This window comes from Rattus rattus, chromosome 2, assembly GCF_011064425.1.
Source record: "Rattus rattus isolate New Zealand chromosome 2, Rrattus_CSIRO_v1, whole genome shotgun sequence".
Taxonomy (NCBI): domain Eukaryota; kingdom Metazoa; phylum Chordata; class Mammalia; order Rodentia; family Muridae; genus Rattus; species Rattus rattus.
The window spans coordinates 3860895-3932694 of record NC_046155.1 but is presented as its reverse complement, the minus strand read 5'-3'; the positions used below and the strand labels follow the sequence as shown (position 1 = coordinate 3932694).

The 71800-nt window shown below is 44.1% G+C and overlaps 1 protein-coding gene across 1 annotated transcript; it reads left to right on the top strand.

The window, feature by feature from the left end:
• Nucleotides 1-23647: 23647 nt before the first annotated feature.
• Nucleotides 23648-60400, top strand: LOC116890805 (histone-lysine N-methyltransferase KMT5B). Its single transcript, XM_032891289.1, has 10 exons — nucleotides 23648-23755; nucleotides 40274-40509; nucleotides 46289-46436; nucleotides 50273-50341; nucleotides 55081-55246; nucleotides 55788-55897; nucleotides 57368-57534; nucleotides 57769-57788; nucleotides 57870-58006; nucleotides 60196-60400. Exons 2-10 carry the CDS (start codon nucleotides 40350-40352, stop codon nucleotides 60398-60400), a joined length of 1182 nt encoding a protein of 393 aa, XP_032747180.1. The 5' UTR covers nucleotides 23648-23755; nucleotides 40274-40349.
• The last annotated feature ends 11400 nt before the right edge of the window (nucleotides 60401-71800 follow it).

Genomic DNA, 71800 nt, shown 5'->3' with positions numbered 1-71800 from the left:
AAGCGTAGGAGATTTAAGCAGAAAATTACAAAATGTTGATGGAAGAAATGACACAAAACCTAAAAGGAAAATGCACCCTGTAAGGGTTTGGAAGACACACCCAGGACTATTTCTCTCTGAGTATAGTTACAATTTCCTTCAGTCCCGATCAAAATCCCACAGGGTTAGTGTTCTAGGCATCAACAAAGGAAGTGTGAAAAACACCTGGAATCCTTGAGTCTGGGCAGCCAAGGCACCCTGGGTTCTACACACACACACACACACACACACACACACACACACACACACACACACACACACACAAGGAAGATGAGAGAGCAAGTCAATGTAGAAAAATTGTCTTTGAACAAATGATGCTGGAACAATTGAACGTCCACAAACAATTGGAAGAAGAGGAGCTCAAAATCAACATCATTCTATGCCTCACACAAAAATTAAACAAATATGGAGCCCAGACGTAAAATAAAATAACTATGAAACTTTTAGGAGAGAACTTAAGAGAAAATGATCTTGGCATAGAAAAGCAATCCTTAGGTTTGATTCCAAATTACAGCGCTTAACAGAAAGAAAAAAAAAAAGATGAACAGACATTACATTTGAAAATTTTGGCTCTGCAAAGACAACATTATGACAATGAAAAGCTCAGAGACAGGCTAAAACAAGACGGTGTAAGCCTCTCATCCTGCAGGAGAAGATTCTGGAAAAATATCTAAATGGGAAGCACCAGAAGATTCCTCTCTACCTAGACAATTTGCATGGGCAGGATCTTGTCTCTTACAATTATTTCCCAACTTTCCAGTCCACTGAGAGTTTGGAAGCTCGGGGGAGGGGAAAACCAACGCGTGGCAGTTTGTTTTGAGCAATGTTAGCTCTTGGTGTGACAGCAGCTGTCCGCTCTCCTGCTCATGGGCAGGCAGCTGTGCACATGCTCCAGAAACAGCGAGCTGGAGCCAGGTTGAGTAAAGGGGGTTCTGCTCTCCAAACACAGGGATGCAGGCTCAGGTCTTTAACGGTTGATTTGCCTTGGAGGTGCAGACAAAGAGGCAGGTGGCCATCGAGGGCGCACCTCCCCCATTGTTGCAGGCCCCTCCCTCTAGCTGAAGTGACAAGATGGGGATTTAAAGGGCCAATGTTCTTTTTTTCCCCCTCTCTCTTTTTCTCCTTTCAGGGACCAGAATTTAAACATTAAGGCAGTAATCAAGAACAGTTAGATATACAGTGAAAATTAGAAAGTGATGGTGTATGACTGGGCACAGGGCTTTTCAAAGACCTGAGAGGACATCAAAATGCACTTCCCGGGCTGATCATCACATAGAAATACTCAGAGCAATTAAAATACATATAGGGCCTGTGAGAGGGCTCAGCCAGAAAGGTGCTTGCCTCCAAGCCTCGTGATTTGAGTTTGATCTCTGAAACCCACATGGTGCAATGAGAAAACTGACTTGCAAATGCTGTCTACTGTTTCATGTTTGCCATGAAACATATGCAAAATAAATAAATGGAAACAAATCTTTAAAATACATATTATTTTGCATGTATTTTAGTGCACATGGATGAATATATAAATACACAAGAAAATTACCAAGCCAAGAAAGCTCTCTGGAGGAGGAGAAATCTGCTTTCTATAATCACCACATTATCAGACCAACCCATCCAGAGCTGAACAATGGCAAAAATCACAAGGCAGAAAAAAACCCAGGAAACTATACTTCTGTCTGTCTTCCTGTCTTTCTGTCTTTCTGCCTTTCTTCATTTTTTTCCTTCCTTGCTTCCTCTCTCCCTCTCTCCCTTCCTTTCTTCCTTCTCAATATGTCTCCTTGGCTGGCCTGGAACTTGCTCTGTAGACCAGATTGGCCAGGATAGGATGGCCCCCTTTCACAGAAAAAAGAAACCAACAGAAATGGTCCCTGAAAAACACAGATGGCAGGTCTCGAAGAGGAAAGGCCCCTTCCAGTTGCCACCAAACCTTTGTCTGTTCCTGGTTGTCTGCAGCTGATGCTGTCACAAGGAAAACAGGATTCAAAGAGCATTCTGGGAAATGGTTTGCCAAGCTCTGAACTTTGAAGTTTGAAATCGAGCTAGTCCTGGTGATGCATGCCTGTAATTCCAGGACCAGAGAGGTAAAAGCAAGAAGACATAAATTCAAGGCCAGACTGGGTAACATGACCAACCAATTTGTTGGTGGGTAACTCACCAACAAATAATGGAAATGAAAAGAAGGAAAAAAAGAGTGAAAATAAAGTGAGATGGTTTATATATGCTTAACCCAAGGAGTGGCACTATTAGAAGGTGTGGTCCTGTTTGAATAGGTGTGGCCTTTTGGGAGTAGGTGTGGTACAGTAGGTATGGGCTTTAAGAACCTCATTCTAGCTGTCTGGAAGTGAATATTCTACTAGCAGCCTTCAGATGAAGATGTAGAACTCTCAGCTCCTCCTGCACCATGTACCTGGATGCTGCCATGCTCCGACCTTGATGATACTGGACTGAACCTCTGAAACTGTAAGCCAACCCCAATTAAATGTTATCCTTTATAAGACTTACTTTGGTCACGGTGTCCACCTACATCAGATGCCTCCCAATCACCTGTAACTCTAGCTCAAAGGAATCTGATACCCTCTTCTGGCCTCCTCTAGTACTACATTACACACACACACACACACACACACACACACACACACACACACACACACACACAACCATTTCAATTATTTTGGCTTCAGAATTTTTTGTTTCTTTTTTAGGTTTTTGTTTTTCTGTTTTTTTTTTTTTTTTTTTTTGTTTTTTTTGTTTTCATAAAATTCTTTCTTTGTTGGTTTATTTTTATCTTTTTTTTTTTATTTTTATTTCTCCCATATGGTTTTTGTTTATTTTAGGGGGGGTGAAGAGGGGGGGGGGGGGGTTGGGGATTTAGCCAAGGTGGAAGGGCGCTTGCCGGGGAAACCAAAGGCCCGGGGGTTGGGCCCCAGCCCCAAAAAAAAAAAAAAAAAAAAAAAAAAAAAGAAAGAAAGAAATGGCAGCTCGAGTACAGACAAACCACACCAGGCCAAGATGGTCCCATGCGGAAGAGGTTTATTGGGATCTCGAGGACAGGGGGTTGGGGGTGAAGAGGGAGAAGAGAGAAAAAGAGGAAGGGGGCAGAAAGGGTCTGCCTTTTACTTGAACTGTGACATAAATGGTCTCAGGTGAAGGTAGGAGCTGAACCAAATGTATGCTGGGAATGTACGGTCATTGCCATGGCAACAGATATGCAGGTGACCAGGTGATGTCACTGCTAGAGACAAAAGCGGTTCCTGCTACCAACATACCTCTCTTTTTCCTATCATAAAGAGAAGAAGTGGGGAGGGGGAGCTGATGTGTGAAAGGGGAATAGGGGCACCGTGTCTCTTAGGCTGCTTCCTGCTATCTTGGGCATTGTCAGTTTCGGGGTACAGCTGACTTTCACCATCAGGGCCCACTTGTTAAATGTTCACATCAGGCTCCTTGTGGACAGCGGCTGGTACTCCTGTAACAGGAGCTGATTAATAGTTTGGTTAGAATTTTTTTGTATCTGTCATTGAAGGAATGTAGAGACAAGATTAATGAGGCAGGGAGCGAATAGTAACTCCAGAAAGATGACTAGGTGAGGTGTTATGAAAGGGAGTGTCCACTTCCGTATAGGATTTTCAAAAATCCAGGAATTGGAGGCCTCGTGTTCCTTGGAATTCTGTGTGTCTGATTGTAGCTCTTGGATTTTTATCTCTCACTATCCTGGATTGGTTGGTGTAGAAACAGCGTTCTTCTTAGAGGAACAGGCAAAGACCACCTTCCTTAGCTCTCAAGACATCCAGCCCCCATTGATTCTGAAGCACCACAGCTGCCAAAGAATCAATCTGTTTCTGGATGGTAAGCATGGTCTCAGACATTTTTTGAAAACTGCTGTTAATCTCATAGGTGAACTTATTATATTGGGTCATGGGAGTCGTTATCCCTGCTATCCCAGTGCCAGCACCTATGGCCACCCCTGCAGCGACCAAGAGTGGCAGGACCTGAGCTGTCCTCTTATACTGGGCAGCTACCATGTCTACAGCTGGGATTGGCAGGGGCTCATATCCCTGGATTTCTCCTAGTTCGTGGGAAAGGAGCACCAACATGAGAACTCCTGGCCAGCAGGCAGGTAGGCGATGACATAAAGGATTGACGTGTTTTGGACTGCAGGGCCTTGTGGCATAGATGAGGTATCAAGGGTTGTGGTTCTATTGCGGTCTGGGGAGCCTAGCGTTCCTACAGAACGACACAGATGTCTTAAAACAGCTAGCCACGCCAAAAAGAGGGATAGAGAAAAGGTATGGAGTCATGACAGCATCAGAGTCAGGGCAGCTGACAAAAGATGAGGTAAGATTCCTTGGCAGTATCGCCGGAGAGGCCGTAAGTGGCGGTCATGAGTTAGTTCCAGAGGGTACACACAGCCAGCAGTATTTAAAGCGGCCAGGTCAGGTGCCATTAAGGAATTGGTATACCGAGGACAGGGTCTGAAGCAGAAGGTGAAATGACAAGTTGGTGCCATTTATGAGGAGGGATGTCAGAGAGGTATGGACCTCGGAGGAGTGTTTGATTACTTCTCCTACTTTTCCAATATCTAGAGGTTGGGCAATTGAGACATATTTTCTCTGGATGCGGATAGTACTTACTGGGGGATCTGGCTTGATTTTTACAGTAGAGTTAACCAACAGCTCCTGTCTCCCACCTGGGATTCCATGGGTCTTGTATGTAGAAAAAGAGTGTCTTGCATTGTTGATAGAAGAAGTGATTGGTCCGTGATCCTAGCATATGTATCTAACAAGATCAATATGGGCAGCCAACGTATTTGTCCAGCCATGTTTTACAATAGTGTTTTGTCTGGTCAAAGAGTAAGCAAGTAAAGAGATCATAATATTTAGATGGGATAACCAATACAGGGATGACAGCAATTTGGATCCATTCCTGGCATCCAGCCATGGAGCAGTTTCCAGACCCTATTTGGAAAGACTTTGTTTAGTAACAGAGGGGTTCTGGAGCTCTTAGACTCGGGGGTCTATCTGAGAAGCTGGTAAAGGAAGCCACATGTCCGTGTTAGTGGGTTGGCTGACTAGAAGGAGCAGAGGGGCTGCTAGTGAGCTTGGGTTTAGGTGAATGGGTGGAGCAAAGCAAATAGATAGAGGCTCCCAACTTAGCTAGAAGATCCCCTCCCAATAAGGGGACCAGGCATGTTGGCACTACCAAGAGGGGTGAGAGGTACACCCCTAAAAATGTAACTAAGAGGTAGGGTCTGGTGAGGAAGGTAAGATTGTCCTCCTACCTCAACAATAGGAAAACGGAAGAGAGAAGTGGGTCCCCAAAACTGTCAGGACTGAGTGGGTGGCCCCAGTGTCCAAGAGGAAGGAGATGGGCCACCTACATATCATGATGGCTACCCCAGGCTCCCTGCTAGTGATGGCGGTGGTTGGGTCAAAGGAGCTCAGGCCACTTCAGTCATCCATAGCCAAGCCTAGATCGGCTGGAGAGTTATCTGGGAGTCCTGCACAACATGAGTGCAATTGGCAGCCCAATGTCCCTCCCAGTGGCACCTAGGACATGGCCTCTTTGGCTTGCAGAAGTTAGGACAAGCTCTTGCCCAATGACCTTGTTGACCACATTTGTAGCAGGAGTCTGGTGGTCTCTTAGCCTTAGAAGACTAGGAGTCCGGGGCAGTGCTGGGGGCTGGCCAGACAGCATGTGCCAGCATATGGTACTTTAGTCTGCGAGCCATATCATCCCTTCCATGGTACACTTTGAAGGCCAGCACCAAAACTTCTGCCTGTGGAGTTAGCCCCACCCCCTAGCATTTTAAGTTGTCTTTTATGTCGGGGTAGCTCTGGAAAAAGAAGTAGGTCATCAGGAGTTGCTTGCCTTCTGAGTTTTCAGGGTCCAGATTAGTGTACTGCAATAAAGCCTTTGTGAGGCGTTCTATAAATTGGGATTGGTTTTCCTGTTTTTCCTGGATGACCTCTTGGAGTTTTTCAAAATTCACTCATTTTAAGGCTGCCCTGCGGAGACCGGCCAGGAGGCAGGTTATGAATCTATCTCTGGGTAAAATACCATCTTGTGGAGTTATAATTCCATCAGAGATCTGTCAGGTCCTGCCTCAGATCCAATCGGACATGGTCCATCTGTTTGATGGACCTCATCTGCATGTGTTCTTGCCTGCTCCCAAACTCGCCAGCGTTCGGAGGAAGTAGATTATGAGTGAGGATCATATGTACATTGTGGAGAGTCAAGCTGTAAGACTGAGTAATGTACTGAAACTCTTTAACGAAGGTGAAGAAGTTAGAGGTACAGGAACCCAGTCTGCTTTAGAGAGGGGTTGGAGTGAAGATAGGTAAACGCTTGGGCATAGAGGACCTCTTTCCATTTACCAGACCCCTGGCAGTGTGTACGAAGATCCCAGAAGATTATCAGATTTACTGTGCCATTAAGTGGCTATTTGGAGCCATTTTCTAATGGGTACTGAGTCCAGACTTAATTGCAAAGTCGTATCAGTTTTAATGCCCTGAAGTGGGGCGTTAATTTCAGAGATTTGAAAATTTCCAGGAGACATCCCAGTGGGGGATGCTAGAGGTACCCAAGACAACGAATTACTCATTGGGGAGTTTCTGAATTATTTGTCCTGGCGTCCCAGTGAGTAATTCAATAACAACACTCGGCCAGGCTGAGTGTCTGAGTCTTCACTTAGATTCCCGGAGGCTATATACGGCAGCAAGTCCCAACCCACCGGAAAGAGTTCTTACCCAGGCCTTGGAATTTCTAATTGGCTGCAAATGCCCGGAGCGGGTGGGGAGCAAGGAGCGGCTTTCGAGGGAATATTCACCCAATGGTCAAGCCAAAGTCTTATCTTGGACCTTGGCTGTGGAGGACCAACCCCCTTATCCCATAAAGTCTGGCCAGGGCCTATCTGGGAAATTAGGGGTCCTCTTTGCCATCTAGAGGAAAAAAGTACCAATCTGCTGGTGTTTGTGCAAAGATTTTAGCAGTCTGGTAGCAGGAAACGCATATGACCATTAAGATATACCCCCACAATTTCCTTAATTAAAAAACGTATTTGTTTTTGTGTTTTATGTGGGTCTATGTGTAGTTCTGCTTGTCTTTGTGTGCACCAGGAGTGTGCAGTACCCATAGAGGTCAGAAGAGGGAGTCAGGTCCCTGGGGATCCCCTGAACTGGGCTCACAGGCAATTGTGAGTCATCAGATGTGGGTACTGATTAGAGACCTTGGGGTTGCTGCAAAAGAAGTGGAGCCGTGTTCCTAACTGTTGAGCCATCTCTTCAGCTGCTTTTTACCCAAATTCCTTATTTATTTTATTCATAGAACCATCATAATTTATAGGGCAGTATACTGAAGGTAATCAAAAGGAAGGAAGGAAGAAAAGAAAAAAACAGAGGGATGACTGAGTTAAAATGCTTTGAACTCCCTGGTGGTAGCCCATGCTTCTCGACATAGTCCTCCAAAATGCTCTGGATTTGTGAATGAAAGGTATGCACGAGCTCTCGAACACACACACACACACACACACACACACGCACACACACACACACACACGCACACACACATGCACACACAGGTGCGTGCCCAGCCTTATGTTTAATATGTCCTAAGCAGCTCCAAGGCAGGGTTACTCTTGCTACCTCAGACCCAACTGGGGAAGTGGCTCCTGGGGCCGCTTCCCTGACTTTTACATGGTTGGATGCTTTCTCTCCTGCTCCCTCAGGTCTCATTTCTCTGCTTCCCAGTTCATGGCGATTCAAAAACTCCTCTCTCCTACTCTCTTACTGGGGAAATCTAAAGTTCCACCTCTGTCTCCCTGCTCAGCCTTTGGCCACAGGCAACCTTATTTCACCAATCGAAGCCAACTGGGGACAAGGGACCCTCATGTCTTACAGGCAGATGTGCTGGTTCCTGAGTAATTTTGGGAGCTGAATTAACACAAATAGCATTAGAACCAAACCACAACAATAGATGGATGGATGGATAGATAGATGGATGGATGGATAGATAGATAGATAGATAGATAGATAGATAGATAGATAACAAGAGCGTTGAGTTCAGTGGGAGAGAAACATGTTACATATATGGGATTCTCAAAAAGGTCATCAGCACAGGAGGCCGGAAGGGGTGGGTTGTTGGGTGGGAGAATATCTCATATAAGAAGGGGGAGAGGGGATGTGATAGGGGGTTTATAGATGGGAAACCGGAAAAGGAGATAACATTTGAAATGTAATTTAAAAAATCCAATTGAAAGAAAAGGTCATCAGCATATTTTTTCACGCAACCTTTGCTGCAGAGCTGGTATTCTCAGTCCTAGCAGCAAACAAGGGACTGGAGAGATGGCTCAGTGGTTAGGAGCACCTGCTGCTCAGAGAGAGCCGTGTGCTTGTTCTCAGCACCTACATGGCGGCTCACAACCATCTGTAGCTCCATCTCAGGGGACTCAACACATTATTCTGGGGTCTAAGGGAACACACACACACACACTCACAATTAAATAAATCTTTAAAAAGAAAGAAGGAAGGAAACAGTGAATGAAGAGTCCTGTGTCCTGCACAGCGGTCATTCAAATGCAAGGGGAAAGTTATATTTGTTGCCAGATAAACAAGAGTCATTACACATAGACTTGCCCTGCAAGCTGTGCTTCTGTGGGCCCTTCAAGGGAAAAAAGAAATGTCAGTAGATGGTAACTGGAAGCTGTGAGACGTAAAGATTTTAATAAAGCCATGGTGCACTGATGGGTCAATGCACAAGGATGAGCCTTTGCACAGTTGCCGCCATTGCACACTGTCCAAGTTAGGCTTTCTATTGCTATGATGAAATACCATGACCAAGGCAATTTGGGGACGAATGAGTTTATTTGGCTTATGCTTCCAAATCACTGTTCATTGCTGAAGGAAGTCAGGACAGGAACTCAAAAAGAGCAGGAACCTTCTGCAGAGGCAGAAACTGATGCAGAAGCCATAGAGGGGTGCTGCTCACTGGCTTGCTCCCTGTGGTTTGCTCAACCTGCTTTCTTGTAGAACAGAGGACCACTGGCCCAGGGATGGCACCACCCACAATAGGCTGGACCTTCTGCATCAACCAGTAATTAAGAAAATGCTTTATAGCTGGATCTCACGGAGGCATTTCCTCAACTGAGGTTCCTTCCTTTCTAGTTTGTGTCAAGTTAACATAAAACTAGCCAAGACATACACTGATCATCCATTGCACATGGATGAACCAGTGTATACTCCCTTGGTGGCTGAGGATGACTTTGAACTCCTGATCCTGTTGCCTGTACCTCCTAGGTGCTGGAATTATGGATATCCTCACCACACTCATAATTCAATTATTCCATTTACATGGCATTCTAATGAAGGACGAGAAATGATCAGAGACGGTCAGGCTGAGGAATGCAGGGTTTGGAGTGGCTGGGCAATGGCATCAGGCCCAGTTCTAACCCTCTCTGATTACCTGGATCTAGGGGCAATGTCTGCTCCTTTACTCTTCTTCAGTAGCTCTTCCTCTTTGAGATCTTCTCCTGTCCTTACCTGCATCTCTTTTTCTTCCCCAAATCTCATTCACACATTAGGAGAGGTTTTGTATTTCCCACAGCATTCCAGATGCTTGTAGCAGACACACACTTCGTCACTTCTCCGTGTCTTCCTGCCTGCGTGGACAGATTGCTGAGACTTTGAACTCTGCATCTCCAGGGGACTGTTCCTCTCCACAGTTCAGTCTCCCACACCCACAGCCACACCCTGGTCCTTTCAGTCACCAGGAAGTGCTTGGCTTCTGAAATAGGTCACCACGGAAAAAAAATTATTTGGACCATTTGCTCTTCAATAAAGGTGATGTTAGCACCAAGAGTCCAGCCTGCCCCTGCCCCTGCCCCTGCCCCTGCCCTACCACTGACACCACTGAGGACCTGGAGCTTAAATCCTTTGTGGAGTGCTTGCCCAGCATGCAAACCCCATGCATAGGCTTGATCCTCAGCACCTGCAATCCCAGCACTTGGGAGGTAGAGGCATAAAGATCTGGAGTTTAGAGTCATCCTCAGCTACATTGGGGGAATTGGAGTACATCCCTGCCTCATTTAAAAGTTTTTATTATTATTAAATCTACCTACCTACCTATCTATTTATCTGTCTGTCTGTCTATCTATCTATCCACCCACCCATCAATCTATCCATCCACCCTATCTATCTATCTATCTATCTATCTATCTATCTATCTATCTATCTATCTATCTATCTAATCTATCTACCTGTCTGTTTACTTGGTGTGTTTCTTCTGGATAGTCCCTTGTCCATTTTATTTTGTTTATGGGAGATAGCAGTAAGCCGGTTAGTGCAGAGCCTCAGCCTGGTCGCCTTGGTAGCCAAGGACAGGGTCTGAGTCACACCACCAGGTAAGCCACTTAGAGCAGCTCACTCAGCAGCAGTGCTGGCTGAGGAGGAGAGGTGCCCTACATCAGCAGCAGTGGCTCTGCCTCCCACTTCCTCTCTCCTTCCCTACCCCCCTTTCCTCCTCCTTCTCTCCCCCCCTTTTTTCTCTTTTTCCTTCCTTCCTTCCTTTCTTTTTTCCTTTCTTCCCTTCTTTTTTCCTTTTTTGTACTTCACACAGGGTTCCTATAGCCCAACTGGCCTAATTCCTCTCACTTTCTCCATTAATTTACCACTGGAAAGAGGAGTCCATCTGAACCCTGGAGGAGCCAGCCCTAGAATGTGCATACAGGAAGGGACTGTGGTTGGATGTGAAATGCTCTTCCAAGCTCACGGTGCCAAGTGGGTGATACTGCTTTGAAATGCCTGGGGCCTTTGGGAGGTGGAGCCTGGCTGAAGGAGGAAACCTCAGAAGGTGGATCTCAGGTCTTATAGTCCAGTTAGCTTCCTCTTCCTTCTCTGCTTCCTGATCCACCCAGGTGTGAACCAGCAGCCTCCTACCCCAGCTACCACAGGTGAGAGCCACCCCACTGCTCTGCCTTCCCACTAAGTTATATGTAGACCCTCAAACCTTGAGTAAAATTAAATCCTTCCTCCCTGAATTGCTCTTTATCAGATATTTGGGCACAGTAATGAGACAGATGACTGATTCTCGGGCCCGGGAAGAAAGGACATTATTCTCACGAACTGCTTGCACCCTTCCCTCCACCAGAAGCCCTTGCATTGGCAACAGCTGTGGCCGCCCTGCTCCAGGTCACACCCTGGGTGCCCTGCATCTAATGACAGACTGGACCAGGGTTTGGGAGGAAAGGCTCAGTGCTCTCCTCCCAGATCCACAGCTTGAGATATAGCCCTGCATTCCCGATGGCTCCTAACCTGCGCCTCTAACCCCCATTGGACTGTCTCCTCTCTGTCCTTCCATCAGTCACCTACCTGGAATCCAGATTAAAAACTGCATGCCTGGGGTTGGGGATTTAGCTCAGTGGTAGAGTGCTTGCCTAGCAAGCGCAAGGCCCTGGGTTCGGTCCCCAGCTCTGAAAAAACAAAACAAAACAAAACAAAACAAAAAACAAAACAAAAAAACGCATGCCTGAGCAAGGCAGAACAGCTGTCTGAACAGAGCATCCATCCTGGGGAAATGGCAAAGTTTTGAGCTTGATTGCTATAGAAGGATAAGGCTGAACGTGAGACCTGGAGATGCATTTGCATGGGCCAGCTCCATTCTTCTGGATCCACAAGCTGTCCCCACTGTGGCCACCCCAGTACCTGTACATTTAAGGTTCAGAGAAGCCTTGAGGTCTGCAGCCAGGCAAGTGGAACTCGGTTGGTGTGATAGTTTGTATATGCTTGGCCTCGGGAGTGGCACTATTAGAAAGTGTGACCTTGTTGGAGTAGCTGTGTCACTGTGATTGTGGGCTTTAAGACCCTCATCCTAACTGCCTGAAAAGCCAGTACTCTGCTAACAGCTTTCAGGTGAAGATGTAGAACTCTTGGCTCCTCCTGTACCATGCCTGCCTGGATGCTGCCATGTTCCTGCCTTGATGATAATGGACTAAAACTCCAAACCTGTAAGCCAGTCCCAATTACATGTTGTCTTCATAAGAGTCGCCTTGGTCATGGAGTCTGTTCACAGCAATGAAACCCTAACTAAGACAGTGGTCATCAGTGATAGACAAATCAGTATGCCAATTCTTTGCCTCTCAGCTGGGACAACTGAACTCTGAGGTATTTTCCCACTGATACAAGGAGCCCTGAGCCATAGTTGCCTACAGAGTTACACAGCTTCTTTCTTCCTTCCTTCCTTTCCTGCTTCCCTGACTCCATGCTGGAGCTGCCTGGGGTGGTCTCTAAAAGCTTTCTCTTGGGGTCAACTGGTGGGGAAGCCAGCCTGGGCTGGTCTGGGATATGATTCTAGAAAAGAGCCTGTATTAGTCAGCATTCTCTACAGGAATAGAACCAAGTGGTGGATATACACTGTAAAGGATTTTTTTTTTTTTTTTTTTTTTTAGATTGCCTTGCATCACGCAGGCTAGGACATCCAACAGAGGCTGTCTACACACTGGAGAGGATGAGAACCTAGGAATTGTTGGGTCCATAAAGCCTGACACCTCAGCAACTTGCCACTGAAGGTCTGGAAGATTCCTAGAAAGCCATTGATCTCCATTTCAAGATGCAACAGGATTCCAATGCCATAACAGAGTAGATACAGGGGGCAGACACTGACAGGCAAAACCTGGTGGCTTGGGCTGGTGAGGTGGTTTAGCACATAAAGGCACTTGCGGCCAAGCCTGAGAGCCTAAGTTCAATCCCTGGGACCTGCATGGTGGAAGGAGAGAAAATTGACTCTCACAAGTTGTCCTATGGTCTCCACACTTGTACCATGGTATGCTCATGTGTGTGTTTATACATGCATAAAGACATACACACATATACACACAAATATATAAAACAGCTCTTCTCTAGGACATCTTTATATTTGGGTCACCGGTAGAAGGTGCCACCCACTCTAGGGGAGGGTCATCCTCCCTTGGTTAATCTGTCTAGGAAATGCTCTTACAGAGCTGTCTGTAATTGGTTCCAGAGCCAATCAAGTTGATAACTGTAGTGATCTGAGTGAGAACATCTATGGACTCAAATGTTTGAATATTTGGTTAGAAGTAGATGGAGCTGTTTGGGATTGGGAGGTGTGGCCTTGTTAGAGGGGGTGTGCTGCTCGGTGTCGGTGTTGTGGTTTGAAAAATCCATTCAGGGGTTGGGTATTTGGCTCAGTGGTAGAGCGCTTGCCTAGGAAGCGCAAGGTCCTGGGTTCGATCCCCAGCCCCAGCTTAGCTGTAAGCTCTTAGCCACCGCTCCATTGCTGAACCTGCACCTTGTAGCATCCATGAGGTTGTATCTCTCCCTTCAAACACATACAATGCACACACACCACACATACAAAATGAAAGGAAGAAAGAAAGAAAGAAAGAAAGAAAGAAAGAAAGAAAGAAAGGGAAAAAGTAAGGAAGAAAGAAAAGAAGGAAGGAAGGGCGGAGAGAAGGCTCATCAGTTAAGAGCACTGGCTGCTCTTCCTGAGGTCCTGAGTTCAACTCCCAGCAACCACATGGTGGCTCACAACCATCTGTAATGGGATCTGATGCCCTCTTCTGGTGTGTCTGAAGACTGCTACAGTGTACTTATAGACATAAAAGTAAATATTTTTTTTTAAAAAAAGAAAGACAGAATACTCAAGCATACTCAAACCAAGAGTAGAGATCCTTTCCCACTTGACAGAAACCAGTTCCTCTCTTATTAACAGAGGGTCTGTCTCAGGATCAGTAGTTCCTCCTTAATTTATAGAGCAGTTCCTCCCTGTTACAGAGGGTCTATCTGAGGACCTAAAGTGGATGCCTGAAACCTCTGCTAGTACCAAGCCAAGCTAGTACATGCTTTGAATTTTTTAGGGTTATTTTATTTTTATTGATGTGTATGTATGTGTGTCTATGAACATGTATTCTGGCCTCTAGGTGCCTCAGAGGCCAGAAGAGTCATAAGCCCTGGAGCTGGCGTCACAGGCAGTTGTGAGCCACGTGACATGAAACTGTGCTCCAGTCTTCTGGAAGATCAGGAAGCGCACAGCCAGCCCTCCAGCCCTAACCTGGAGCAGTTCAAAGATCAGACTGCCACGGAGGTGACTGAACATTCCATTTGCGCCCTCCATAGAGTGGATGGTGGTCCCTGGGTAGGGTGGCTGCTATACTCTGCCCACTGATTTGATGGTTTATCTCTTCTAGAAACACCCTCCACATGCCCAAGGAGACAGTGTTTATCCAGCTATCTGGGCACCCTGGTTCCAGCAAAGTTGACAGTGAGAGTGACCAGGACATATAAAGGACAGTGTCAGCCCTTCCTTCCCATCCTAGTGAGCCAGCTCTTGAATCCTCACTTGGGAAGTCATCTCCACCGGGAGCTCAATGCCAAGACCAGCAGAAGGCACTCTCCAACCTTTCAGAATATCATCTGGGAAACCATGACAACTTTTGGCTAAAGAACCACCACTCCTTGGAATTTACCATGAAACAAGTTGTCTACCCTTGTAAGTACACCTAAGAGGACAACGTCAGAGAAGGACAATGTCACACTGGCCAGAGACTACCAAGCTTAGTTCAGAAAAGGTTTAACTCCCAGTCCATGCAGAAGTGGGGAGGTGCCTTAGGAAAGTCTCTAGTAATTATAGAAGGTTCTAGAACAGTGTTCCTCCTTCCTAAATCCCCCTCAGTAATAAGTGGCACCTGCTGAGGTTTGGTCTATTGCTATGTTAAATTCTATACTGGAATTCTAGGCCCCAGAGTTCTCATGTTTACAAGCTTTTGTTGTGCAAACCTTGTTCCTTGATTTAAAACTCTTGGTTAAATAGAGTTGGCTACTGGCTATTACTGGAGGGATTAGAGGCAGGTGGGTTTGGAGTGGCCTGAATGGAAGAGGAGAGACAAGGAGAGGAAGGAGGGAGAAGAGGAGGAGAGAGGAAGCTGCTGTGAACAGGAGATGGACAATGAGTGTGTGGCCAGGAAAAACAGCAAGTGTCTGGGCTACACTGTAGGGGAGGTAGCCAGGCCAGCAGTTACAAGAGTAGATTAGGGGTGACCCCCCCCCCAGTAATTGGCAAAGCCAAATACAGCAAATAAAGTAACCATACTCTGAGGCTCATTTATTTGTAAGCTAGTCGGGGATAAGCTGAAATTGGTTGTATTAGAGGCACCAACAGTACCTTGGCAAAGGAACTAGAATCTTCAGTTTTTCACCTTGAACCTGGAGTTGACTTGTTAACCAGGGTCAGTTCTAGATGTAATGACAGGAAGCACTCAAGAGGAAACTATATTGCAAAGTTCCCTGGGTCAAAAAACATGCTGTGGAAAGACTGGAGATGTTTTGGTTGAGTGAGATCCAAAATCAATTAGCTTTTTCTTTTTTCCCTTCTTCTCTATTTCGAGTACATAACTCTCATAGAACTTAGATTTCAATTTTAGAATTTTCCAACATGCTCGCCTGCATAACAACCCCAGAGACACTTCCATCTGAAGACTGGCATTTACATGGGCAAGTGCACTCAGTAGGTGCTCAAGGAGTGGCCGTGGCAGCATGAGGGACCCAACACGTGTTTCCTCCCCACCTTCCGAGTGGCCCACATGGTTCTGAAGGGTCTTTCTGTTTCCAATGACACCCATCCCCACAACAAAGAAACTCACTATCCCCCGCTGCTCCCCTCAGTGCACCTGGAGACAGACAGGGGACAAATGACTCCTCAGGTTTTCCCACACATTGTGGATTTTAGCTCTAGGATGCTGTGTAGTTTACATCAAACCTTTTCATTTATTTTTTTATTTACATGGCTCCTGGCTTCTGTTTGTCAACATGGTGTTTTCATTTTTGCCCATGCTGTTTGTAGTAGGCGCTCTGTCCTTTGTGTCAGCATTCTATCTTCTACGTACACCACAAACGGTTTATTTGTCCTTTGGTTATTGGCATCTGGGTTCTTTATTTCCAGCTAAAATAAATGCAACCGCAAATAAATAGAAATATGAAAACAGTCTAGGAATGGTGCTACGTGTCTGCAATCCCCAGCACTTAAGAGTCTGGGGCAAAAGAAGTGCAAGTTTAAGGCTAGCCTAGACTACATAGTAAGATACTACCAGAGAGAGAAGAGGGGGGGAAGGGGAACAAGGGAAGGGAGGAGAAGGGAGGGGAGGGAAGGGAAAGAGAAGAGAGGGAAGAAGAAAGAGGTAAGGAAAGGAACTGAGGAGAGAGTATCTAAGATAAAAAGAAAGGAGAACCAAGGGAAAGAGAGAAAATGATTATTTAGCGTTCTGTTGCTATAACAAAATACCTGAGACAATCGGAGAGAAAAGGTTTCTTTTGCCTCAGTTTTACAGGTTTCAGTTCACCTTTGGCCCCCATGTTGCTTTTGGATCTGCTGAAGCAGCATCAAGACCAGAAGTACTTGTGTTTGTTGTTGTTGTCACTGTTGTCTTTGGTTTGGTTTGGTTTTGTGAAATAGGGTTCCTCTGTGTAGCTCTGGCTGTCCTGGAACTTGCTCTGTAGACCAGGCTGGCCTCACACTTACAGAGAGTCAACCTGCCATTGCATCCTGAGTACTGGGATAATAGGAGTGCATCACCTCACTTGGGTAAGGTCAAGAGCACATGGTGGAGCAAAACCTCACTCACTGGATGGCCAGGAAGGAAAAGAGAAGAGGAGGAAAGATCTTCTATCCCCTTTAAGGGAATAACATTGGTGCCCCATCTTTTACTATTTCTACCACCTGCCAGCAGCACAAACCTGGAGACCAAGCTCTTACAGCATCACCCACCAGAAGTGCAGTAATGTAAATAAAGTGCATGTGGGCAGGGTGGCACATGCCTTTAGTTCCAGTGTTAGGGAGGCAGAAACAGGCAGATTTCTGTGAGTTCTAGGCCAGGCTGATCTACTACGGAATGAGACCTTGTCTCAAAAATATAAAATAAGACATGATGAATAAATAAAATAAATAGCACAGTGGGAACAGAACACTACATCTTCCTAAGTTCCAAGCTTTTGAAACCTAAGACAGAAAATAAATGACTTTCCAGAGGACAGAACATCATGAAGAGACCCGAGAGAATCTCACCTGGAAGGATCAAGCTGAGGCCTTTTGCCACCTGCCAAGATGCAGCCAGAGACATCACTTCTGAGAAATTCTGGTCAGAGATCCCCGACCTTGATCTGATCACAAGGAAACATCAGAACCCTAAATTGAAGGGCTTGCTTCAAGATAACTTGCGAGGTTGCTCAGGGGATAAAAGTAGGCCTAAGCTTCATCCCTGGGAGCCACATGTAGAAGGAGAAACCCACCTCTCCAAATTGTTTTCTGACCTTCATGTGTGCCATAGCATAAACACTTCCTCTGCTGCTCATTGTACACACACACACACACACACACACACACACACACACACACACACACACACACACACTGACTCTGTTTATTTTGTATTTGGTTTGTTTGTTTGTCTAGTTCTTTTGAGACAATTGTCACAATGTAGTGTGGACTGGGACTGATGGCAACCCTCCTGCCTCAGCCTCATAAGTGTTGAGATTACAAGTGTGAGCTCCACATTTAACTCTCCTGGTCTTTGGTAATGTCTTCTGTTGCAGTGATAAATTACTGAGCAAGACAGCTTGAGCAAGAAAGGATTAATTGTCTTACACTTTAAGGCAGGAATATTGAGAACCTGAAGAAGAAACGCTGCTTCCTGGCTTGCTTCCATGCTTGCTCAGGCTTCTGTCTGTCTGTCTGTCTGTCCCTCCCTGTCTTCCTGTCCCTGTCCTTCTTTCTTGCCTCTACCTTCCCCCCTCCCTCTCCCTCCCTTCCTCCCCCTCCGTCCCTCTCTCTGTTTTGTTAAGGGTTTCTCTCTGTAGCCCTGGCTGTCCCCATAAACCAGGCTGGCCTGGAATTCAGATTCACCTCTGCCTCTTGAGCGCTGGGATTAAAGGTGTGAGCCACCACTGCCCAGTGATTCTACAGGTCAATGTCAAGGGGACAATTCCTCAGTTGGGGTTACTCTTCCTGGAGTGTCTAGGCGTGTGTTAATAGAACTGACTGGTGTGTCTCCCCAGTCCATGCATTAGAACTTAATCTTCAGGGTCACACTTTCATTGTATTTGGAGGTGGGGATTCAGAACAGAGTTAGAGTAAGAAGAGGTCATGGGGGATAGGACTTTGATGACATGATTGGCTTTGTTTCTGTCCATGTGCATGTGTGTGCATGTATATGTAAGTGCTTGTGCATATAGGGGACATAGAACAACCTCAGATGTCATTCATTCCTTGGAATGTTTCCACTTCTTTTTTTCTTTTTAAAGACAAGGTCTCAAATAGCTCTGGCTGTCCAGGGACACACTTTGCAGACCAAGCTGTACTCAAACTCACAGAGATCCACCTGTCTCTGCCTCCCAAGGTAAGAATAAAGGCATGTGCCACCATGCCCAACTTTTTTTTTTTTTTAGATTTATTTTATGCTCTTCCAGATGTCCTAAGTTTGATTCTCAGCAACCACATGGTGACTCACAACCATATGTAATGGGATCTGGTGCCCTCTTCTGGTATGTCAAAGAACAGTGACAGTGTACTCACATATATAAAATAAACCTTTTTTTAAATTTATTCATTTATTATATATAAGTACACTGTAGCTGTCTTCAGACACCAGAAGAGAGCATCAGATCTCTTTACAGATGGTTGTGAGCCATCATGTGGTTGCTAGGAATTGAACTCAGGACCTCTGGAAGAGCAGTCGGGGCTCTTAACCAGAGCCATTTCTCCAGCCCATAAATAAACCTTTTAAAAACAAGATTTATTTTATGTTTATGGGTGTTTTATTTGCATGTGTGTATGAACCACATGTGTACAGTGCCTTCGAGGGCACTGACAAGGGCACCAGAGCCTCTAGAACTGGAGTTCAGATGGCTGTACACTGTCATGTGGTTGCTGGGAATTGAACTTGGGTCCTCTGGAAAAGCAGCCAGTGCTCTTAACCACTGAGCCATCTCTCCAGCCTCAATCTTGGTTTTAGAGGCAGGGTCTCTCACTGGCCTGATACTTGTTAAGTAGTCTAGGCTGGTCAGTTAGCTCCACAAGTCACCTTGAATGCTGGGATTACAAACCGATTATCATTCCTGACCTTTTCCCATGGGTCCTGGAGGTTAAACTCAGGTCCTCATACTTGACGGTCAGCATTTACTAGCAGAACATCGCCCCAGCACAGGAGGAGCTTTATATAAATCGGAACGGAAAGGCTGGAGAGCTGGAAGGATGATTAAGATCACATGCACTTTTCCAGGGGATTCAAGTTCAGTCCATATACCCATGTCAGGTATTGACAACTGCCTGTCAACTCCAGCTCCAGGGCATCTGACGCCTTCCTTTGGCCTCCGATGGCACACATAGGCACACACCCACAGAAGTGCACATAATTAATAATAAATCTTTTTTTAGAAAGAGCAAAGAGTTAAACTAAATGTTGTTTTGTCTCACTGTGTGAAATGCCATCCAGAAGGCAGACACCTAATATTAACATCAGGGTCTCAGATTTGCCAAACTCCAGAACTGGGAGTCTAATATTAAACTCCTATTCTTGTCAATGACACAGCTGCTTAGCCACAGGTATTTTCTTATAGCAATAGAAGAAGAATGGAGTGTGGGTTTTTTAAAAAAGTATCTTATTGAGAGTAAATTAGCAAATAATGTAAAATTTAGTGTGACAGATACAAAGAATTCAAACAGCTTCAGAAGGTCCGTGGTTAATGAAGGTGGTAAAAGATGCTGTGTGAGAATCCTAACAGTGAAGTCTTTCAGCCGCGGGGTGTCTGACTATTCCAGGTGAATGCTCTGAACAAAACCCCTATGTTGTACATTTGTTCCAAGCTCATCGGTGTGAAAAAGACACATCACCATCTGAATAACCTCGAACCCGTGGAGCAGGGAGAGGGGTCAATGAGCTCATCCCTGAAGCAAGTCTGAATGATTAAAGAGCCTCCCCTGCATCCCTTCCAGGAGTCAGAAGTGAGCATGAGCCTGTTCTCTCTGTGGCGCTCCTCGGGCAGCTCTGCAGGCTCACAGGCAGCAATTTAACAAGCCCTTCTCCCTTCTCGGAGAAGAGTAAGGGCTCGAAGAGTATTGGCTAATGGGCAGGATGGTGAGCCTGCTAAGGTAGAAGTAGAGAGGTAAGGATGCTGGGCCACTGCAGTCACAAGGGAGGGTGGAAAGTGTGCGGGGCCAAGTTGCAGAAGTGTCGGAGAGGGAGAGGGCAGTCCAGGGGCCTGGCGGTGCCCAAATCCAAGACCAGGAAGCCAGCCAGCGGCCCAGCGGGTTCCCAGAATGCCCAAACCCATCTCCACGTCCCACCAGTTTCAGAGAGCTGCTTACAGCAGAGCAGTCTTGTATTTGTTGGGGGGAGGCTGGAGAGGTGCATGCAAGAGTCCAGACACCCAAACTGCGTTACAAGTAGACGTTGAGGAGTAAATCATCCAACCTGAGATCCAGGCTCAGCCCCAGGTGCAGGGACTCCAAAGGAGTACAGGGTCCCAGTGAGCAATCTCCTGAGGCAAAAGGGAACTGGTGAAGCTGACATTTGGAGAGGGGGTACCATGGACCATGAGGATCATGAGACTAGGCTGGGTGACTAAAATGCTACTGGGCATACCAATGCCAGCCTGTTGGCCACAAGAACTGACTTTGTGGGCTCAGCCAGTGCCCTGGCAATGGCACTGTTTGTTCAGGGGTCCTGCCAGCGTTGGGCTGGGGCTCCCATGGGTCAGTCTCAGGATGTTTCTGCCACGGCAGACTGAGACCCTACCGCCAACTCAGCCTTTCTTTAGAGTTGTTAGGCCCTCAACGTCCAGCCAGTCTGGGTGGGGGTCCCAGGCTCTGTGGCTGGTTCTCCTGCCATAGGGTACCCGGAGGCTTCATATTGTAAATGCCAAGGCTCATGTCATGCGGGGGCCCAGCAGGTGCCTGGCCTTCTATTTCCTGATCCCTACCTCTTGCCAGCTGGCAGGAGAAGCCTCTAGCTGACCTCTCACTGTAGGAAAGTCTAATTTCCAGTTTCTCCCAGTAGGGCTACTCCCAGTTGTGGCAAGAGCCAGCTCAGCCATGACCTCTGTAGATCAAGCCCTTTAAAAAGCCCCAAGCTTTCAGCGTGGCTCAACAAAGGTCCTGAGCCCAGCCTACTTTCATCAATCATGGTCTACCTAGGTCTCACAACTGCCACTAGGAGAGCAGCACATGTTGGGGGATTGGAAGGACAGCCTAGTACTAGAGACTAAAAGGCTGTGCTATGCTCACTCGTGTCTTCTACGCTAGGCTAGAATCCCAGTCCATTCCCTTGGAAGGCAAGACCCACAACACTTGGTCTGGCATTCAGCAGGGAATAAATGGAAGGACTGTAAGAGCTATACAGAGTTGGGAACCTGGGTGAGCCTGAAGGGCCATGTGCTGTTGGGTTGAGGTGGAAAAGACAGGGGAACTTGAGGCTTGCTGACGTTTGGGTAGACTTGAAGTCTGAGCATCACACCTCTGAGGTCAGTCTAGGACCATGGGTGCCCACTGGAGGTAGATGGTGACCCATGTGTGCTTGCCTCCTTGGCATTGGGTATCAAAGGTGCAGAAGCAACTTTAGTGTCCTTGGCACTAATTTGGAGCCAAGCCCTACAGAAGTGGGGGTTGGGGGAGGCATTCAGTAAGAAACTAGAAAAATGAAACAAAACAACTAAGGTCAAAGGGATTGTTAGCTGTGTCTACAAAAAGGGAATACAGCAGGATAGATCTGATGCCAAGGTGACTGGAATTGGCAGGAAGTAGACCGGAAGTGTCAAGCCCTGTTTCTCCTGTGGCTGGTCTCCTATGCCCACTGCCCACTTCCAGGATGATCTGTAGACTGAGGATACAGGTTACACAGCTGAGGTCAGCACAAGAGTTGTGGTTTTGAGGAAATACACCCTCCCAGCTATGTGTCCTTAGCAGGTTATTGTGCCTGTTTCCCATCTATGGAAGGGATAACAAGGTCAAATCTACTACTCAAGATCAGAGAGGAGGCTGGAGAGGTGCATGCAAGAGTCCAGACACCCAAACTGCTTTACAAGTAGACGTTGAGAAGTAAATCATCCAACCTGAGATCCCAGGCTTAGCCCCAGGTGCAGGGACTCCAAAGGAGTACAGGGTCCCAGTATTAGTTGGACTCCACTGAGCCATCCTCTAGAAAGTGCCTACTGTGCTAGGGTATGTGAGAGTGCAGGGTGGTAGTGGTGTTTGTAGGGAACCAAGGCAGGCTGGGGCTCTCCTGGAATGGTCCCTCGATTGCTTTCCCTGTCCCATGTGTGGCTGGAGTTGCATTCTTTTTTTCCTTACATTGCCTGAACACTTTTGTACTTTTCCTTAACACCCTCCACCTCAGTCAGGTGCTTACTTCTGTATGTGACAACCTCAAATGTCTCCTTCAGGTCCCAACCACCTGCTTCACTTTAAAGCCTTTGTTTTTCATTGAGTAGTGTATAAGAGGTTCTGGCTCCAGCCCTGAGTAGTTGAAAAGTCACCTAACCAGTCCGTGCCTCAATGTCCCTATGTGTAAATTGGGACCCACAATGCTTTCGACCTCTGGGGATTACCCTGAGGGACAAATAAGGCGGTATACCAGATCGCTATGAACGATGCCTGGTTAGGGGTTCAGGATGTGACCCTAGTTATTGTTGTGCGGCACCCCTTATCCGACTGAAAGATCCAAGGGGTGGGGCTTCGCCATACCCCAGGCGTGGGTGCAAGCCACTCCGGATCTTCCGCCCCAAGCTCCCGGAGGACCAAACCGCCTTTCTCGCACCGGTTGAGCCCGAAGAGAGTAAAGAGTGGCCAAGTCGTGGAGAGGTTGTCACTCAGTAGGTGCTCAAGGAGCGGCCGGTGGCAGCACGGGGGACCCAACGCACGTTCCCTCCCCACCTTCCGAGTGGTAACGCTCCGGTGGCCCACATGGTCTTGAAGGGTGTTTCTGCTTCCAACGACACCCATCCCCACAACAAAGAAACTCGCCATCCCAAGCCGCCTCCCCTCGGTGCACCCCGGAGGCACAGCGGGACCGAATCGCAGTGCGCCCGCAGCTGCCCTCCCCCGAAATCGCAGCTGGGGAGCTGTCCCTGGTAGGTGCAGGTGCGCGAGGGACGGGGGCGGGGGCCAACCCCGCGGGGCAGCGAGCGGCCGGCAATCTAGGTGGCGCCCGCCGGGCGCGCGGCGACGCCGCCTCTACCGAGATTTAAAGGGCAGCCGGGCGGAGGGATCTCCGAACAACGCTCGGTGCGATCCCTCCGCCTCGAGGCTCAGCGACGGCAACGACGCGGCTTCTTTGGAAAAATCGCCCTTGTGCCTCCGCCGTCGGGTGCCGCGGCAGGGAACTTCATTTTTTCTGGTGTCTCTCCGCCTCTTCCCGCAGAATTCCGTCGAAGCCTTCACGGCCACTAGCGCGGGGCAAAGGAACGCGCACGCTCGGTGTCGGCGTGGTGTCCCTCCGCCGTCATCCGTGGACTCATTTTCGTGTCCTTCCACCGAGCCCGGGCGGTGTCCGGGTGGCTCACCGGGGGCGGCGACGCGTCTGCGGCGCGGCAGCGAGGCTCGGGGGCTATGAGGTGAGGACGCCCGGGGACCGGAGGCGGCACCCGGCGCTGCGCGAGAACGCAGGACGCGAAGCCCCGAAGCCGGCGGATGCCCCTCAGATCCCGCGACTGCGCGCGAGGTGGAGGTGAGGCCCGAGGTCTGTGAGGCGGGGGTGGCCCAGCGCTGCGAGCTAGGGCTCGGGGACAGGGGCTGGGCGCGGGCCGCGGTGGCGGCCGTGGCGGCAGTGTTGGGGGGGCCCTCGGCGGACGCGGACTCCTTTATTTCCCCCCCTCCCGTCAGCGGAGGCAGCGGGCGGTGCTACGTCCATGCCGCCATATTGGATTTTACTCTCCAATTTTTTCTGAGGAAATATTTTTTGGTGATTAATTTTTTGGAGGGACGAAAAAGTGTAGCCGAGCTCCTCGGAAGCTCAGTAGAAGAGCTCTTGGATGGGCCCGGTGCTGGAAGACGGGCCGTGCTGGCGGTGAGCCGCGGAGGACGTACGTGCGTGCGTGCGGGAACCGGGCCGCGGGGCGGGGCTGCGGGGCCGGGACGACCAGGCGAGCGCGGCCTGCAGTGGTGGAGGCGGCCGGAAGGGAGCAGTAGCGGTCGGCGAGGGCCGGGTCGCGGCCGCACGAGGGGAGCTGCTCGGCCGCTCGGGATTGGGGGACTGTGTTTTTCCTCTTCTCCAATGGGCGGCTGTCGAGCGTCTCGCCCAATCTGCTCGCGCTGGCGCGCCGAACTTTCGGTTGTTTTTGTTTTGGCCCGAGCCTCGTTTCCTGTCGCTCCAGGCTCAGCCTGTCGCTCTTCAGTTCGCTCCCTCCCCTCTCCGTGCTGTCCCGCGGCGTCGCGGGGGGTGAGGGGGACCAAGCTCGAGCCGAGCGCTGTGGTACTGGCGTCTCTCGATCTGTCATCCGCTCATTCGGCCGGAGTGCGAGGAGGATCCGTGAAGTTCATCTTGAACTTTCTGACGGCGTTCACTCTTGAGAGAGTTCCCTCCAGAGGAGCAGACAAGATGAACTACCTGAATTGATAATTTTTTTTTAAAACCTGCCTTCTAAACTTAAAACTATTTAACCCAGAGAGGCCTGTGAGGTTGGGAGACTGCGGAATGGATGGATTCCTTAGAGGAACTCGCTTCTCCCTGTAATTTTTTCCGGGTCCTTTTTTTTTTTTTTTTTTTTTTTTTTTAATTGACAGCAACGCCAGCCAGTTTGGGTAATTAGTAGACAAAACATAAGCCCTTTCAGAGGCGAGGAGGAAGTTACTTGTTGCCTGAAACGATCTTGGATGATTTGCGCATGAAGTCCATGCCTTAAGAGTGAATTGTCAAAGACATGTTTACTGTGTAGATGCAGTTTTGACCTCACTAGAAGCTTGCTCTTGGATTAAAGTGTGCAAATGTCTTGATGTCGTATGTGGGAAAACAATAGTTTTTGAGTCTAGCCTCTTGACATCGTACATTCTACTCCTCCCAAGCCCACACTAGTTTCCCATACCTGGTGCCTTTTGGCCATCCAGTCTCCGGCGATCCCACACCCTTTCTTCTGTCCCAGAATACAGAAAATCCCCAAGAGAGTGTAGCTTGCTGCTGGCACGGTCTTTTGAACAAGCATCCTGGGTGGCCCTCAACAGAAAGCAGGATTCCTCTGTTCCCTGAACGTCTTTGTACATCACATTGGTTTTCTTGTGAGCCTGTTGAGTCTTGTACTAAGATTTATCTGGTCCACTTTAGCACAGGTGTTCAGCAGTCACTTCATGAAAGAGATAATTTGTAAATTTCTAGCTTGTCAAGCTTCTTTGTAGTTTTAAAAAATGTATCCAGTCAGTGTCATTGAAAGTTTTTTAAAAATTGTTATAAAAGAGAAAAAGAAAAGAAACAGAACTCTTACCTTTAGAGAACTTATGCTTCAAGAGGACAGTAGGCCCCATCCTTTCCCTGTGATTGAAACCTAACTCTTTCAAGTACCATTTCCAAGGACTTTCCTTTTTCTCCCAAGTGCTCTTTTGAATGTGTTTTAACTCACTGTGGTGACACTGGGCTACTACTACTCTGAGCTCTCCATACTTGTAGAAGACACCAGTGGACAGTGCCTAGGAAGGCTGGGCTGCAGAAATGTATGCAGATGAGATTGAGAGGGGTGTGTCCTGGGATGTTTGTGTGGTTGAACAGGTGTTTTGTAGGTGGGTGGAGCAGTCTCTTTAAGTTTCCCTTTGGGTCATCTGTGGATCTTACCTCCTATGCAGTCATCTTCTATGCAGCTATCAGCTTGTAGGTTTATAATGCTCAGCTATGTGTCTGGGTTATACAACAGATTTGTGTATAGCATCTGAGAAGCTCCCTGTCTTCAGGAGTACTTTTACAGTGGCTTGCAGAACAAATACTCTCAGATAAATCATTATGATTCCATCCATTATTTTGTGCTTTTGTTTGTCACATGTGAACTTTATCTTCTCCATTCAACAAAATCCTTTTCTCTGGTCAAAAGGTCTGGGACTTTGCTAGCTCTAGAGCATTCTTTACTAGTAAAAACAAGGGATCATATGGTGTCACATTATTGTTTGCCTAGCATAAATTGAGTAACTGTAGGGAGAGACAACTCGGGTGGTTGTATCTCAGGTAGAGCTAGATACTAGCTCTATGTGTATATGTGACCTTTGCATTTTCTGGCTTTAATGACTTTGTTTTGGGAGTGAATAAAACACTTGATTTACTAGCGTGTCAGTGGAGAAAAAGGAAAGACTCATAAATCAAAGTTTCTGACTAGCTGATGGATTTCAGTGCAGCAAAGTGAGTTCTGCTCTTCCAGAGTTCCTGAGTTCAGTTCCTGGTACCCACATTAGCTGACTCATTTCAGCCCCAGGGAATCTGACATTTCTGGCTTCTAAGAGCACCTGTACTCATGTGCACATAACCACACACTCACACATAATTAAAAGTAGTAAAATGATCATTTAGAAAATACTCTTAAGGGGTTGGGGATTTAGCTCAGTGGTTCGGTCCCCAGCTCCAAAAAAAGAACCCCCCCAAAAAAATACTCTTAAACTTGAAGTATGAATTAAAATCCCTGCAGATTTTTAAATATATTCAAAGTTATGTGTATGAGTTGTTTTACCTAGATATGTGCATCTAGTATCCCCCCCCCCATGAGATCAAAGAGGACATCCAGTCCCTTAGAACCTGAGTTAGCAATGATTAGGAACCACTGTGTGGGTTCTGGTAACTGAATTTGGGTTCTTTGCAAGAGTAACAGGTGCGCATCACCACTGAGCTGTCTCTGCAGCTCCTGAACTTTGGAGTTAAGTGGCCAAGTTCTATAAACATACTGTATAGACAAGTGTTCTTAGTGAGCAGTCCAGGAGCTTTCAATCAGGGAGGGGGAGAGGCATGTTGTGAACAACCTCCTTTAAAATTCATTGTCCATATCTGCATTCTTCCTTCTAATAGGAGATTGTTAAATACAATTTTTTATAGTAGGTATCATTTTAGTCCCCCCCTCCAAATAATTGAATGCTTCCTAAAGATTAGAAGTACCAATGAGAGGAAAGGTGCCTGATCAATATTTAAACTATTTTTGTTCAGTATGATCAGAAATCCATTTTTTCCTATGCAAACACTTTCTAAAGTGTCTGAGCATGGTGTCTGGCATGTGCTTATAATCCTAGCCCTCTAGAGATAAGAGACTCAAATTGAAAGTCAGCCTAAACTACCTGGTAAGACCCTGTTTCGGAAAGCCAAAACAAGGTCTGTCGGTGTGACACATGCCTTTAATTCTAACACTTGAGAGGCAGAGGCAGGCAGATCTCTGAGTTTGAGACTAGCCTGGTCTACAGAGCAAATTCCATGTCAGCCAGGGCTACACAGAGAAACTCTTATCTCCAACCCCTCTCCCCCCAGAGAAGAAGCCAAAACAAACATAGTTTAAAGCTACAAATACAACTTGTTTTAGTCCCTAATTTTTAGTTATATGCATATTATTTTAAATGCATTGTAGGGTTTTTTTTAATAGCAACTCCATCTATACAATAATCACCCTAGCCTATTTTTTATAAATTTGTATTAATTTCTAGTGATATTTTTTCTTTTTAAATTTTTTTTGAGAAAGCAGATTTCCCATATTGTATTGTTTAAGCCAGAAAGTTAGAATAAGTGAATTTTCATGTGCCTGAAACCATTTACAGCTTTGTATCAGCCTTTGTTATCTTAGTTTACAATGAGGAAAAATAGTACCCACACTCTGTAAGTCTCTAAGTGACATTTTATTTTGCCATTCTCATCCCATAGTGCCCAGGGACAGTCAAACCAATTAGCATCTGCTGCCTCAGGCCTCAGGCCCTGAGTTGAGGCTAACTGGTGTGGAAATGGCACAAGCTCAGACACCTTTGAACTCTAGGGTTGTGTATAAACTATGATGCTGTTTATAAATATAATTTCGGGGCTGGTCAGAGGACTCCCCCTCCCCCCCCCCGGAGCTGAGGACCTAACCCAGGGCCTTGCACTTGCTAGGCAATCGCTCTACCACTGAGCTAAATCCCCAACTCCCAGAGGATTCTTACTGTAAGAGTTGGTACTGTGTTACAGCAGTCTCTGCTGTCACTCACTGTGTTCAAGGCACTGATGTGGCCAGGTGTTTGTTTCTGAAGAATGATTGGACATTCTCTCCAAAGTTACTTCTAGTCCTAAATTCTACTCCATCTTCCTGTATCTTCCCATTTCTAAGAACCACTCCAGTCACACTTACCATATACATTTGGTTTACTTAGCTCATCTTCAGGCGTCACACGGCTTTATGTCTTTTGAAGTGTCAGAAGAGGCTTTACACAGTGCAGGTGGTTTTCAGATTGAGATATTAGCATACATCAGTGGTCTGAAAATCTTGATATTTAAGCCTCACATGGCTCCTGCTTGCTAGGATCTCAGCAGCATGTCTTCATTTGTGTGTAGTAGGGCACATTAAACAAGTAAACAGACCCAGGGGCTTTTGTCTGTGATCAGCTCTTTTACTGTTTTGATTGTGGCTCAGCCTGTACTAAATTTCAACAAGAGTTTGAGACCCAGCATTGCTACCTGTGATAGAAATTTATTTGAGCAGCAAAATTCACTCCTGAGCCTTCTTGTTTGTGATGCTAATATCAGTGGAGTAGCTGAGCCATGAGCCCTTAGTCACACATGCTACTCTGAGTATTATAGCCCCTGGTACAAGTGGTAGGCCACCTGCATTTGTGTTCCCCCTTAAAGAAGCACCAGGTCAGCATTTTTCCTAACCAGCATTTTAAACATTTTACTTTATTTGTGTGTGTCTGTGTGTGTGAATGTAGGTGTTCATAGAATCCAAAAGAAGGTTTTGGATCCTCTGAAGTTGGAGTTAACAGGAGATAGTGAGTACCTGATGTGGGCGCTGGGAACTGAACTCTGGTCCTCTAAAAGAGCAGCAAGTGCTTTTACCCACAGAGCCGTATTTTCAACCTTGGAGTTGTAGCTTTTTTCTGAAGGTGGAAGCTCTTGTGGGCCCTCTAGTGTTCCATGGCCACAACAACTATTCCAGCACCATGAACAGTGCCTGAATGCCAGCAGGCTTTTGCTGTGTTTGTGGAATGAATGGATTCCAGGTCTGCAGAATGAATCATTTCATCTGATTTATAGGACGAGATGAAGTATCTGATGTGTCTGAATGACTCAGTGATCTCTGAAGAGTATTTTTATTTTCAAGGCAATGCCTACATTGCATCACGTAGAGTATATATTTATACTGAGCCCACATACTGAGAACAAAGGGTCCTTGACCCTTCAGCCAGTGAACTAGTATAGTCTGTGACTAGAGAGCCTGTAGGAAACCTTTCCCCTTCCAGAAAGAAGCAGAAGCAGCCTCACTCAGGGTCCTAGAAAGTTCAAAGTTAATTGGCTTTTAAAAACGTTTGGTGAATAGAAGTAAATAGCCAAAGTGCTTTCCCCACACCATGATCCTCTCTATGTTTTCATTTTTTTTTCCTGATTAAAGTCTCAATGTATCTTTTAATTTTTTCACATCTTTGTAGTTCTTACCAGATCGTGGTTATTTTAGATGACTACATATGTAGTCTCTTCACACACTGAAGCTCTATGAAGGCAGAAGCTATTACCATTCTATTCTAGTATCTTCACTTATGGGGCAAGTATATCCAAAGATTTACATTGAGGCTTTATCGCTTCTTTGTATGTTACTAAGAATGTACAATCTGACCTTGGCTATCTTGCCTAATTCTTCTGGCCTTGTTCTCATTAATACATTGAGGAAGACAGTGGTAGCATTGTATTACAGGGTTGTGTGTGGACTCGTGATATGCTACTCAGTCTTTGGTACAGCTCTGAGTCAAAGTGAAGCCATGGTGTGGAGAGCCCAGAACACTAGTTAAGAGATTGCATCTATTGTGCCACATAGACCCTGTTCCCTCACTGTAGGTGAGGTGCTGCTTTGCAAGACATGGCTCTCTTGTCTAGTGCCTGTGTATCTTGCTCATCCTTGTTTCTTTCCTTGACATTGAACTTCCTATGATAAAGCTCAGAGTACGTTTGTTTTCTTGTGTGTCATGTACCAATATAATAGTCAAATAACTTGCTACTTAAGTCTGCATGGGTTTTAAATTTATTTTATGAGAGCATCTCACTAAGTAGTGGCCTCAAACATTAGGCCCACTGCCTCAGCCTCCCAAGTAGCTGGGATTACAGGTGTGGGCCATTGTGGCCAACTGAGTTTCTTCCTTTGGTTTTTATTTTTGCCCATGTCAAAGAAACTGTCAGTATGTTTGTGTGAATTTATGCTACATCTGAGGGTGTCTCCTAAGGGGATTGGGTCTCCTGGAGCTGGAGTTACAGTCAGCTACCCAATGTGAATGCTGGTAGCTAAATTTGTGTCCTCTGCAAGAACATTATGTTCTGTTAACTGTTTAACCATCTCCCTTAGCCCCTGAGACTGAGACATTTTGCAGTAGAGATGATAAAATATTTTTTAAAAGATTTATTTATTTATGTATATGAGTATATTGTCGCTTCTTCAGACATACTAGAATAGGGCATCAGATCCCATTACAAATGGTTGTGAGCCACTCTGTGGGTGCTGGGATTTGAACTCAGGACCTTTGGAAGAACAGTCAGTGCTCTTAACCACTGAGCCATCTCTCCACCTTTTTTGCTCAGAAGTAGAGTACTGTTTGGAGCTAGGAGCTATAGAAGCTGTACTTACTGGAATGTGGCAGTAGGTGACATCTATTTCTAGAAAAGGGACCGAAAGTACAGCAAAGGAAATATTGGTTGTATTGGCCCTTGTTTGTATTGGGTGTTACTATTGAGTGAGCCCTGATCAGGTGGAAAAATGGAGACAGTGGTTTTGTGGACTTTCTTTACAATAACATAGCTAAAACTTTCATTTTAGAAATACTTACTGAGGCTATTGGAGTCAAGGAGTATCTTTTACATAAACCATGGTCGAACACTCCAAATGTGGAGGTAGAAGAAACTGTCAGTATTTTTTCTACTGAAGCATTTGGAGAAGATTGTATTTCAGGTCCAACTGTAGATCCACAGCCAAATACTGTAGCTGCCTAGTCAGAACTTATCAGTCGAGGGGTTTTAGTGTTTACATGTTTTGCTAAATCAAAATTTTTATCTAAGCAGGCTTTTGATAAAATAGAATAATGTCAGCCATGACACTGCTCAGAAGTGGTTATTTGACTTAACACTCACCACTTTAGTACCTAATTGTGTAGCGGAGAAGCCAACTGTATTTTTAGAACCCATGCAAGTCTGTACCTATGTCTCACACCTCTAATCACAGGGGAAATAACTTTGAAGATACTTTCAATATATTGGTTCTATAAGAACAGTTTTGATTGTAGTGGCATTTTGTATGCTTCTAGTCTGATGACAAGTTTTTACCTTGGTGACTTTGTCATGGTCTTTGTAGCAGTTTTCCTTTGGGTATTGGAGCAAACTACCTGGTTCTTGATTAATAAATAAATAAATAAATAAATAAATAAATAAATAAATAAATGATTTCCAGAATCTTCAACGAGATAGAGCCTTTTTTATTTTTTTATGTTTCTTTGAGTGCATGAATGCCATAATGTTCATATAGGAAGGCAGAGGATAACTGTGTGGGTCCCACGAATTGATCTCAGGTCATCAGGTGGGACATCTTTACCCAGTGAGTCATGTCACTGGTACTGCAATCTGCTTTTTAACTTCTGTTTTCTTTTCAGCCATTGTATGCTGTTCCTGCCACTGTATGCTTTCTCTAAGATAAAACACACAGATAAGTCCAGCATGTTAAACTTATTCAGGAGTTCTTGGTAATGTCATAGAAATTATGTTAAAATTCTTTATAGTCACTCAGAATGAATTTTTTTTTTTAATTATTTATTTACTGTATTTATATGAGTAGATTGTCACTGTCTTCAGACACACCAGAAGAGGGCATCAGATCCCTTTAGAGATGGTTATGAGCCACCATGTGGTTGCTGGGAATTGAACTCAGGACCTCTGGAAGAGAAGTCAGTGCTCTTAACCACTGAGCCATCTCTCCAGTTCCAGAATGAATGTTTTTATTTCTACAACATTAAAAAAATTTTTTAGGGGTTGGGGATTTAGCTCAGGGGTAGAGTGCTTGCCTAGCAAGCACAAGCCCTGGGTTCGGTCCCCAGCTCCGGAAAAAAAATTTTTTTTTTTAAAGTAGTTTTCTTTCAATTTGTGTCTTACCTGCTTGTATGTTTGTATGAAACATGTGTGCCTTGTGCCTATGGAGGCCAGAAGAGGGCATCAGATCCCCCTGGAACTGAAGTTAAAAGTTACAAGCGGTTCTGAGCTGCCATATGGGTGCTAAGAACTAAACCTGGGTCCTCTGCAACCAGTGCCCCTAACCTCTCAGCCATCTCTCAGGTCCTCTCTGCAGAATTTAAAAAGTAGTTTTGTACAAAATTAAACTCTCCCATCTTGAAGTTACAATTGGAAGCAGTATCCTCCAAATGGCCAAGACTGCAAAGTCAGGAACCTACCAGCACTGTGCTTTCATCCAGTGACTGGGCGGGAAGATGCCCATTGTTGTTGGGCACAGGATACTTCCTGAGTCGAGTACATTTACTGAGACAACTATGTTTTCTTCTGAATTGAGTGCTTTTTTGAATATAAGTAAGTAAGCATTTAGGGAAAATGGTACCCTGTCCCCTAAATGCAGCTGTAGTGTTCTCATGCAGGGAGGTGTGGTGGTGGATGGACACTCCGTCTTAGTGATATTATGTCATGGTGTGAGTATGAGTTCCCATTTCTACCTCAGTTTTTTGGGAGGGATGGATTATTTTGTACTTTATTTGAGATGGGGATCTCACTATGTAGTTGGCCTCAAATTTATCATCTTTTTAAGCTTCCAGACTAGCCTTCTGAATTTCCTAAGTACTTTCTTATTTAAACAGTTGTCTAATGTGCTTCATGCTGATCCTAATTTGCACCCTCCATCCCCAACATTGTGCTTGGTCCTAGAACCTGAGAAACATTGCCTCTTCCCATTGCCTCTTCCCCCACTTGTTGATCCAGTGACACTCTCCCTTTGTGTTGATGAACCAGCCTCTTGAGAATGATGCTGCCATCCCTAGTTACCTTTCCTCAGAATCTAGTTGCATCATTTTCAGAGAGTGCAGGGTCACCCCTTGGGACTTTATCATCTTCCACTTAGATAAGCATGTCACTGCAGTCCAGAGAATTAACTTTTTAAATAGAGTATCCTGGATTTATTCTTTGACAATATCATACATAAAACAATGTATCTTGATCATACCCTCCAACTTTTCCCTCCACTCCTCCCAGCAACCCCCCCAACATACTCTTTCCTCTTTTCCTTTTTTTTTGGGGGGGGGGGGAGGTGTGTGGCTCTCTATCTGTAAGCCCCTGAGTCCTGTTAGTATAGGATCACTTGCTGGAATACTGACTGTTGCTGCTGTCTTGATCTTGTACAGATAACCACAATGGTAGTGAGTCCATGAGAGAGTTCCTGGTTCACAGCACTCCCCCATCATCCTATTTTTACATTCTTTCCACCTCTTCCTCCTTGATGCTCTCTGAGCCAGGGAGTAGGGTTTGATATAGATGTCCCATATTGGGCTGAACACTCAGCACTTTGGACCACTTTGAGACTCTGGATTCAATGCTAACCATTGAAGAAAGAAACTTGTCTGCCCAAAGCTGAGTGCAACATTAACCTGTGTGCGTAAACATAAATATTTAGGAAACAGTTTGACCTGTCCATCCAGCAAGTCAACAGTAATAGGTTCCCCACCACCCTCACCCCCTTTTTTCCTTTGAGGCCAGGTCTTATGCAGCTCAGACTGACATCAAACTTGTTATGTCCCTGAGGCTGCTGTTTTAACTGCCAATCCTCCTGCCTCTGCACCACAAGTGCTGGAATGATAAGCATCCATTACCATGTCCACCAGATGTTAAAAAGTTTTAACACGGGGACTGGACTGGTGGCTCCCTCCTTATGGCCTCCAAGGTTGCTAGGTACACACACATGGTATACATAAAGGTATACATGCAAAATACTCGTGTTAATATAAAAGTAAGTGGGGCTGGAGAGGTGGCTCAGTAGTTAATCACTTACTGCTGTTGTAGAGGATCTGGGTTTGGTAGCTCACAACTGTAACTCAGGTTCCAGGGGATCCATCTCTTTCTTCTCACTTTTAACAGCTTCTACAGGCATATGATAAATATGCATACACTCAGGTATTATGAAAATAAATAAATAAAATTATTAGGGCTAGAGAGATAGCTCAGCAGTTAAGAGCACTGACTATTCTTCCAGAGGTCCTGATTTCAATTCCCAGCAATCACAGACTGGCTCACAACTATCTGTAATGAGATCTGATCCCCTCTTCTGGTATGTCTGGAGGGTATACTCACATACATTAAAAATAATAATAAAATAAAATTACTAAAAGAGTAGTGTGTGATTTTTAACTGTTGTGAGTCATTTACATTTTAGCCTCTCAAATAAATTTTAGAAATTTAACTGAGACCCTAAACAATCTCAAATTAATCAGTGTTTCTAGCATTCCTCAGTCCCTCAATTTAATTGACATTTATCTTTCCTGGCATTTAAGACTTCTTCTTTTGCTAATCTTCCTTTTTGTCCTGCCATTGTTTTTTTAGCACAGACTGTATTTCTGAGTGCATGTTTAGAGACACTGCATCCATGTACGATGTTCATTCCTTAGCAGGGCTCGCTCAGTCATCAGTGGTCTGTCCTAACTTGCCTTCTGAATCTCTGCTCCCTCTACCCAAGATGACTTTTTTTCCCCCCGTAGCTGGGGACTGAACCCAGGGCTTTGTGCTTGCTAGGCAAGCGCTCTACCACTGAGCTAAATCCCCAACCCCCCAAGATGACTTCTTTAAGTGCTGTTCCTGGGCTGTTTTTGCTCCTTCTTCCTTCATGGGCTGCTTTGTCCTTGTCTTGACTTTTGATTATTAGCTAGTCTTCTTAGCTCTTAGACCTACTTTATCCACAGGCCTAGATAAATTTGGATCTGTGGCTTGAAATTCTATAAGTACCACAGTACCAGGTGGTATTCCCCAGCCTGTTTCTCAACCCTGGGCATCTAGAAATGACCAAAGCCTAAGATTCCTATAGTTTCTGTCAGCTGCCTCAAGGTTCTTCTATAGGAAGTATGAGTTCTCATTGTCTGACCTCTACATTTAGTCTCAGTGCTGTTCATGAAACCTTCAGAGAAGACCCAAAGTCAGCCATTTCTTGTTACCTATGCAGGCCAGTGTTGCATCTCTGCTTTTAAATTGTGAACTTTTCACAACAGTAACCTCCTAGTATGGTCCTTTAAAACTGAAGTGATGGGGTTGGGGATTTAGCTCAGCGGTAGAGCGCTTGCCTAGCGGCGCCAAAGGCCCTGAGTTGATTCCCAAAAAAAAGAACCAAAAAAAAAAAAAAAAAAAAAAAAAACAAAAAAAAAACCTGAAGTGATGTTAACGTCACTCTGCTTCCTGTGTTTCTGAAAGAATAAATTCTGTCTCCAAGTGCTTTCTAAAACCTATCTTCTGTTGCCTATCCTTTCAGCATCTCTGCCCTACCCTGCCTCTCTAACCTTTTGTCTACCCTGCCACACTAGACTGTGAAGGTGTTTCTGCTCTAGGCTAGTGTTTGCCTTCAAAGTACACTTTTGATTGCTGCAGCTGGCTTCCTGTTTTCCCCTCAGCTTTCTTTAAAAAAGTTATCACACTTGCTTGACCAGAACTCCTGATTATTCTGCTTCTCTTTTCACTAAGGTGTTTATTTTTTCGTTTGTTTTGTTTTCGTTTTTTGAGACAGGGTTTCTCTATGTAGCTCTGGCTGTCCTATGAATACCAGTGTATAGGTATCTGTGTAGTTGGTGCTTTAAGTTAAAGGTTTATGTGTATGAGTGTTAAGCCTGCATATGTTTGTGCACCATATGCTGGAAGCTGGAAGAGAGTGTTATATTCCCCTGGGACTTGAGTAGCAGAGTTCTGAGTCATTTGGGTGCTGAGAGCTGAACCTGGGTCCTCTGCAAGAGCAGCAAATGTTCTTAACTAATCAGATATTTCTTCACCCTCTTGATTGAATTTTTGGTTTTTGTTTTTCAAATTATTGTTTATGTGCTGTGGTGCACAAGTGAAGGCCAACTTCTGCCTTTATGTGTGTGGATCCTGGAAATGGAACTCAAATTACCAAACTTATAAGGAAAGCCCTCTTACCCACTGGGCCATCTCAGTTGCTTTGATTACTAATTTATCATTTCTTGGTATGTTTTTCCCACAGGTGACCTGGGGAAATGGATCAGTTGGTAAAGTGCCTGCCACACACCCATGAGGAGCTGAGTTCAGGTCTCAGGAACCTATGTAAAAGCTGGATTTAGCAATATATTACAAAATTAGATAACAAACCATCTATTCCTTTAATCAGGGAGGCAGAGGCAGGAAAATATCTGTGAGTTTGAAGCCAGCCATGTCTACACAGCAAGCTCCTATACAAAATTCTTTAATTCCAACAGAGTCCCATTCAGGATCCTTTGCTGAGCTATATACACAGCATTGTGTCTTGGAAATTGGTGTTACTCTTGACTGACACACCGCCTACACTGTGTACCTGTTCAGACAGCAGCTTCGGTTGATCACATTGTAGCAGCCCTGTTGTTGTTCTTTAGTTGTTAACCTACATTCAGTTATAGTGAGAGCAACTTGCAGTGACTAAAGTGCTCTTCCTGGAATGATTTGCTGGTGAGCTTTTCCTAAAACTTAGGAAGAATCCTTGGTAGAATTTTTGGCAGGTTAAATTTCTGTGAATTCTGTTCTGTGAATTTTCTTAGAAAATTGGTCTGTCTTCTTTTTCCTGGCAGATAGTACAGTGAAGGAATGATTAGAGCAATTGTCCTCACATTAACTTGTATACCACACAGAGGTCTTGTCACACCTGGGGTTCCTGCTTCAAATCTTGTGAGTGGGACTATAAGTCATAATTTAAAGATTCTGCGTAGAGCAGTTGCTGTCCCATTGGGACCCAGGTTCTAACCCAGGACCCAAGTCATGCATCCATCACAAATCTAACTCCATCTCTAAAGGATCTGCCCCCTTCTGGCCTCTGTTGGCACCTGCAAACACATCACATAAAGTCTTTAAAGTCATGTCTGTCTATCCTCTTCTACAGTTACACTTAGGACTCCTAAAAACACATTCTTGAGTTATTATTCATAAGTGGTCTGTCACATGGGACATTCTTGGGAGTTTCCAAAAGGATCAAAAGTGCTTTAGTTGTCTTTGTTTTGTTTTTCCTGGAGGTACAGAACTAAAACAAAGTGCTGAGCAGAGGACTGGAGAAATGGCCTAGGAATTAAAAGTACTGGCTGTTCTTCCAGATGACCTGGATTCAATTCCCAGCTCCTATATGTCAGCTCAACACTGTAACTCCACTTCCAGGGGATCCAACACCCTTACACAGAATGCATACAGGCAAAATACCAATGTACATGAAATAAAAACAAATTTAAGCTAAATGTTGAGCCAAAAATATAGAGAAGTCATAGTATATGTATATCCTACCTTATCTGTGATTGACAGATCACAATATGTGATTGAGCCTTAGCACTGTGGGTATCTAATAGAAGATTTGAAATTGTCAGGCAAAAACTAATTAGAATTTCAAGACAATATGGACATATCACTGCAGTGTGGTCTAGACCCTCCTAACAGCTAAGGGAGATCATCAACCCGCAGTATGTTGTCCCAGCTGAGGGTGGAGACAAAATGTCTGGATTCTGGGCTGAAAAGAAGGCTCAGTGGTTAAGAGCACTGGCTGCTCTTCAGAGGACCTGGGCTCCATCCCCAACATGCACATGGTAGTTCAGAACTGTCAGTGTGTAATGCACTTCCACATGGTCTGACACCTTCTAATGACTTTTTGAGTACCTGGCATGCATGCATTGCATACATACAAGCAAAATACCCATACACAGAAAATAAAAATAAGTATGTTTTAATTGGTTCTTTAATTTTAAAAACATATTTGGAGGGTTGGGGGGAGTGGTCTTATGGAATAGTGCTCCTGTGGAGGTGGACAGTCTTCTTTCAGGAGTTGGTTTTTCCCTTTTACTATGTAGGTTCTGGGATCAAACACAGGTTGCTGGCTTTAGTGACAAACAATTTTGTCTACTGAGCTATCTTGTTGCTTTCCTAGAGGATCTGAGTTTGGTTCCTAGCACTCACAGTTACAGTTGCTGTTAACTCCAGCTCTAAAGAGTATCCAGCATCTCCCAAGGGCACTACCCACAGGTGGCATACAGTAATGTAATTCTTTCTTTCTTCCCAAGCTTAAACATTGTACATGGTACTTGATCATCAGTAAAGTCTTTAGACAAAATTCAGGCCTGAAGAGATGGTTTAGTGGTTTAGAACATGTACTGCTCTTGGTAGAGGAACTGAGTTTAATTCCCAACATCCACATCAGGCAGCTCATAACCTCCTATAATTCCATCTTCTGAGAACTGTACATTTCTGGCCTCCAAGGACACCAGAACTTGCACAAACATCCACACAGACACACACACTTAAAAATAATAAATCTTGGAGCTGGAGAGATGGCTCAGTGGTTAAGAGCACTGACTGCTCTTCCAGAGGTCCTGAGTTCAAATCCCAGCAGCCACATGGTGGCTCACAACCATCTGTAATGAGGTCTGATGCCTTTTTCTGGTGTGTCTGAAGACAGTGACAGTGTACTCATAGGTAATAAATAAGTAAATCTTTAAAAAAAATAAATTTAAAAAGTAAAAAAAAAAAAAAAAAAAAAAAAAGGTCTTTAAGCAAAATGAGTTTAATGATGATCCTGTGAGAACTGAAAGACAGTGAAATAAAAGCTAAACAGCGGCTGAATTTAGATAGAAACACCCAGAGGGAAGTACCTCAGAGACGCTTATCTTCACATCATCTAGGCGTCTTCACCTTCTAGCTGAGCCTGCTTGCTTTTTTTTAAAAAGCCCTCTGTGAAGTTATACAAAGAACTCTGAGGACACATAGAAATTGATGTGTTGTGTTTGTATCATTAAAGGTTTACCTTCCTTGGAGTCCTTCATTATTTATCATGAGGCTAGGGGTGTGGTTCAGTGGTAGAATACATGTTTAGCTTGTGTGAGACCCTGGTATCAGTTCCACTGCTCTCAGTAATGGTTATCACTTGTAGTTTTCTATGCCTTTATGAAGACAAAGACCCAGTATCTGTTATCAGGAGAGCCATGGCTAGAAGCGCTGAGTTGCATTGTTCTGTTGCAAGCACACTGTAGCATTTCATCCGCACTAGTGGAGTTGTGCTAGTACTCACAGATTCCCTTCAGTACTGAGGGTCTTCAGTTCTGCATTTTTCTCATTTGCAAGCTTTAGTTTCTCTTGAACTACAGTGCAACTCCCTTGTGAGGAACATTAGCAGCAGTAACTGTGACCTATCAGACCCTCAAATAAATCCCCATTCCCAAATCCAGCTCATTAATGTTCAGAAAGTGAAGAATATTGTATATACATTGTTTCCCTAAATTTGCTTGCCATTGTGAGGCACAGTAAAGCACATGTTTCCAAATGGGTATGAATATGGGTCCTTAAATGCCTTCAAACAGCAGAAAGATAGGAAATTCATATCATGATTCTGGAGATCAGAAGACAGCTTGCTCCCAAGGTGTCTTCTTTTCTTTCAATCTATGGGGCCTGGAATCAAACTTGAGACATCAGGCTTGGTGCGTGTCAGGTTCTTACATGTAAGTAGAGAATTCCTAGGTTTCAGTTGTCCCTTTTGGGAGTGAACAGAACTTCACTTATATGGCTTTTCTTAAGCTTTCCTATGGACAAAGGAGACACTTCCCTTGTATTTTACTCTGAGTTCATAGAGTGTTACCAAATTGTATCAGTGGGTTCTTGAGCTGTGCATAGGCAGAGATGTTTCTCAGTTCTTGGTAACTGAAAAGGGAAATGTTAATGGAACTAGAGGTCTGCTGTGGGAAGCGTGGGGCACTCCAGTCATGACTGACATATGGTGGAAGGGAGACAAGAATGGTCTGTGTGTCTTTATTACAGTCTGTTGACATGGTCTTTCATATATTTACCTCCTGTTTTGTTTTCATGTTTTGTTTCTGTCAGGAGAGAACATTGAAATTATTCTCTAAGCTTTCTGAAGAGAGTGACTAAATGCTCCTGGGTCAGGCTGTCTGTGGGTATGAAGTGGTTGGGAGACTCCAAGAACATGGTGGTGAATGGCAGGAGAAATGGAAGCAAGTTGTCTAATGACCATCAGCAGAATCAATCCAAATTACAGCACGCAGGCAAGGACGCCCTGAAGACTGGCAGAAACGCTGTTGAGAGGCGGCCCAACAGATGTACGTACACCTTCGTCTCAATGGGTTTGCTGGTGGTCGCCCGTATTCCCTCAGCTTCCTTGTTGTTACACTCCCTTGTTCTCACAGTCAGCAGATTAGTTTTTTGTTTGTTTGTTTTTCTTTTCTTTTCCTTTTGTCATTGGGGGTAGGGTGTGCTCCAGTATGTTGCTCAGGTTCTCCTCCTGGCCTCAAGTGATTCTCCCGCTTCAGCCTCCCAAGTAGCTAGCACTACAGACACACTAGCAGTTTGGGTTCTTACCATGTAAAATGTAAAACTTAAGTGTCATGCTTTATGTAATCTTTTTTAAAAATTATTTATTTAGTTCCCAAATATTACTCCCCTTCTTGGTCCCCCCTCCCAGAGTTCTTCACCCCATCTCCCCTCCCCACTTTATATATGATGCTTTTTTTTTTTTTTTTTTTACCCATAGCTTGTAGAAAGCTGATTTGTTCTGTAGGAGTTTTTAAAAAATGCTACTGCTGAATTTCTTATAAGTATAAATAAATGCCTTGCTGTAACTTCCAAAAGTGCTTCATGGAGCAAGCTGAACCATACTCCATGAGGAGTGGATGGATCAAAGATGGTCCTTAGAACACCCTCACGATCCTTGCCGTCTATTCAAGAAACCCTATGATGAGAAGTCACTTCCAAACCTCTGTGGTTCTTGGTGGGGATGAGGTGTTTTGTTTTGTTTTGTTTTGTTTTGTTTTGTTTACATTCTGAATGTCCCCTTCACAGTCTTTACAATCCCCCACCTCATCCCCCCTTCCCTTTGCCTCCCACTTCTAGCATCCCTCTTTTCTGGGGCATCAAGCCTCCACAAAACCAAGTGACAAGGCCTTTTTTTTTTTTTTTTTTTTTCTTCTTCTTCTTTTTTTCGAGCTGGGGACCGAACCTGGGGCCTTGAGCTTGCTAGGCAAGCGCTCTACCACTGAGCTAAATCCCCAAGGCCGTTTTTTTTTTTTTTTTTTTTGAGAATTGAGGAAGTTATAGGATTAGTTTCTTTTTCTTGTCCCCTCTCAAAAATAAAATGCCCTAGAACAAGCATATGTGTGAGTCGAGAGTTACAGGAATATCATCCAGAAGTGTCTACATCCATGTTAAGGATGACTTTCTCAGTCTGTGCTTTTCCTAACATTAGTCAGCCACTGTGAAGTTCCTTAGTTGGGTTGGGTCTGCCTCAGGCTCTTCAGCTTTGTCGGCAGATGCCGTTTACTGGGCTCAGGCACCTTTACTCTTTACTCTTTGAGCTCAGATCAGTGTGTTGTAGAAAGTGGGGCATAATTCCTGCTTGGAATTAAGAATGTGAGGGAGTACAAATAACTAGCTCTTCTCTGCAGGGACCCATGTTCATGGCTGAGGTCAACATAGGCTAAAACTATGCCCTCTCAGTAGCATTGCTGTGGTCAGAAAACAGGCATTTTTGAAGTTTTTAAATTGCTGGCTTCTTGCACATTGTAAAAGGTTTTAGTTTTAAGTTAAATTGTGGGAGATACAGAATGTAGAGAAGACAGCATCATGCTGAATGTTGTTGGAGAGAGAGGCAGTGACAGAGAAGGATCACATAAAGTGCTCTATATCAAAGAAGATGGTCAGCCCGACTTAAAACCAGGACCCAGAACACACAAAGCTAAATGCTGACAGCACTGGAGAGAAAGTAGACACTGCAGCAAGAAATCAGGTACTGGAGCAGTCCACCTTCAGTAATGGGTGCAACAACAGGCCAGAAGTGAACAGGAACAGGGTAGATTTTTAAAGCCCTGTAAATCAGCTAACCAATCAGGTATCAGCATAACATTCCATTCCATTCTTATTTCTCAAGTATACATGGAACTATGCCAGGCCATGTAACAAATAAGCAGACTTAAAAGGGGTAAACTCATTTAAATGTTTACACAGAGTAAATATTAAAGTCAATACAAATTTTACTACTACACACTCATGAATGACTGTTGATTCAAAGAAGAAATTAAAAGGGAAACCAAATTGAGCAGGTTGGCACATACCTCTTTATCCCAGCGTTTGGGAGGCAGAAGAAGGAAAGGTCCTGTGAGTTCAAGGGCAGCCTGGGAGAAATAAACCCAAATAAACTTGTAACAAGTAGTCATTTAAAATCAGCAGAGCCTACCTACAAAGAAAGCCTCAGGCTCAGAGGGTTTAATTGTTGTATTCTCTGAGATGTCTCAAGAACCAGTACTTGAGAAAATCTTAGGAATACTTGCAACTTATTTTCTTACCCTGATGCCAAAACTAGACATCACAAAAGTACAGAGTGTGGCACTACATCTGAATATGAACAAAAATATTCTTCACAAAATAGCAGCATATCATTCATTCTAAGGGTGGAGACCATTTTCCTAGAATCCCATCTCCAGGGCTTTGGGGGGTAGTTCTGTCTGTCTGTCTGTCTGTAACTTGACAGGCTTGAGAGATGGCTCAGCGGTTAAGAGCACTGCTCTTCCAGAGGTCCTGAGTTCAATTCCCAGCAACTGTAGGGTGGCTCACAACCATCTGTAATGGGGTCTGATGCCCCTTTAGGCATGAAGATATACATGCAGATAGACCACTCATACGTAAAATAAATATGTAAATAAATCTCCTAAAGAAAATTTTGTTTATTATTCTCAGCATTCTAAAGGCTGATACAGGAGGATTACTAAGAGTTCAGAACCAGCCAAGACTTCGTGAAGAGAACCTTGCTCAAAAGAATAACAATCTAAGGATGTAGCCTGATGATAAGTGATTCAGCTAGGGTGTAGGAGGTTCCAGGTTCAGCCTCAAGCACAACAGAAACATTTCATTTACAGTGCCGTCCAAAACAGTAGCAATGAGAATCTACAAAGTATTCATATATTTCTGAAAACTAAAAAATGCTGTTGAAAAAAAATTGAAGACTTGGGCTGGAGAGATGACTCAGTGGTTAAGAGCAATGAGTGCACTTCCAGGAGTCCTGAGTTCGATTCCCAGCAACCACATGGTGGCTCACAGCCATCTGTCCTGGGATCTGATGGTCTTTTTTTTGGCATGTAGGTGAACATACGGACAGAGCACTCATATGTAAAGTAAGTAAACCTTTCTTAAACCTTGAAGGCCTAATGGATGGAGTAACATGTTGCTTGTTCCTTGATTAGGCAACAGACGGCAATACTCTCCAGGTGATTCTGTCACAACAGAATAGCAAACATTGATTGGAGTCATGGAGAGTAAAGTTAGGAAACTCTGCTTCCTCTGTTTCAAAGCTTCCTTCACTGCTGCAGTAATCAGCACAAGGGTGTCCAGCACATCTGTGCTCCTGGAGTACATTTAAGAACAAGAATAATAGCACAGTTTAGATCTTTCAACAAGGCTAGAAGGGTTTGCTAGGACTGACACTCAGGGCTTCTAGATAAGTGTTTCTCCACAAAGCTGCATTCTCCTTTCCTTTCCTTTTCCTTTTCCTTTTCTTTCCTTCCCTTTCCTTCACTTTTCCTTTCCTTTCCTTTCCTTTCCTTTCCTTTCCTTTCCTTTCCTTTCCTTTCTTCCTTCCTTTCTTCTTTTCTTCCACAAGGAAAAATATGATGAAGGAGAATTAGGTCTCTGTATCCAGAGTGAAGTGAACCCAGCACACCATGTGTGGGAAACATTAAAGCAAACACAGGCATCATTTTCCTGATCTCACAAGGGGCAATGTTCTTTTTTAATAGGACATTTAAAAAAACACAAGGAACAAGAAAAAAAATCACCTAAAAGTAAAAAGACAACAACCATAGAATGGAGTGGGGGAACTAAATCATATGTCTACAAAGGGCCATCTCCAGAATATACAAAGAGCTCTTGAAAGCCAAGGTGAAAGACAGAACCCAGTTTCAAAATAGATTACAGACCGAAGTAGACATATTGCTCCAGAGATATGCAAGTAGCCAGTAGCATATTTAATTTGTCAGCACTGCCAGCAAGACAGCTAGAATCAGGATGACAGGCTGTTGACAAGGAGCGAGAGGCTTGGACTCTCCCAGTCTGGTAGAGATGAGACCCCCACTAGGAAGACTTTGTGGATAGACGATATTTTTACAGAGGTTTGTGGCAGCATTATCCAGAATAGTCCCAAAATGGAAACAGCTCAGGTATGTCTGCTAGCCAAAGTAATTTTTAACCATAGGACAAAAATCCTGATACATAGTGTAACATAATGAAGTGTGCCAGCTAGAAGAAGCCAGTCACAGAGCATCACATATATTATCATTGCAGCATGTAAAGTTTTCAGAGCAGGCAAATTGAAAAGAGACATAGTAGGTCATTGGTTGCCTCAGTCTGAGCAGTTGCTGGGGACAATGAGGCTTCTTTTGGGTCCACATGGGGGTGGTGACGGGAGATCAACGCTGTCAATCTGTTAATCATTGAATTATCTGTTTTACCTGGTTAAGTTTATATTTCAACACACCTTAGAAAATGTAGCAGGGTAAGGGTTAAGGGTATGTATAACTCAGTGCATACCTTGCATGCGTAAGGTACTAGGTTTGACCCAGACAACTATTTAGTTTGTGGCTGTTATTACTGTTTTAATTTTTATTTGTATGGATGTTTTGCCTGCATATATGTTTGTATACATTCCTGGTGCCTTCAGAAGTCAGATCTCATGCTAGGTGGTGGCAGTACATGCCTTTAGTCCCAGGATTTGAGAGGGAGAGGCTGGTGGATCTTAGAGTTCAAGGTCAGCCTGGTCTATAGAATGAGTTTCAGGACAGCCAGGGATACACAGAGAAACTCTGTCAAAAAAAATCCAATTAAAAACAAAACAAAAAAACATCTTCTAGAACTGAAGTTAGAAATAGTTATGAGCTATAATGATATGGGTGCTGGGACTTGAACCAGGGTCTAGAAGAGCAGTCAATGCTCTTAATAGCTGAGTCATTTCCTCAGCCTCTTAGATCCTTCTCACATGTTTATATGCAAATACTTTGATTGCAGAAGTCATATACCCACTTCCTTGGAAAGGACCCATATGGTTTATTTTGTGAAAGAATGGATAAAGAGGTTAAACCTCCCATTCTCAATGTGCTGATTTTGAGAGCTTAAACTTACACTGTCATCAGTACTTTGTAAATTATGTGCTAATTCCTGGAGCCGACTGAACACTACTCATGAGCCACCAGCACCGATGGGAGCTTTTTGTTTCTGCATATGCCTTCTCTGCATTGCTTCTCAGTGAAACCCAGCCACTTACGTTATCCATTCATTTCACTCATTGAGAAGTTTCTCAAACAGAAGTACAATAGAAATAAGCCTCTCATTTTTCATTCCCTGTCTTTCTCCACTTCTGTGTAACTAAACCCAGGCAAGATTTTAACTTCTGGTCCTCAGTTATCCATAAAAAGGATATTGGTCATTTAGCTACCCAAAAGCAGGAAGCCCATCTTAATTCCTTGAGACCCTTTGGTTCTTGGGATCCACATTTATGGCATTTCTTGATGGCTGTCTGCATCCCTGTTGTTTTCTTCTCCCTATCCCTGTCTGTAATGGCCCTGTGTGCCGTCTCCACTGTTGATGGAGTGGAGAGTTGAATAAGCTCCCGAATCCCTGGACCCTGTTGTTAGGAAACCTGAAAATATTGTCAGCTGCCCACATTCTCCTAATGGTTGGATGTACTGTATCTGGTTTTCTTTCTGTCTAGCATAAAGAATATTAATATCTAATCATGAATAGTAACTCCAGCTGATGATGCCAGTTTGGATGCAGTGGGGATTTTAAGGAGATTGAATTGTTTCACCAAGTTATATTTCTTTCTTTTGCTGTTCACAGGTCATGGTAACTCGGGATTTGAAGGGCAGAGTCGCTATGTGCCATCCTCTGGAATGTCCGCCAAGGAGCTCTGTGAGAACGATGACTTAGCAACCAGTTTGGTTCTTGATCCCTATTTAGGTTTTCAAACACACAAAATGAACACTAGGTAATTTTGATTCTTTCTCCTGCATAGAACCAATAATGATGTCCAACTTAAAACAGATGATGAATCTGAATTATAAATGACAATAGCATTCTTTGATACAGAACAGTTTTCTGTGAGCCAAGAGAAGCAGGCAGAATCTGGAAAGAAAGTCCACTTTTCCACCTTGCACTGGAGGGGGGTGTCTTTTCCATGGCTTCAGTATGGAGTCTTCCTGTTTTAAATAATGTCCACTGGTGTTTTTGCCTTCTTGTGTAACCCTTGCAACTCAGCAGGTAATACTTGTATATTCCATATGCAGATAGGAACCTGTTTAGAGTCTAAATGCTCTGTCAGTCAGAAACTGCTTCGACAGTCTCGGGGCTATGAGTGTGTGAGGGAGAGAAGACAATGCAAGCCTCACCTTCTGAGTTCTGGGACTAAAGACATGTACTACCATGCCTGCTCTGGTTCTTTGACTCAAGTCTGAGGTCTCTGACTCTTGCAGTCCTCTTAAGAACCATTTTTCTCTTGGGAAAGACACTAAGATCATCCTACAGTTCTTTTTCTCTTTGGTTCTGTGGCGAAGGGTTTTGGATCTGGTGGAAATGGTTCCACTAGCGATTTAGAGATGAGATGACCTCTGGGTCCATTCCTTCTCATCTCCATCATATATAGGCTTCCTGTAGCCCTATGGCTGTGATCATCCAGGAGAATTGAAAACCACGTTTAATAAGCTCTGATTGTTAGGGGAGACAGGAATTGAAAGGAAGACTTGAACACCCTTTACCCTTTAAAATTTTCCCTTTTCTAGAAGTAAAACAGGACTAGTTTTTCTTACTTACCAGCTTTATTGTATATCTAGAAAGAATGGCAGTAAAAGGTGTCTTTGGAATTCCATGACCTCTATCCCTTTGAGTCACTCACTGAACTAAACGTTATATACATTGTAGTTAAGCTGACTACACCCTGTGCCAGCCTACCACCTCATACTGCTTGAATCCCAGTTCCCATTCAATGATATTGATGCCTGTTCTCCTCGAAGATGACCTGATAGGATTTCAGTCATCCTCTGTATCTTTGCCCCTCCCCCGCCCCCCTTTTAAATAATCGGATTACTTAAGTTGTCTATGTTGATTATATCTTTTTTTTTTTTTCTTTTCTTTTTTTCGGAGCTGGGGACCAAACCCAGGGCCTTGCGATTGCTAGGCAAGCGGTCTACCACTGAGCTAAATCCCCAACCCCTGTTGATTATATCTTATATATTAAGATACAGAGGCAAATGAAATATTTTAGAAAGCTATTTCATTATAGTCAGAATAAAAGTTTTAGTTGCTTATGGAAGAATATTTATTTTGAACCCCAGACTATTCCAGAGAATAAAGGGTTATACCTGTCAATGGCTCTGTGGTAGAGAGTATTGTGGTTTTTTTCCCCAGGACACTGGTATTTCTTAGCCTATGGATGGAAACTGGGATTTTGCATTTCTAACAAGCCCCTGATCTGTATTTAGAATAATTTAGTCTAAACCCAAGTTTCCTGAGGCTCACTTAAAATGATGTGATCATAAAGTTCAGAGGCCTAAGGGTGTGGCTCAGTGAAGTGCTCACCTATTATAAGAGAATCCAGGTGAGGAAGAGAAAAATAGAAGAGAGGGAGAAAATCTCAGTATTGTCACAGTTATTGATACTTGTAACCTTTTTGTATGGCAGGACTCCTGAGTTAACTGTGTTCTGTTTCCACAGAAACTGGAACACCTAAGTAAGTGTTTCGGTGCAACATTTAGTCCACTCACCTGAACCAGCCTTGGGGAGTGGGCAGGACTAGTCTACTCCAGATAGAATGGCCCCAGACTCCCATGCATAGTGACGGCTTCCTCACACAGGTCTCAGCAGCTCCCTGCAAGCTGTGTTTAGGAATACACAATCTCTTGTCTCCTTGTCTCTCTCCCTCTGCATGCCTATAGTTCTGGGGATAGGTCAGGGCCTCATACCCGTTAAGCAAGACTACCACTGGCCTGCGACAGCAGCTCTTCTTGCCTTCTCTCTCCCTCTTCCCAGGAGCTTCCCGGCCTGTGTTTGTGTTTGGAAGCAGTAGCAGTTGTGGGATTTGAGAACTTACAGCGGCGGTTCTGATTGGAAAGGCACTTTGCCTTTTTATTTGTTGGTTTTGGTTTTGAGGCAGGGTCGTGCTGTGTAGCCAAAGTTGACCTCCTACTCAGTCCTGCCTTGGTCTCCTGAGTGCCATATTAAAGATGTGCAGCCCCACACTTGGCACAGGTGCCGATATTTTGATCTTAGTTCCTCAGCATTTTCCCACCAGTAAAGCAGAGCTATATCATGAGAGCTGAATAAACAGAAAGTACAAATTTACATTTGCTATAATTTTTTAAATTGCTTCTTTAAAAAAAAAAAAGATTTATTTATTTATTTATTTATTTATTATATAAGTACACTGTAGCTGTCTTCAGACACACCAGAAGAGGGCATCAGATCCCATTACAGATGATTGTGAGCCACCGTGTGGTTGCTGGGAATTGAACTCAGGACCTTTAGAAGACAACCATTGCTCTTAACTGCTGAGCCATCTCTCCAACCCTTAAATTGCTTCTTGTCAGATGCGAAACTTAATTTTTTTTATACTAGGAGACTAGAGCTGTGGACACAACCTCTGAGTTTTATATAACTTATTTCATTTTTATTTTATGTACATTGGTGTTTTGACTGTATATGTATGTCTGTGTGAGGGTGTTTGATTCCCTGGAACAAGAGTTACAGATAGTTGTGGGCTATTATGTGGGTTCTGTGAATTGAACCCGAGTCCTTTGGAAGGAAAGTTAGTACTCTTTTTTTTTTTTTTTGGTTCTTTTTTTCGGAGCTGGGGACCGAACCCAGGGCCTTGCGCTTCCTAGGTAAGCGCTCTACCACTGAGCTAAATCCCCAGCCCCGAAAGTTAGTACTCTTAATCACTGCACCATCTTTTCAGCCCCAATACCTCTGACTTTTAAAAAGGAACTTGGGGCCAGGCAGTAGCCTAATCCTTTAATCCCAGCACTTAGGTAACAGAAGCAGATGGATATCTGAGTTCAAAGCCAGTTGGGTGTACCAAGGGAGTTCCAAGATAGTCTGGTCTACACAATAGAGAAACCCTGTCTCAGGGTAGGAAAAAGGGGGGAGTTGGAGCAAGTGTGTAAGGAAGGGATGGGTGGGTGGCTTTAGTAGTCCCCTCATCTAGGCAGCATGACTCACTTGGATCGTTTATACTTTAATCCCATGCCTTTAATCCCAACATTCAAGAGTCTGAGGCAGAGGCAAGTGGATTGCTTGAGTTTGAGTCCAGCCTGGTTACATACTGAGTCCAGGTTATTCAAGACTACATAGAAAAACCTTGTCTCCAAAACAAAAACGAAAACAACAAAAAAGTCAGGTGTAGGTCAAAAAAAGTGGTTTATGAAGCAAGAATTATTGTCTGGGAACTGTTCCTCTAAAGCTGTGCTTGATTTTCCAGTCTAAAGTTGCCTGGCAGTCTTAGCTTTCCATCATTATAGCTGAATTGGTTTCTCCTGCTGTGGGTTTGCTTATGCATATCCTCTCCTGAATATCATTTATAAATATGTAATATCATTTTAGGATTTGATGCTTGACTAGAATACATAAAGGAATTTTGTGAATTTGTGGAAAATTTGTATTGTGAGAACAAAAGGTTTTTAACAATCTGGCATTGCTATCTGTGGAATATCCCTGTGGATTCATAAAGTTTTAAATATTATTGTTAAAGATTTGTGCTCAGTGAATGTTTAGGGATGACAAATAGCAGTTGTACGAAGAGTCTTCACTGTTGTTTGCTTTGTGTTTGTATAGCGCCTTTCCTTCGAGGAGCTCGAGACATATTTCCAAAGCTGACAGTTTTTCTCACAACAACCCTATGAGGTATGTAGTGTGCATTTCAAATAAGCAAGGCATAAGCCTGTGGTTCTGTCCTGGGCCATTTCATTGAAATAGGACTTGTTTTAAAATTATTTATTTTTATTTCATGAATTTGTGTTTTGCCTGTATGTGTGTTTGTACGGGGTGTTCGATCACCCTGGAACTTGAGTTAACAGACAGTTGTGAGCTGCCTTGTAAGTGCTGGGATTTGAACTCAGGTCCTCTGGAAGAGAACCTTAACCAATGCTCTTAACCAATGAGCCATTTCTCCAGCCCCCCAAATAGGACTTCTAAAGCATTTAGTAATTCTTTTAAACTGTATGGTATTGCTGGAGGCAGAGTCAGGGAGATCTCTGTGAGTTGGAGGCCAGCCTGGTCCAGGAACCTTTTGCAGCTATGGTTTGCAGCTCTTTGAGCATTTTCTTTCTCTTCCTCTTTCCTGCCTTTTTCCTTCTTTTTCTCTCCCCGCAGCGCCCTCTGTTACTCTCTTGTGCATGCCAGTGGAGGGCATTGTAGCAGTTCAGCTAATACAAATTTGCTTGTTGGCGGTGGCGGTGGTCGCTTGTGTTTGGAAGACAGAAAAGTGAAATAGCAAAAATTCTGGGAAGTTAGTCTTAGAGAGTAGGAACAGGAGTGTGAGAATGTGAATATATGTTTGTTCCCTGTCCCTTTTAATAGCTGATTGTAAATTACATGTTTTATTTTGAATCGTAGCCACCAAGGTCTGGGAGAGAAGGACCTCTGTGTGAGTAGCAGACTTTGTAATCGAGAGAGTAAGCATGTCCATTTGGAGGTGCCAAGTGCCTCTCTCTCACTCTTTCCCTCTCCCTCCTGACATAGATGTCAGCACCCACTCTTGCCCTCGTCCCTTACACTGTAGGGATTAGCAGCATAAAGCTGGATAGCCTAGAGTCTCAGCAGGCTCCTGCCACCGAACAGTGTGAGCCTGGGGTTAAGCCCGGGACCACATGTAGGAAGATAGCTAACTCCTACAGCTAGGTAAGGTCACCCAAGTGCAGGCGCCTAAGGGCAAACAGAAGTCAGATCCTTTTCAGATCTGCACTCAGTTGGCAGATAGAGGTAGATCTCTTGAGTTTGAGGCCAGCTTGGGCAACATAATTCCAGGTCAGCCAAGGATACATATATGGGGGAGAGGGATGTAATAGGAAGTTATTTTCCTGCTTCTCAAGTCCGAAGTAGAGAAGCTTTTGCTTTGTCCTTAATGTTTGTTGACAGTTTTGTGTCATTGCATAATTTTTATCTCCCACAGTATTGGCCAGGTGTTAACTACTATGTATGTGAAGGGTCACTGAAATACTGTCTCCTTTCCTTTTTCCCCCTCACTTTTCAAGACAAAGTCTCTCTGTGTAGCCCAAGCTGTCCTGGAACTCACTGTAGAGCAGGCTGGCCTCAAACTCAGAGATTAGCCTGCTTCTGCCTCCAGAGTACTGGGACCAAAGGCGTGTGAGAGGACCTCCTCACATCGTCTTTCCTTCATACAGGAGTCAGCTGTGGCAGTAAATTTTCACATTTTAACTGAGTTAGACATTCCTGCTGGGGGATAACAAAGGATAATGCTGTGGTTTCCTTTAGGAGACAGAACTAGTTAGAGAATGAGAGACAGAGATCATCTCAGGAGAGATACATCCCAGGGAAAATAGTATGAGTAGAGTTATTTTATGTTGATTTTAGCTTTTAGTAGTTTAACATTGTGAACAATGAAAACTAGGGTACTTAAGGACATTTAAGGTTGGAATGAACATGTTTCAGAAAGTCAAGGACATACAAACTGTTAAAAATGCCTACCTTGGTCAAATGAGATGGCTTGAGATGTGGTAGGCAATTGCTGTGAAACTTGGTAGCTTGAATTTGATCCTGAAATCCACATGATGGAAGGAAAAAGTTGTCCTCGGACCTATATACACACACCACTCTTACTTTCTTACTGACTCTCGGTGTGTATGTGCACTACCTTCATTTCAGTCATATCTAGCTTATTTTTCTGTGTCTTTGAGTGAATTTAGCTTTTTCCATGTTGCTGAGGATGGAACTGAGGACCTTGCAGGTTAGGCATATATTCTACCTGGACTTACATCCCCACTGCCATCCCACTGTGTAAACCAGTGAGTTCCAGGACAGCCAGGGCACAGAGAACCCTTGCCTCAAAAAAACAAAACAAAATCAAAAACAGTGATGTCAAAACCAGAACAATGATGATGTCCTTTTCTTCTGGTCTCTCCCACTCTGGCCTCTTGTATGCTGCTGTACATAGAAAACTTAAGAACTAAGCCTTGGTGAAATCTTACAGTTTAAACTCTTACTGAAATGTTAATGGAAACTATGCATGGCAGTACACATGTAACACCAGCACTTGGGAGGTAGAAGAAAGTTGATTTGGTGTTCAAGGCCATCCTCATCTACATTGGGTGATCATGACAAGCAGCTGGTCTGGGTTACATGAGACCCTGTCTCAAAAAAAAAAAAAAGTTATTACATTGTGATGGCTTAGTTTGAATAGAGTTCTGTTGCATGCTGAGTTTGGTTGGAGTCTGTGCTAGGTCTTATCTCAGTGTTGTCAGGCGTAAAGTCACCACTTTAGATAATAAGTGCATAGTTCAAATATTTTTCTCTTGAATCACCTGTATCTTTTCATGGTTTTTTTTTTTTTTTTAAGATTTATTTATTTATTATATATAAGTACACTGTAGCTGTCTTCAGATACACCAGAAGAGGGGCATCAGATCTCTTTACAGATGGTTGTGAGTCACCATGTGGTTGCTGTGATTTTAACTCAGGACCTCTGGAAGAGCAGCCAGTGCTCTTAACCGCTGAGCCATCTCTCCAGCCTCCCAAGAAATTCTTTTCTTTTTTCTTTTTTCTTTTTTCTTTTTTTTTTTTTTCAGAGCTGGGGACTGAACCCAGGGCCTTGCGCTTTCTAGGCAAGCGTTCTACCACTGAGCTAAATCCCCAACTATTTTTTTTTTCTTTTCTTTTTTTCTTTTCAAGAAATTCTTAAATGAAGACCCTTAACTCTTTTTTTTTTTTTTTTTTTTTGGGTTCTTTTTTTCGAGCTGGGAAGACCCTTAACTCTACTCGGAGTTCAGGCTTCCTAAGCATAGCTCCAAAGGAGAGGTATGTTACTTGGAACCTGGCTATGCCGGCTGCATGTTAACATATTCTGCAGTCATTATGGCTAATTTTACAACTAAATCCTTTAAAATTCTAACTCAAATAAATTTCACCAATGTAAATAGTCTCATTTTCCAAATTAAGATTTGGGCATTTTGCCAGGGAGTGTTGGCACATGTCTTTAATCCCAGCACTTATTGGAGGCAGAGGCAGCTGGGTCTCTTGAGTTCCAGGCCACCCCTGTTTCTAGAGCCAAGTTCCAGAACAGCCAAGGCAACATAGGGAAACCCTGTCTCAAAAAAAAAAAAAAAAAACTTTTTTTTTGGCATTTCTCCTGTTCTCTGGATGAAGTTGTCCAACATCAGGTGGGTGGTTGGAATGTGTGTTTGAAAGTCCTATTGAGGACTGAAGAAATGGCTCAGTGATTAAGGGCACTGACTGCTCTTCCAGAGGTCCTGAGTTCAATTCCCAGCAACCACATGGTGGCTCAGGTGCCCTCTTCTGGTGTGTCTGAAGAGAGCAACAGTGTACTTATATACATAAAATAAATAAATGTTTAAATAAAAAAGAAGTCCTATTGAAATGCATGGAGTTTTCTGCTGTGCACAAAGACATAACTTTATTTTGTTTATGTCAATGTATCTCTGAACTCATTGCTCTGTTTTTAAGTCCTTTACCTCAAGTCTACATCAAACTCTTACCCTTATTACCTCTACTTGGATTTTTTTCTATTATAGGCCTTTCATTTTGTGCCTTTCAAAATAGGTGATTAGTGGATGTGTGAGGCAAGACAGTTTTTTGAGTCCTCTCATTTCACACTTAATGAGATAACAGTCAAAAGATTAAAGTGTTGTTTGAAGAAAAAAAGGAAGCTGAGCCCTGGGGAGATGGCTCAGTGGATAAAGAATTTGCCATATGAGTATGAGGACTGGTATTCTGGTTCCCAGAACCCACATTTAAAACATTTAAAGCTAGATAGATATAGCAGCCTGACTGTGATCTCAACACTCAAGAGTCGGGTGGCTCACTGCACTAGCCCAATCAGCAAACTCTGGATTTAGCAAAAGACTCGACTCAGATACATAAAATGGAGAACGATGGGGGAATGTGCCTAGTACCAACTTTTGGCCTTCACATGCACACATGTATGCATCTACACATGCAAACATGCATATATACCACATGCATACAGAGGAAAAGAGAAAAAAGGAAGATCTTTTCAGGTGATTGTAGTACTAATTGATGATTTAACTGTCAAGATTATTTTTTCTTTTTAAATCTTTGCTGTGATAACCACACTGTCTGTAGGATACCAGCTTCCTTAAGTTCTCTTCAATTGAATCAGTAGCTCAAGAATCGTGATAGATGGCCTAGAGAGATGGCTCAGAGGTTAAAAGCACTAGCTACTCTTGCAGAGGACTCTGGTTCAGTTCTAGCACTTATAACTGTCTGTACCTCCAGTTCAGGGGATCTGACATCCTCTTGTAACTCCAAGGGCACCAGGCACACATATATGCATGCAGGCCAAATACATGATACTTATAAAATAAGTCAGTTAAAATTTTTAAAGAATTATGATAGATAACTAAACTTGCTATTTTGATTTCTTTCAGATTTCGGCCTATAAAAGGAAGGCAGGAAGAGCTAAAGGAAGTAATTGAACGCTTTAAGAAAGATGAACACTTAGAGAAAGCTTTTAAATGTTTGACCTCAGGTGAATGGGCACGACATTATTTTCTCAACAAAAACAAAATGCAGGAGAAATTATTCAAAGAACATGTAAGTTAAGTGCATTAATGCTGCTAACCTCTGTCCAGATAAGTAGGAGCTAACTGTGGTAGTTGAAGCTGGAAGATTGGTACAAGTTCAAGGCCAGACTGGGCTACACGAGTTTTAGCTAGCTAGATTACAATGTGAGACTATCTCAGAAAAACAAAGATTTATATATGAACTGAAGTCTGGATGTCTGTAAGCACTGAGGTTTTATGTCTAACAGTGGTGGCAATGGCTTACAGAGCTTGGACCCACGGCACACCCTGGGTAAATGCTCTGCCACTTGACTAGTCACCAGCCAGGAGTGAATGTAAAGATCTGTAATACAGAAGGTGACCTGGCTGCTCATCTGGAGTGAAGTTCTTTGTGTACTTCTAGAGCAGCAAAGCCAAGCCATTGAGTACTTACATGTGTGAACACTAAGACTAACAGGAAAGGTTTTCACTTGGCTATCCAATGGTTTACATTGTTGTTGGTGGTGATATACTTTTATGATTTTGAGAAAGTCTAACAGAATGAATAATAGTCACGTTTTTTCCTGCTTTAGGTCTTTATTTACTTGCGGATGTTTGCAACTGACAGTGGATTTGAAATATTGCCTTGTAATAGATACTCTTCAGAACAAAATGGAGCCAAGATAGTTGCAACAAAAGAGTGGTAATTATTACACTAGTCAAAACTCAGTGTATATCTGTTTAAAGTTCTGAAATTGTCATTGAAGTACTTAAGAAACCATGGTCAGGGTGAGCCAGTCTTTCCCTGAGAATCAGTGCAGTTCCAAGCTCTGACCTGTTGATTCAGGGAGAAGTGAAATCAGAAATCTGGGTGACCTGGTCCCATCTCTAAGCCACAGCATGTTGATTTTAAATAGCTGTTTTGTGCTGGACTGCTGAAGAAGGGTGCCAAGGTTTATGACCTACTTCCAGGGTCAGTATGACAGGTCTTAAATATTACAGATAGAAACATTTGAATACATGAACCTGCTTTAAAACATGCATGCATGCTTAAAGAAAAGTAGTAATGACCTTTAATCCCAGCACTTAGGGGTCAGACAAACAGATCTTTTTTGAGTTCAAGGCCAGCCTGATCTACATAGTGAGTTCCAAAGCCAGCCAAGCTACACAGTGATGTCGCGTCTCAAAAGTAAAGTCAAATCTCAGTTTGAGGCTTAAAAGTCATAGATTAGAACAAAGGTGTTTCTCTCTTCCCTGTTAGTGCCTGTTCCTTACCTTTTATTCCAAGGGAAATAGGCAGTCCCTCCAATGGTTCTTTAGTATTTTAATAGCAAAAATTTCAGGGGTCAGGTACCTAAAAATAGAATGTGCAAAAGAGCATTATTCCCAAGTAGACTCCTGGGATGGGTGTACACAAAGGTATTCTGCCTCAGATTTGGACTGAACTACTTACTGATTGACTCTTGTGGCTCCAGTGTTGCAGATGGCAGGCTTGAGATCTAGGGCCCAAGGACTGTACTTTGTAATTAAGTAGCCACCAACTTCATGGAGTCTTGGAAATATAGCCTGTCTCAATGAAGAGGTGCTGTATACATCCTCACCAGAGTTCACATTGTGTTCTTTTTCTCTTTCATAGTTCCTATAGTAACTGCCTGCTGAAGTATTATTTGGGATATGTGGACTTAAAATACATAATTAAGAGGAATTTTACCTCTTCTTCCTTGGCATGACTACTAGGAAACTTGAGCTTGTAGTTTGGGCTTATTACTTTTATCACTTTTATCACTTATCACTTTTAGTGAGTGGTGCACCCTACTGGAGGATGACAACAGTCTGGGTCTCCATGACCCCACTGCTGTGGGACCCATTTGCAAATACAGTGCACAACAGCAAGTAGCTGAGCCCCTGCCTCCCATGAGATGCTGATTCAGGCTCTGCAGGGGGTTGAGAGTTACAAGCAGCACCGTGCCTTACCTAGAGAAGCTTCCATTTTCTTGTGGGAGTAAGGTAGATAAGAAATCAGGAAGAGCATGCTCAGGTGAACTCCAGGTCAGTCAGCAAAGTATGTGGAGCCAGGGTTACTCAGTTCTGATATTTAGTGGGAAGGCTTATTTTTTTTTTAAAAGAAGCCTTATTATAATTACTAGTAATTTTTATCACATATTTTAAATAGGAAACGAAATGACAAAATAGAATTACTGGTGGGTTGTATTGCCGAACTTTCAGAAATTGAGGAGAACATGCTACTTAGACACGGAGAAAACGACTTCAGTGTCATGTATTCCACAAGGAAAAATTGTGCTCAACTCTGGCTCGGTCCTGCTGCATTTATAAATCATGGTAAGCTGCCTTCTGAGGCGTCTACGCTGTGTGGGCTGGCTGCCCACAGCTAGTGTGGCCTGGCCATACTCAGGGGAGTTTGGAATGGCCATTATCTTCAGATTTATTAAATATGCCCAGTGTGACTTGAGACCTAAACTGTGATGTTGTCTGGAAAGCCTTTTCAGATTCTGTAACTTCGTGTTTCAGATCTTATCAGCAGTTAATTGACTTTCTCTTTTGGACATTTTTCAGATTGCAGACCTAACTGTAAGGTAAGCATAAATGAAGCCAAATACCAGAGATTCTTTGTTTGCCTTGGGTGTGAGACTCTTAACAAGTTACTTCTATTTCAGTTTGTGTCAACTGGCCGAGATACAGCATGTGTTAAGGCTCTGAGAGATATTGAACCTGGAGAAGAAATTTCTTGTTATTATGGAGATGGGTTTTTTGGAGAAAATAATGAGTTCTGCGAATGTTACACTTGCGAAAGGTAAAGGATCAGACTCCCTTCCTATTCAGCATGTAGCTATCATGATGGTGAGCTGTTTACCCTGCCCAACCGCCCACATCACTGAGTGTAGAGCTAGCATGTGCTCTGCAGCTTGGCACCCAGTGAAGTGGGAAAAGCAGGACTAGATGCGATAGAACTGTTACTGATGGGTCACGATACAGAAGTGCTTAAGAGAAAGCAACAATAAATATAGTCTCTGAAGGTGTGCAAAGGAGAGACACAGTGGAGGTTACAAGTTTCTACTTAAGTTGTACTAATTTCACTAGAAGAATTTTGAAAGGTAAAATCTGATGACAGGCCCTCAAGATAAGATCTGAGTAAAAAGAACTGTGATGTTAGCTGTGAGCACATAGATGTCACTCCTTTCATAATAATACATTTATTTTTGGAATTGACCAAAACTATATTAAAGCTTATGAAACAGTATGCCTGATGAAAACCAAGAAAAACAAAAAAGAACATTGGGGGTAGCCCAGCAAGGTAGTTTATGCCGATAATTACAATATTTGGGAGGCTGAGCCAGATGCACTGGGAAAAGTAGGTAAATCTAGGCCACATAGCAAGCTCATTCTCAAACAAACATGAAAGAAATCTAGTCCTTGGCACTGAACAACGTCGACCACAGCAAAGGTTAGAGGAGGGTTGGTGATATAGTAGATACAGAGCTGCCTAAAGTACAGGGAGCCTGGATAGATCCCAGAGCTGCATGAGTGGCTATTGTGGTGGCACATGCCTGTCATTCCAGTACTCAAAGTGAGGCAGGAAGATCAGAAGTTCTGGTCATAGAGCATCTGAGACCAGCCTAAGAAACAAGAGAATTGTCTTAACAGATATAAAGATGATTATAAAGTGGTTATGGTCAAGATTGATAGATACATTGCTTAGGAATGAACAATAGTGAACAGAGTTCTAAACAAGCAAAGTACATATAGGAAGTGAGTACTACTACTGCTTCTGGGGAAAAAATAAGCTAAACTCCCAAATACAATTTAAATAAACAATATAAAATGATTAGGAAAAGATCTGCTTAGGGGCTTGAGAGGTAAGAGCATGTGCTGCTCTTCAGAGGACCCAAGTTTAGTTCCCACCACACATGTTGTGCTGTTTCTGCCACTCCAGGGAAACTGACACCCAACCTTCCTGTCCTCTGAGGGTTTGTGTGTGTTTGTGTGCACACACATAATTAAAAAGAAAATAAATCTTTACCCAAAGCCGAATGTGGTGGCACATGCCTTTAATCCCAAAACCCAGAAAGTAGAAGGCAGCAGATCTCATGTGACTTAGAGGCTATCCTGGTCTACATAGAAAGATCCTGAACAGCTAGAACTAGAGACCCTGTGTCAGAAGGGAAGGAAGGGAAAGGAAGAAAAAGGGGAGTTGGGGGGGGGACAGAGAGAGAGACAGAGACAGAGACAGACACACATCCCGAAAGCTCTTCCTACCTAACTTTAGGGTTTTAAAGGTCATGACTTAAGTAGTAAATCTAAAAAAAAATGCTCAAATGACCCAGTTAAGTCAAAGTCAGATGAATACACAGCTCAGCAGCTAAGAGTTCATACTGATTGTTTCATAGGATCCAAGTTCCAGTCTTAGACCCTGTGTCAGGTTCTTCACAGCCCCCAGTAACTCCAGCTCCAAAGATCTGAGGCCACTTCTGGCTTTTGTAGGCTCATATGTGAGTGTCTACACACACACACACACACACACACACACACACACACACACACACACACACACACGTCATAGAACATTGAATACATTCATGAATGTTCTGTGTAAATGTGAGCTTTCAAAGCATGTGTTTAATGCACGATTACTCTTAGACAGACATGGTGCCAGAAAATTGAATGCTTGGTAAGATGGTTGTAATGTAGGATTTTAGTTTTGCTTCCTAAAAGAAATAATGTAAATTGAAGAATCCGCTACATAGTGTTTCTACAGATCAGGTCCACAGGCAGAAAATGAATGAGACAGACATTGTAAGTATACTTTCAAAAGAGTTTTGGTAGATGCGTGTTGGCCCTCTCTGAGAGCTCTAAAGCTAGCGGTTCTCTGTGGTGGAGGCCTCATCAGTTCATGTCAGCCCTGTTGGCCACACACCCTCAGCAGCTAAGCTTGTTTTAAATAATGTGCTCCATTTGTTTGACCTTTGCTGTTTTCTCTTTCAGACGGGGAACTGGTGCTTTTAAATCACGAGTAGGACTGCCTGCGCCTGCTCCTGTTATCAATAGCAAATACGGACTTAGAGAAACAGATAAACGCTTAAATAGGCTTAAAAAGTTAGGTGACAGCAGCAAAAGCTCAGACAGTCAGTCTGTCAGCTCTAATACAGACGCAGACACCACTCAGGAAAAAGACAATGCAAGTAAGTAAGGGAGCTACTGTAAGGTGCCGGTTACACTCCTCAGTTCTGTAGAATGCCCCAGGAGTTTTTTGGGGGTTTTTTGTTTTGTTTTGTTTTGTTTTTAAGATTTATTTATTTTATATTTGTTAGTACACTGTCACTATCTTCAGACACACCATAAGAGGGAATCAAATCCCATTACAGATGGTTGTGAGCCACCATGTGGTTGCTGGGAAATGAACTCAGGACCTCTGGAAGAGCAGTTCAATGCTCTTAACTGCTGAGCCATCTCTCCAGCCTAGCATCAGTAGTTTTGAAGTTCCAAATTCATAGAAACTGAGACTCGAGGCATTTCAGCTAGAAATGCACTTGGCAGTATACACGTTTAGTCCATAGCAGTTTTCATCCACTCCAAATTTAGAGCAAACCTCTATATGTATTGTTGAATACTTGGTAATTTGACATTGAAATATTCAGTATATGTTCCAGGACTATTGTGCTCAAGGAAAACATTTTCAAGTCCTTAGTGATTGTGTAATAGTGTTTTAGGCCCTGCAAGAGCTTGGCTGGTTCATCAGGCTACCCATATTCATCTCCAGCCAACCTAGGAACAAGATAGACCCAGAGTTCATTATAGCTTCAAGACTTCCATCATTTAACTGCTTGATTAGCATTTTTGAAGTGAATCAAGCTAGTTCACTAGGCTCAGAAGTGTGCCATGAGTATTTGGATGTGGCTGTTGTAGGATGTGATGATGGCTACTACAGAAAGGTAACCCAGGCTCTAGAAAACCAGTTTATCTTGGTAGTGTATCTAATAAAAAGTGGGGAGGGGTTGAACAAAAAAAAAAAAAAAAAAAAAAAAAAAGAAAGAAAAAGCGTCACAAGGCCAAAAGGCGGCGCGGTGGAGCTTGAAGTGCTGGGACCTCTGTGGCGGCTGTGATGTCGCTACAACAGCAGGTTCTCCTGTCTGACTTGTCTCTGCTAGAGTCGTCTGTGAGAAAGGTTGGCCTTGGTTGCCTACAGAGTATGTCTTCTAGCACTCTAGTGTCCAGTAACTGAGCACTTAGGATCCTCCTCAGGTACTGGCTGTTCCAGGATCTCCTCCATGCCTTCAGCTGTTTTCAGCCCACTCTTGGGTACTCCTTCTCCTTACAGCAAATTTTGAAGAAAAGGGAAATTGTCTCCTCCATGATGGTAAATGCCACTGCGTGGATATTTGAATCTACTTGAAGTCCAAGGCCAGGCGTGACCTCTAGTATGAAAGCAATAGTGTAGTTCAAGTTCACACTTTTTAGCTGAGGCCCAGAGTGAACAAGGAGGAGGAGGTATTAGTCTCTCATTCACTGTTGACTGTTGCTTCTATTAATAAAGGCAGTGTAATGAACTTCGTTTTCTTGAGTCTGGTTCCTTGAAGACACTGTAGCTTGTGAAGCCCATTTCATAAATGCTTACATGGAAACACTGAGGTGTGGGCTGCCCTCTAGACAGCCACAAAGCTATCCTCAGAGAATGGCTCTGATGAATGAGAGAGTCCCTGTTGTTGTGGATGAACTTGATCACTAGAATATCCATTATAAACTCAGTACACCACTGAGCCTAAATACTTAATACAAATAGTTTCTGGAGGTGTTATCTATACTAGTAGTTTGTTACAACATGGGAAATAGTTATTACTAAATCCAGTAGTTTTTAGAGAGATACCAAGATGTGGTGTTTCTGGCCCTTCCTGGGAAACCTTTGCCTCAGCTCCAAGACAAGGGCAGGGTTGCTGCAGAGCTGACTCCTTTTCCTCAAGCATAAGCAGCATTTTGAGCTCAGCGCTTTAGAATAGGAAGCTCAACCTTGGTAGCGACTGCTCGTGTTAGGTATGTGGGTTATTAGTCAGAATGCCTTTTAGTAACATGAGTGTTAAGTAAGCCAAGGCTTATTGTCAGTGACTTGGAGGCATGGCCCAGGTCCCAGCAAGAGCCAATGCTTGAGTATCATTTTGCCACTCTCCTGCCTAGCAGGAAATGGTGCCATAATGCCTTAGTACATCTAGAAGTGTATAGGACAGGCACATAGTGGGTCCTTTGCCCTTGTTCTTACCTATGCTTTATCTCTTTTGTGAATTTTTTTTATTTTTACTTCTTTGACCCTGGAGAATGAGCATAGCACATGTGTGGGGGTTGGATGACAGGTCGGTGCTGTCCTTCCACTATGCTGCTCTCAGCAGTGGAACTCAAGTGCCTGCAAGTGTCACCTAGTTAGTGTTGTTTTAAAAGTCAAGGTTGTACTAGGATGTCCAGGTCATAGTTCAGAGCATCGCACTTTCTCCCAGGGCTTCAGGCACGCCTAGTGTGTGGCCACGGCCTGCTCTTGGCCTGCTTGCTTCTCTTTCTCCTGCCTTCACTTGCAGTTTGGCAGCTGGTAGAGGTACTGCTGTAACAGGTGTACTAGGCAGCGTTGCTCCCTAGGCACAAGGAAAACATTCTTTCTCTAAACAAGGCTTGAGAGATGGTATCTAAGGAGGTCCAAGTTGGCTTTCTGCTTTAGCACCCAGGAATGAAAACAAGACATTCCATGTCCAAAAATGAGTCCTCCAGTCTGAGTTCCAGTGCCCTTTGGAGGGTCATGGGTTTCTAGGCCTTGGTGCCTTATTGGCTTGTCTGTCTCCGATAGTTAGTGATAAAGGTATGTGAGACATGAAGACTCAAACGGTTCCCAAAACCGGCAGTCACTACCTTTATTACAAGCCGATGCAGGACCCAGCAGACACGGGCAGTAGAATGAGTTTATGTGGACTAAAGGAGCACCTGGCTAGGCCTGAAGGTAGAGCCACCCCTTCTCTGTGACAGGGCCACCTCTCACTGATTCATTTTCCTGCCAGGCCTGCCTTTCTATGCCTTTCTCATCGTTCCTTTCAGGTGGCCTTGCCAGTCAATCATGACAGGCAAATGTCCTTGTGCCCTGATAATACAGGGCCTTTCATGTGCTGCCTAGGGTTTCTGGTTCTAAACACAAATGGCCCCCTCTTGGCCAAACTTCTGATCCGCATGCATTGCCAGCATCGCCCTAAGAGCTCAAGGCGCCACCTGCGGTTCGCTCATTATGCTTCTTTACATGTGGGTACACAGAGTATACTACCTTATGGTTTAAATGACACCTTTGAGCAACCTCAGTCAGTGCCATCCAGTGTGTCCCAGAGTTGGAACTGAAGCTATAATGCAGGTAGCATAACAGTGATAAGGAACTCAGGTCTTGAGCCACAAATATCACTTCAGCAGACCCATTAGCCCATGAGACTGGCCTTCCATAGGTGTATGTTGCTAACCACTTTAGGTCATCATGATTTGTATGCAGTCCAGCAGGTAAAAATAGAAGAAATGTGTAAAATGCCACCAAAGTTACCATCCAGGTTATGCATTTGGGATCAACCATTACAAAGAGAGAAAGTGCCTCAGCAAGGGCAGCTAGACAATCCTGCCCTCTGGGATTTCAAGACCCTGACTGAGTCTCAATACTCTTTGAAATGGTTGACTCACAGTTTTTCATTGTATCCCATAACTTCCTCTCTAGATTTAACATGGATGCCCCATCTCCTTTTAAAATGTCTGCATAGCAATCCTCGCCCTGGCATTCTAGGAGAGTCCTGTCACACTTTTCTGATTCATTCTTTCAGTGAGCTTACCTTTTTCACTGACTTTGCGAGACGATATTTTCAAATAAACTGTGAGTCCCTTTACAGACACATAATACTTTACAGACACAACAATACTTTCTGGAACTATGTTATCAAGTGCAGTCTATTTGTGCTCAGATCACAAACATAAGAACCACTTTGTCAGTGATTGGCATTGCTACCACCAGGGACTCTAAGAAAGGGAGGATCTGGGAGAAATCAGACTCAGAATCACCTTAAAATGGAATTCAGCTAATGAATTACATTAAAGACTAAGTAAAGAGAGCCTTTGGTGCCAAGAGTCAGAAAAGACTCCTAAAGGATGAAACTGGCCAGGTGAGGCATGTCCACAGCAGAGGGACTTACATACCAAAGCCCACTCCCACAAGTGGGAAGGCCTTTAATCAGGAAACCTGTTGCTTCACAGATCGAAAGAAGGAATGTGACTTAGTTGAAGGTTTCAGGCTTTAGTCTCAGTAGTCTCAGGTTATGTTCTAGAGGGACATGAGATAAGTCGTTCTGGCTCTGGAGGGAATGAGACTGGACAAGTGCCATGTGTGGTCCAACAGGAGGTAGTGGCATGTGGAAGAGAAGCAGTAGGTTTCAGTGACTGCAGAGGTAGATAACTGCAGGACTTTATGAGGCAGTTAAGGAAGGAAGAATCGGGGATGATCAGCTTCCTTGCTTGTGCAGTGGGCAGATGGTATTTACTACTGACAGGGTGGAGAACTGAGGGAGAACCTGCCAGAGCTCTAGGGGACAATGCAGGCCTATCAGCCCTGGAGCAGCTTTAATCAGTCTAGACCTGTGGTTCAGGAGGGCAGGGCTAGAGGCTTAGGGACTGCTAGCATCTGAATGGAAGCAACTGTGGCCAGGAAAATTATATTCAACGGGCTTGGGCTGGCTGATGACTGATGGCCTGCCAGGGCTAAAGGAAGACAGGCTCATATACTCTTCACCTAGGGGAGAAGAAAGCGGTTACCAGACTCGAGTTCATAGAAATGAAAACAGAAAAGGGCTACAGAGTACACACTGCTTTGTGCCTGCCGCAGTCCACTAGAGGGGCAGGGCTCAGGCTGCAGAGGGTGATGACCAGAGCATGCTGTGGGTCAATGTGTGGATCAATTCCATGTTCAAAGGAAGAGTGGGATGGAAATGGGAAAATGGAAGGCTGGAGACGGAAGAGCCTGGTTATACATAGTTCTGGAAGAAGCCATGTTTGAGGAAGCATGACAAATGAGAAAAGCAGTCCCTTGGGTTGTGCCTGGAAGCAACCAGAACATTGAACATTAATGTGTTTATGTGGTTTGTTAGAGCCATCTGTTTGCTAAAGTATTCCCTAGACATCCTACCTTTAACATGAGAGAAAGAGCAGGAGTGTAAGTGTACACAGGTGTGAGTCATTCCAATCTATAAGTCACTCAAGTGGAATCCCATCCGGACTGGACTGGACTGCTCTAGGAATAAGTCATATTCTTGGCAGCAACCCACAGAAATGTGGATTCTTAGTCCACTCAGCAGCTCTCATCACTGTGGGCTCTGATGGTTTGGGTAGACTGTAGCTACTGGCGAACCAGTCCCTGAAGTAGAAAGTCGTCTACTCCTGGTGGGTCATTTCAGAGTGTCTGTTAGACATTCTTGTTCATTTCTAGTGATAAGAGTACTGGCACTGCTAGCTCCTTGCTTTGCTGTGTGGAAAGAAGGAGCGGCTGCCCAACCAACCGTTGGGCAGGCTCTTTGTGGGCTGCCCCTGGCCTTTTGAGGGTGCTGAGCACTTGGTCACCATAGCCTTTCTGCTGACTAGTTTTAATAAAGGAGTTTTTGCTGCTTTGTGTTTTTGTTTGTTTGTTTTTGTTTGTCGTTTTTACCTGCAGAACTCAGAGAATTAAATAATTAAAAATTAACTAATGAGCTAGGGATGGGTGGAGTGGCAGTGCACACCTTTAATCCTAGCACTTGGGAGGTAGAGGCAGGCAGATCTCTGAGTTCAAGGCCAGCCTGATCTATAGAGCTAGTTCTAGGACAGCCAAGGCTACACAAAGAAACCCTGTCTCAAAAAAAGACAAAAAATTTGACTAATGTAAGATTTCATGATTGTGTAAATGTAAAGGGAAACGTTAAGACAGGGCAAGGACAACATGTCCTTGGGTCACAGCCTCCCGAGAGGCACTTAGCTGTCACCTGAGTCCTGCAGCCTTTGTACTGTTTAGATCTATTGTCCCAAGTTACCATCAAGAATACACTGTCTCTGCAGCTCTTGAGCTAATAGCCACCTGCGTAGCTTCCCATCTTGTGAAGCAAACAGCATGCGTTACTAATGCATGAGTATTAGCGAGGACAATGTATACCTCTTAGAATCTGTTCTGTTAAAACCATTGGAGAGAACGTGTCTTCTAGAGTCCAGCACTCAATGCATCTTAGCTCTGTTGCTATACTGAGTCAGTAATAACATACTTTGGGAAAATTTAAAACAGTGGCTAAGAGTTCAGGAGAGAAGCTGGGCATTACAGTTCACACCTATGCTCCCAGCACTTAAGACAGTCAGAAGTGCTGAGAGTTCAGGGCCAGCCTGGTCTGTCAAGTTCCAGGCCAGCCAGGATATATGTACATAAGACACATGGGGTGGGGGTGGGGGGGATGAGAGTAGAAACTGTAATTCATCTGCTTTCCCTTTAAATCTTTTATGTAAGAAAAATACTTAGTCTGGACCAGTGAGCACTGACATGGGAGATACATGCTGAGACCCTTGAACCATAGTAGAGACAATAGGGGTTCTGTTGAGACTGCCCCTGGAGGGCTGCCTTGCATACGTGTGTGTCAGCTGTTTGTGGCCAGTGGTCTGCTTTGGGGATAGATTATTTATGTCCTGTTGCAATACCAAGCTGGTTTCATCTTTTTTTTTCTTGTAAACTTCACAGCTTCTAACCGAAAGTCTTCAGTTGGTGTGAAAAAGAACAGCAAGAGCAGAGCACTGACGAGGCAGTCCATGCCAAGAGTCCCAGCGGCCCAACTCTACTCCCACCTAAGCTAGTGCACATGAACAATTCCAGGGTATTAAAGAACTGAGAAAGCCGCGGGCTTCCTTTTACTTTCCAAGATCAAACTGAGGAATCACTGCAAGCGGTTGGACCAGAAGAGCACATCCCGAAGCTCCGAGATGGGGAACTTAGTGCTTAAGGAGCCCAAAGTTGTGCTATATAAAAATTCTGCCAATTAAGAAAGAGAGGGAGGCAGAGGGACCAGTCCATGCTGCAGTGGGGAGTGGGTGCTTGACTAGACATGCTGCGAGAGAACACAGGCAGAACCCTGGGAGAGGTGCCCACTCCCAGGGCGACAGCTCTGTCCTGCACCTACACAACCCATTTTTGAGGACAAGATACAGGTCTGAAGGAGACCACTGACATCAAGCTTGCACCAAGTCCCTTGGATGGCTATAAAAATGGTATACTGGAACCTTACCCAGACAGTGGCCAGCAGCCAACCCCAGAGGTGTTGAAGAACTGGCTCCTGAGGCTGCTCAGGAGGAAGCATCCCAGGAGTGTCCCAAGAGTGACCCTGCCCTTCACGAAAAGAAATTTCGACAAGGAAACCCGTGAAACACTTAGCAAAGACAGAGGATTGCAGTCCAGAGCACAGCTTCCCTGGGAAAGACGGGCTGCCAGATTTGCCAGGGCCCCATCCCCACTCAGGGTGAGCCCAGTGGCACGGTCAGGGGTGCTGAGCACACAGACTTGCTCCCTCACCTGTTGGCTGCTCCATTGTCACGCCCGACAGCTTCACAACAAAAAGACAGCTTCAGAACTGCACAAAGTAAAAAGAAGCGGCGGGTCACCAGGGGCACAGCTGATCCAGAGAACAGCTCTGAATCCCCAAGTTGACGCAGAGGCGGCATGACAGCAGCAGCAAGACAAATGACCATGAGAGTGATAGTGTAAACTCCTCAAAAAATCAGCATCAAGCTCATAGCAAAGACCATGAAAGTGACAGTAACTCTATGTCGCAAAGCTTAGCAATGGGGTTAGCTGGGGCCAGGCAGCAGCTCTACTAAGCTCAAGATTCAACCTGCCGGATGAGGAGAGCAGGGGGGCCGTGCAGAAGGCTCATGAGAATGGTGCTGCAGTAGGACCCCTGTCCCTGCTAGAGTCCCAGATGGAGGTGGATGACTATAGTCAGTATGAGGAGGACAGCACAGATGACTTCATCTTCTGAGGGGGGAGGAGGAAGAGGAGGACAAGTGAGGATGACTTCAAGGATGACTTATCCCTCTTCCTCCTGTGAAAGCTGCTGAGGCCATTGTTGGCAAAGACTCCATAGATATCACATTTTTCAAGGAGAAGAGAAGATCAGTCTCTAAGACTGAACGATGAGCGCCACCATTGTCCTGGGGAACTAAAAGTAAAAATCCCAGCCACAGCCCGCCAAGAAAGCACTTCTGTGGTCTCATCACCTGTAGGCATAATACTGTAGAAAGTGTACAGCATCCTGACTCTTAAGTCTGATTTGTGCAAATTTTTATTGTACTTTTAAATAGCCTTCTTATGTGCAATCTGAGGGAAAGCCTGTTGGGGTAAGATAGAGGCTCCAGTAAACTATCCAGTGACAGCAGCTCCACATAGGACCTTCAGGACACTAATGGTTACACCATGTTGTCACCTATGAGAGCAAGCGCCAGCCAGCCTCTTCTGTAGATGACTGTCAGTAAAGAGGGCGGAGCAGAGCAGCCTTGTGGGAAGGGTTTCCAGCACCTGCTCCTATCACCAGCATTGACCTCTGGCTTTTGGTTTATTTGCTAGATGTTTCCACCTTGGAGTTGTGTCGGTTTCACACTGTTTACCGCCCAGGTGTCCTGTCCGTGGCCTTTCGTTATCATAGCAGACCATTGGCTGAAGTCAGATTGATTTCTTTGAAGAAAAAATTAACTTAAATGCAGTCTTCTGCGGACAGTCCTTCTCAGTACATTATATGTAATGGGCTGGTGGTGTGCAGGATGATTTTTCAGAGCAACTTATTTATTGCTTGTCTTGTAAATTAAAGACCGTGTATTTAACACTTTCCAATCCTTTTAGATAAAATTGTTCTTTGCAAGAATGATTGGTGCTTATTTTTTCAAACCTTTGCACAGAACAGCGTGGGCTAATAAAGCGAGCAGCATTTGTCTGATGAACTCCAGCTATCTTAATTTGGGTCTTCAAGTTTCTGTTACAATTTGTAAAATGCTACAAGGAATATTAAAAGAAATTATTCACTTTTAACTTATAATAGTTTATGAAATAAGAACCTGAGTCACAGCTTTTGTTCTGTGGTAACCTATACAAACATTTGTCTTTTGGGATTCAACAAAGAGCTGAAAACTATGTATATGTTACAAAATATTTGTGTGTTGTGAGAAATTTTGTCATAAGGAATTAAAAGAACTTACCAGGAAGGTTTTTAAGTTTAGAAATATTCATGCCAATAAATAGGAAATTATAAATATATAGTGTAAGCACTGCATCAGTGGCTTCTTGGCTTATGTTAGTTTATTATGAAAGTATCAGATTTTTTGATTATATTATCAGTCAAACAAAAAGAGGAGTCAGATTTAATTTGTTTTTGAAGCACTTTTGAGAAGAGAAATTAACTTTAACTTAATGAGCAATTTTTGATTACTGCTTTTATGTTTAATACAGGCTTGTTTTTCTTCTGGATTATTTTACAAATCAAAGAATTTGGAGAATATCAGTCAGTCTGTAGCAGGTGTTTGACACCAGTGGGTCTGTTTATTTCCTGGGAAATGTGTAGGTCCCTTTCAGATAGATACATAGTGTTCCTAAACGACACACGCTAATGGACTCTGTTCCAGTGTCAGAGGGGCCTGCAGGGAGTGAAAGGTCCAACAAAGAGCTTCGGCTTCCTGTTGCTGAGTGACACCTATGGTATTCAGCTTGGGGACACTTGGGTCCTAAAAACCGTTGCTTATAGGTTCCAGTTGGGCGTTAGTAAGATTCATGAGTGTTTTCTAGGACATATGTCTTTTGCTCCTGTGCATGATAGAATCCCCTGCTGTGGTCCTGTATACAGTCTTGTCCTTGCCATGCGGTCTCACCTCTTGGGTGTCTATCTCACTGGCAAGCAGAAGGGAAGCATGCACACACACACACACGCACACGCACACACACACACACACACACACACACACACACACACGGGAAGACACACACGCACACACACACACACACACACACACACACACACACAGCCATTTGTTATAGCCCAGAAGAAAGGCAGCCCTGTGTCTCAAGATCTCCTGTGTCAAGGCATCCAGAATACCTTTCCATGATGCTTCCAGTCCCCAGGGATCCCCAGGTGTAAGTGTGAGCTTAGGAGCCTGCACAGGCAGCTGGGTCACCTGCATTCCCATGTTCTCTCTTGGGCTGTTGAGACTAAATCCTCCTGTTTCTTTGAATACCAACAATAGCCATTTCAGAATTTCAATCTTAAGAAAAAAGTAACAAAATAAACATATTTCCATTTTCTCCATTTTTAAGCTTAATTTTAGTAACTTATTTATGATGTTTATTTTAGTTTTGTTGTGGCCTCGCCTGGAGGCCTAATTTTCCCATGGGTCTAAGAGCAGTGACATTGTGAGGAGTTGCTGCCTCAGGAGTTAGAAGGCACAAGCATTCAGTGCTGTTGATGCCGCCTAGGGAACCTTATTTCCGTTTCAAGGTAGGGCCTCAGACTGTTCTCGATCTGTTGTAGAACTTCACTGGGGGTGCGCCAGAACCCCACACCTTGACCAGTCTGAAGAGGTTACACCAATAAAACTCTCAGCTTGAGCTTATGCAATGATTTGCAAAGTTTTTGGCAATTGTAAGAATTAGGAAATGATCCTAGAAATATATGTAAAGTATTCAATTTTCAATCATTTTTCTTAAAATTACTGTTTTAAATTGTTTTGCTGAGTTGTAATACTTTTGAGATACAATGTATTCCTTGTACTGAAAGAATGAAAAAGGACTTTTTTCAGCATTTGAGGTAAGTTCTTTAACGCTTTCATTAAAAAAAACATTTTTACAAATATTTTGTACATGCACTTGCAGTATTGAGGTTAATCATTTTAATAAATTCGAAATTAAAATGATCTGGTCAGTGTTCACTGTATCTTAAGCTGTCTTCCACCAGATGCTTCCAGGAAGCAGTTTGAATTGGAGTGAGCCATTGTACCTGGTGACCATGAGGAGAGGGTAGCCTGACTCACTCCCCTCAGAATGGAGGGACCCCATGTCTTTCACTCCCAGAAAGGCTGCTTTCAGCATCCCAGACACATTGTATTTTTTTCTCAGTGTTACCGGGCTTCCACAGTTCACCAAGTTCCACCAAGTTGCCTGAAACCCTGAGACTCCTCCTCAAATCTCAACTTTTTGTGTCCAGTATATGTCCTGCTACATAGGCTGCCAGTCAGATTCAGGTGGGTCGGAACTTTGTGGCCCCCACGAAAGGGCAAGTGAGCTTTTGGCATGAATGAGAAGGCTATAGCCTCCTTCCCAGTGTCCTAGATCCTGCATGGCGATGGACAGCAACAGATCCCAGAAAGCAGCAGAGGACCAGGGGATGAATCGACCAGAGGGGGATGAACGACCACCCCCCAACCCACCCTGCCACACACCTCCCCAGATCACTTGCTTTTTTTTATATAACCTAGACTGCCAGTTGAGGACAGATTAAGAGATTCTCTGTGTCTTTATCAGTTTACTGCCCAGGCTCAGCCATGGTAGATGGGAGTG

Bases quoted from the DNA above. Each gene is read 5' to 3' on its own strand.
- LOC116890805 (XM_032891289.1), top strand. From the start codon at position 40,350: ATGAAGTGGTTGGGAGACTCCAAGAACATGGTGGTGAATGGCAGGAGA. The intron at 46,437-50,272 runs GTAATTTTGATT...GTGTTTGTATAG, and splicing joins ACACACAAAATGAACACTAG to CGCCTTTCCTTCGAGGAGCT. The intron at 57,789-57,869 runs GTAAGCATAAAT...CTTCTATTTCAG, and splicing joins ATTGCAGACCTAACTGTAAG to TTTGTGTCAACTGGCCGAGA.